This window comes from Nicotiana sylvestris, chromosome 1 (assembly GCF_000393655.2).
Source record: "Nicotiana sylvestris chromosome 1, ASM39365v2, whole genome shotgun sequence".
NCBI lineage: Eukaryota > Viridiplantae > Streptophyta > Magnoliopsida > Solanales > Solanaceae > Nicotiana > Nicotiana sylvestris.
In genome coordinates, this window is record NC_091057.1 from 157,745,125 (window position 1) to 157,817,213 (window position 72,089).

The 72,089-nt window shown below is 38.2% G+C and overlaps 4 protein-coding genes across 4 annotated transcripts; 2 read left to right on the forward strand and 2 right to left on the reverse strand.

Annotated features, from left to right (window-relative positions):
- The first annotated feature begins 16,245 nt into the window (after positions 1 to 16,245).
- LOC104243689 (origin of replication complex subunit 5) lies at positions 16,246 to 20,193 on the forward strand. Its single transcript, XM_009798929.2, has 5 exons — positions 16,246 to 16,439; positions 16,617 to 17,477; positions 17,570 to 17,986; positions 18,648 to 18,963; positions 19,748 to 20,193. Exons 2-5 carry the CDS (start codon positions 16,639 to 16,641, stop codon positions 19,796 to 19,798), a joined length of 1,623 nt encoding a protein of 540 aa, XP_009797231.1. The 5' UTR covers positions 16,246 to 16,439; positions 16,617 to 16,638; the 3' UTR covers positions 19,799 to 20,193.
- A 3,040-nt stretch (positions 20,194 to 23,233) lies between these two features.
- Positions 23,234 to 25,932, forward strand: LOC104243690 (cytochrome P450 86A8-like). Its single transcript, XM_009798930.2, has one exon. The coding sequence runs from the start codon at positions 23,809 to 23,811 to the stop codon at positions 25,423 to 25,425; it is 1,617 nt and encodes a 538-aa protein (XP_009797232.1). The 5' UTR covers positions 23,234 to 23,808; the 3' UTR covers positions 25,426 to 25,932.
- Positions 25,933 to 26,700: 768 nt separating this feature from the next.
- Positions 26,701 to 33,971, reverse strand: LOC104243692 (ascorbate transporter, chloroplastic). The gene is made up of 11 exons (XM_009798931.2): positions 33,782 to 33,971; positions 31,877 to 32,457; positions 31,290 to 31,397; positions 30,843 to 30,998; positions 30,308 to 30,523; positions 29,614 to 29,823; positions 28,142 to 28,279; positions 27,923 to 28,024; positions 27,778 to 27,843; positions 27,326 to 27,410; positions 26,701 to 27,228 (listed from the first exon to the last, which is right to left on the reverse strand). The coding sequence occupies exons 1-11, from the start codon at positions 33,834 to 33,836 to the stop codon at positions 27,131 to 27,133; spliced, it is 1,815 nt and encodes a 604-aa protein (XP_009797233.1). The 5' UTR covers positions 33,837 to 33,971; the 3' UTR covers positions 26,701 to 27,130.
- A 1,918-nt stretch (positions 33,972 to 35,889) lies between these two features.
- LOC104243693 (glycerol-3-phosphate 2-O-acyltransferase 4) lies at positions 35,890 to 39,083 on the reverse strand. The gene is made up of 2 exons (XM_009798932.2): positions 38,399 to 39,083; positions 35,890 to 36,950 (listed from the first exon to the last, which is right to left on the reverse strand). The coding sequence occupies exons 1-2, from the start codon at positions 39,026 to 39,028 to the stop codon at positions 36,075 to 36,077; spliced, it is 1,506 nt and encodes a 501-aa protein (XP_009797234.1). The 5' UTR covers positions 39,029 to 39,083; the 3' UTR covers positions 35,890 to 36,074.
- Between the last annotated feature and the right edge of the window lie 33,006 nt (positions 39,084 to 72,089).

Below are 72,089 nucleotides of genomic sequence, written 5' to 3' on the forward strand. Positions count from 1 at the left end.
TCTGATTTCAAGACTTTTTATAACTCATCCCATAAATCTTTTAATCAATTAAAATCAACCCATTTTCTCTACCAAACCCATTATCTTTCCACTCATCCCCATTACATTAAATAAACATATCACACCACCCCATTTCATTTTGTCCCCCATGCTTCATTTAAAATAATGCAAGATTCCCCTTTAAATTAAATCTTGTCCCCCCTTTATATTAAATAATCATATCACAACCCACCCCATTTCATTTTGTCCCCCATGCTTCAAATAAACAATTACAAAATGTACAATTCCTAAACTACCCCTTCCGACCTTACTGAAATTACCAAACTACCCCTGAACGTATTACAAATTTACCAAACTACCCATCAGCTATAACACATCAATTAATCAAACTTAACCAAAATATAGACAATATGATCAATTTCTAACAATGTTCAAACAACAATATGAACACGGATGAACATCATAACAACAATATCACATGAACATGATTTTAACAACATTTCAACAACAAATCACATGAACACAAATTGAAACCAAGAACAACTAAAATTTGATTGAACAATATTTTTAGCAACAAACAAACCTATTTTCGGATTCAACAACAACAATCAAACAAGTATATTTAGATTCTTAAATTCAATAATATTGAACTTAAAATCAACTCTAACAACATTACAACAAACAATTCTTATATTAAACTTTAAACAAGATTATGAGACCAATTCAAGAAATAATCACAAATGATAAACAAGAAATCAAACTATACAAAATTCGGATTCAAGATCATCCAAACAAAGTATGAACATGAATGAATCTATTTAACACAACAAACATGACGGATTAAACGATTAAATCAATATATTCCTTTAACACAACTAAATTCTTTAAACAAATAACAAGATCGACGAAGAAACAATTATGAACTTAAACTTGAACTTAACAATACTAACAATTTCTAACAATACATAAACACATGAAACAAATTGAAGAAATAGTTAATTAAATTTCAATTTGAATCTAACAAACAACAAACTAACAAATATTCACTTAAACAATAATACAAACATGAAATGAATATGAAAACAACTAATTAAACTTCTATTTTGAAATCTGAAAATTAATTTTAACAAAGCACATGAACATGAACAAACTAGAAAAATAATTTCAACGATGAACAACGAACAAAACAAGAATTGAATTCTTTAACGATTTTGGATCCGGAAAATATCAAACAAAAATATGGACAAAAATAAAACTCAAAAACAACTAACCGGAGATGAATCAATGACGAACTTTGATTGTAAACAAATCTGTCCGAGCCTCGACCAAAGCTCGAACGAAGGACGACGAAGACGAAGAAGAAGTAGAAGCAGCGGCCGGAGGAAGGAGGAGCAGCGGCAACATCCATTCGGAGCAGCCATGGCTGCTCGTCGCAGCTGGACACGGGCAGCACAGGAGCAGCTGGTCGACCATGGCAGCAGCTCGACGTGCTCTGAAGGAGGAAGAAGCAGCGTCGCGGCAGCTGGGAGGAGGAAGGGAAGCCGCAACGATGGGGTTCCTCCTTCGTTGGTCGAGGGTTTTTCCGGCGTGACTTGGGTTGTCGACTGAGTTTGGGTGGTGTCCGCGTGGGGCTGCTGGAGGTCGATGGACAGTAGCAGCTGGAGCGAGGTGGAGGAGTCGATAGATGCTGGACGAAGAAGAAGAAATAACGAAGGTGTTCGGCGAAGGGGTCATCGCTTGGTTTGAAGGAGACGGAGGCAACGGGGTCGTAGCAGCCATGAATGGCTGCTGCGTGCACTGTGTGTGTGCAGTGAGGGTGAGGAGGATGGAGGGGCAGCCATTGATGTGTGCTTGAGGAGGCTTGAGGAAGAAGAAGAAGAAGATAGGAGGGGGGGCGGATGGTTTAGGTCTTTTAGGGATTTTGTCTTTTTTTTTTTGTTTTGTTTTTGTAAAATGTAAGACAAAGGGGTTTGGGTCTTTTGGGTTATGGACTGGGTCGACCCAGTTCGAAATGGACTGGGTCGTAGGGAAGATTGGGCCATTTTTTGGGCCTGTGGCTTGAAATCGAAGAAGAGGCCCAATTCCGACTTTCTTTATATTTTCGCTCTCTTTTCTTCTTTTATTTCTCTAAAACTAAATTATAAAAATACTTAAACTATTATTAAGAACTAAATTAAGTTATAAAAGCGCAAATTAACTCCCAATAATAATTAACGCACAATTAAGTAATAATTAAGCATAAAATTGTATATTTGGACATTAAATGCTAAAAATGCAAACGATGCCTATTTTTGTAATTTTTATTTTTTGTAAAACAAATTTAATTACTAACAATTGTAGAATTAAATCCTACATGCGAAAGGCGATATATTTTTGTATTTTTTGATTAATTTAGCAAATAAACATGCACAAACAAATACAAATAATTATTCAAAATATCACAAAAATTGCACACCAAGAAAAATTATTTTATTTTTGAATTTTTTGGGAGTAATTCTCATATAGGGCAAAAATCACGTGCTTACAGCTGCCCCTCTTTGCCCGAAGACACGAAGGGTTTTCGTGCAAAGATAAAGCGAGCGATTTTTGCCCATCCGAGTACTCCGTGTGAAGCATTTTTTGAAAAAGATTTGACCGAACCTTTGCTTCAAAGGTTTCCTACATATCCTGGGCTAAACAGGAATCAGGTCAATGTAGTTCGGGAAGTTTTTGGTAGCTGGGACTACCGTGGGACTGCGATGTTACTGCTGTTGCATGCTGTTATCACTGCTTACCGATCTCCTTGTTACACCGTGCTTAAAAGAAAACAAGAAGCTAGGCTAGACTAAAATTTGTTCTTGTTGCCTTGCTTTCTTGTCGGCTTGTGTTTCCTCCGGTGCTTTTCTTCCGATGCTTTTCTTCCTTTTGACACATGCACTTGAGTTTGTGCTGGGACCTCTTGTTGCAACCTTCTGCTTCCCGGTGCTGGGGATTTTATTGTTTACTGCTGGGGATTCCTGTTGTAACCTTCCGCCTTCTAGTGGGGTTACTGATTCCAAAATCTGTAATACAAGACTAAAAAGTTGCTTCAATGCAAAATTATGAAATGTATGCCCGCATTATACTGGTGGGCGACCTAGAACTGAAATGTATTCCCGCATTTTACTGGTGGGCGACCTAGAACTGAAATGTATTCCCGCATTTTACTGGTGGGCGACCTAGAACAGAAAGTATTCCCGCATTTTACTGGTGGGCGACCTAGAACATAAAGTATTCCCGCATTTTACTGGTGGGCGACCTAGAACTGAAATGTATTCCCGCATTCTACTGGTGGGCGACCTAGAACTGAAATGTATTCCCGCATTTTACTGGTGGGCGACCTAGAACTGAAATGTATTCCCGCATTCTACTGGTGGGCGACCTAGAACTGAAATGTATTCCCGCATTTTACTGGTGGGCGACCTAGAACTGAAATGTATTCCCGCATTTTACTTGTGGGCGACCTAGAACTAAAATGTATTCCCGCATTTTACTGGTGGGCGACCTAGAACTGAAATGTATTCCCGCATTTTACTGGTGGGCGACCTAGAACAGAAAGTATTCCCGCATTTTACTGGTGGGCGACCTAGAACATAAAGTATTCCCGCATTTTACTGGTGGGCGACCTAGAACTGAAATGTATTCCCGCATTCTACTGGTGGGCGACCTAGAACTGAAATGTATTCCCGCATTTTACTGGTGGGCGACCTAGAACTGAAATGTATTCCCGCATTCTACTGGTGGGCGACCTAGAACTGAAATGTATTCCCGCATTTTACTGGTGGGCGACCTAGAACTGAAATGTATTCCCGCATTTTACTGGTGGGCGACCTAGAACATAAATGTATTCCCGCATTTTACTGGTGGGCGACCTAGAACTGAAATGTATTCCCGCATTATACTGGTGGGCGACCTAGAACTTAAAAGTATTCCCGCATTCTACTGGTGGGCGACCTAGAACAGAAAGTAAAAGGACAGAAATGTATGCCTCTGTTATATGGGCGGGCTCCCAACTTCAATGCTAACTTAGGAGGAAATGCGTCTCCTATGGGTAAACTAAACTTAGGAGGAAATGCGTCTCCTATGGGTAAAAGTAAATTTAGGAGGAAATACGTCTCCTATGGGTAAACTAAACTTAGGAGGAAATGCGTCTCCTATGGGTAAAAGTAAATTTAGGAGGAAATGCGTCTCCTATGGGTAAACTAAACTTAGGAGGAAATGCGTCTCCTATGGGTAAAACTAAACTTAGGAGGAAATGCGTCTCCTATGGGTGAAACTAACTTAGGAAGTGCGTCTCCTATTGGCAGAACTAGACTTAGGAAGTGCGTCTCCTATTGGCAAAGGCGTGGAATGTATTCCCTTGTTATACAGGTGGGCGCCTAAAATATGCAATGGACAGACAAGAAAAGTATTCCTTTCGTTATTCAGGTGGGCGCCTGGCTTCAACAACAACTTTGAAAATAAAATCCTATTCGAGGGCGGATGAACCCAAAATATCCTATTCGAGGGCGGATGAACCCAAAATATCCTGTTCGAGGGCGGATGAACCCAAAATATCCTGTTCGAGGGTGGATGAACCCAAAATATCCTGTTCGAGGGCGGATGAACCCAAAATATCCTGTTCGAGGGCGGATGAACCCAAAATATCCTGTTCGAGGGCGGATGAACCCAAAATATCCTGTTCGAGGGCGGATGAACCCAAAATATCCTATTCGAGGGCGGATGAACCCAAAATATCCTATTCGAGGGCGGATGAACCCAAAATATCCTATTCGAGGGCGGATGAACCCAAAATATCCTATTCGAGGGCGGATGAACCCAAAATATCCTTAAGACTTGAAAATGTCTTACCTCGAATACTTGCTGGGGATAACACTGTTGGGGAATTATTTACTTACCTGTTGGGGGGTAAAATGTTATCAGCTGGGGATAACGCTGTCGAGGCTAACACTGTTGGGGGATTCTGATTCTTTCAGAACTAGTGCTTCACTGAGCTCAAGTTTCATCCCTTTGCTGGGGAACAACTTCCTCCATAGAACTTATTATGTTGGGGGCAACACTGGTTCTAAGACCACTTCCCTTGAGACTGGCGTTATCTTTATTCTTTCCCGCATGGGTACCTGACTTCCAGAAAATTTTCTAAGCGGAAGGAAAATTTTCTGCCCCAGTTTGATAATATCCCTTGCGGCATGCATTTCTGGCATCAATGCCATTTCCTTTACCTGTTTCAAATCAAACAAAATTTGTTAGTTTAAAACATGGTGGTTGGTTGTGATACCCCTACTGGGATGGCTTTTCCCTTTCTCCTTCCTTGCTCTGCGTTCCACAGCTTGTTGGGGATGATATTATGTGCTGGGGATAATCCCTTCCTGCTGGGGATATCCGTCTTCTTTTGTGACATAACTCGGAAGCTGGCATTTCCCCGACCTTTTAGTCCTAGTATGAATTTCCCAAATCATGCTCATTGCTCTCCTTGATTTGCCCACTGGCTTTGGCCTTGAGGTTTATAACTTTGGTTTTGGCAAGGATATCCCTTTTGACACTCGTCAATCCTTTTGTCAATTCCCTTTTGCTGGGGATATTTTCTTGACACTGGCCTCGCGCTTGTTCCTCGCTGACTACACCATTTGGATGCACTAGTCAGATCTCATTTTGTATAATTGGGAAGCTGATGACATATTTTGAAGTCATTTCATACTTGTTCTGACCGGACAGACTCTATTGGGGAAAATTTTTTATGAAAGGAGAAAGATAAAAGATACAAAACAAAAGACAAAGGAAATGATGACTCTTTTACAAAAGAAACTATAAATAAAAACCTATCAAACGCAGATACCGACTCTAATGGCCATGACATGCGTATGTGGCCTATCCTCTACCGTCAATCATCTTTCAAGATCTTCAATTGGCGATTCCCCATTGGATTCTTAATCTTATTCGACTTGTAGTGCCCAAAGGGTTTTCACTATCAAGTCTCTCTCATTTTTTGTTCTTCTCTCAGCTTTCATCGCCTTATGGTGCCTGTGAAGGTTTTCACCGATATGACTCTCTCATTTGTATCACTTTCCAGCTGGGGATTTGGAGTGTTGCCGGTATGACTCTCTCTGCTGGAGATTAGAGTCCTTTCTGCTGTGGAACAGAATGTTATGTTCGCCAGTAAGACTCTCATTTGTCTGACTTGGCATCTTTTGAAGACTGGTCAGAAGGTCTTTCTTTGGACCGTAATGTGGGTTTTGGATAGGGCTAGAAAAAAAAGGGTATTAAAGGCTCAAAAATGCATTAATTCTGGGTTATTAGTTACAACTTTCGGAACTAGATTTATTTACCACAAACGCAACTTTTGCCCCAGTTTCTTGCTTGGGGATATTTTACTTGATTGATTTATATTTTTTCAAAACTATGACCGAGCCGTGAAGCGCCTACGTATCCTCTTTGAGGAATCAGGTCAAACGTAGTTCCCAATTCCTCTGTTTTCATTTGACTTTCTTTTGTTTTTTTTTGTTATCACTTTTCTTTTCTTTTCTTTTTCGTTTTGTTGTTTTTTTTTTTTCTTCATGTTTTCATGCCATGCTCGCGTTTTCTAGTCGTTTTTACTGATTCCGAACGAGGGGTATGAAAGAAAAATAAGTAAGGCTCAAAAGGGGTAACGAAGGATAAAGTGTTTAGGTAGCAGAACAAAATGCCTTCGTCATTCCAGTCTTCAAAACATGCCAAATGCAAACAACACAACAAACAATAGATTTATAGTCTCTTCCGACGGTGCTGGGCTTGACAATTATGTTAAACATATGTTTGTTCATTTGTCACTTCTAAAGCACCGTTGGGCGACACTCTCATTCTCTTTTATTATGAACGACCCTCATGCCAATTTAGGCGAATCTTTATTTAACGGTTTTCTTTGTGTTTGCCCCAGTTCCACATGACTCGGGCTCCAAATAATCTCAAACCGTTCTTATTTCCTTTAAATGCTTTGATCACCTTCTCAGGGTTTTATGATTAACTTTTAAGACTAGGCCCAAACTGGGTGCGCATGTCATGTCCCTAGAATCGGCATTGAACAAAAATGATAAAAGGACTAAACAAAAAGATGACTGGAAATAATAAAAGACCGGATTTTGTATTAGACTACCGGTGAAATGGTTTAAATAACAAAACAAACAAAACAATCCAGAACAAAATCCTAAAACAAACTGGACAAGACAACATCCGACTTATAACCCTAATAATCCGAACAACAGAAATGACAACAAAATGAGCCACCACAAGCTTCTCTCTTGCTGACCAAGGAACGAAACGTCCTCCCACTTTATCAAAATTGGCATTTTAGCCACTGAGCTTTGCATCAATACTGCCGAGACCATTACCAGCTTCAATCTCATCAACCTCCGTCGGCAAGTTCTCGAGGGGGTTCGAGTGCTCCATGTCACTGTTATTAATCACAACCCGCCCTTCTCGGATCATTTTCTCTACTTCCCTTCTCCAACTATGACAGCTCTCAATGTTGTGCCCTATGACATTGGAGTGGTAGGCGCATCGCGCTGCCGGATCAAAGCTCCTTGCAAGTGGATTTGGAGTACATGCGGGGAGTGGTTCAATCGAGCCAGCATGCCTTAGCCTTTCAAACAGACTGGCATAAGATACCCCGATAGGGGTGAGAGCCTTTTCTCGTTTCAGCAACCTCTTCATTCTTGCATGTTGACAGGGCCGGAAACCTGATCCAGATGGCTTTTGGTAGGCTTGTATGGGTGGGTAAGCATTTCGTGGAGTCGGGTACCTGGGAAGTGAGGTATGGCTTTTGAGGTCACGGGGAAAGAAGTGGTGTTGGGGAGCGGAGAAACATTGAAGAGTGATGGAGCTACTCGGATAGCTGGGAAAGCTGCCATAAATGGGTTGGGATGGAGAGTATGGAGAATCTTCCATTATGGTGTTGGGTGCTTGGGAAATGACCGAGTTCAAGAGGCTTGGCGGTGGAGGGGGTGGTGCTTTTCCCGTTATCCATGCCTGATACATGTCTGCCACATGCTGTCTCAGCATTTTCACTTCTTCTACCAACCTGTTGTTCTGTTCGACCAATTGTTGTCGGTCATCAGTACCGATCCACTCGGTTCTGCGGTTCTGAGCCATTGTCCTTTGATTTTGCTTTGCAGGGAGGAGTTACCACAACCAACCACTTTCTATATATGGACACATCAAAGGGAAGCCATCACGTTAGTGTTAGGGCATTGGACAGACAATCATGTATCAGAGATACAATGTACCTAAGTAGTTAGACAATTGTGCCCCCTGAAAATCTTCCACATTCTCTTTTATTTATTTATTATTATATTTTTTTATATTTTTTTTTATTTTGGTGGTGGTCGAATCTTATGGAGATTGCCTACGTATCATGACCCCGCATGAATCAGACCGAGCGTAGTTCGGACCCAATAAAAGATAAACAATGCTAAACATTTTTTTTTCAATTTTCATGTTAAAACAAACTGAGTTTCAAAGGTTTGAAGATGACCTACAAGTGGAAAATCAAACAACCCACATATTCTAATTAAAAGATTTACAAATGGCCAATTTCTTTCCCCGTTTGACAAATGCAACCAAACGGTTATTTTTGCAAATGTGGCCCCTTCCAACTTTCACATGAATTTGAGGCCGGGGAGGATTATTTTATGACACTTTACACACTTGTCCATTCTTTTACGAAAATAACCTTTCGACAACTGACAGATACTCTAAGGTTATTTCGGCAAGAACGGTTCAAGACGCGGCCGAAGTTGGCTCGGGTTATTTTGACTAAAAAAAATCCAAACGGTATTCACCTGACCGCTGACTCTTTTTTTTTCTTTTCAAATTATACTAAAAACCTGATGTTGCAAACACGGCCCTTCAGCGCCTCGGGGACGAAGATTTATAGGGCTGTGTGGGTCAACTTAGACCAAAATCCTAAACAGGACCCAAAAAAAGTGGCTGTTTATGCAAAGTCAGCCTTCCGGCGTCCCTCTCGGGAACATTCGGCTATTTTTGACAAAACAGCATCACCCGACTTATTTATGACTCTTTTTATCATTTTTCGAATTAGAAAAGTCAATATTGCAAACACGGCCTTTCAACGCCTCGGGGACGAAGATTTTTAAGGCTGTGTGGGTCAACTGGTCAAAATCTTAAAAATGACCCAAAGGTGGCTGTTTATGCAAAGTCAGCCTCCCGGCGTCCCTTTCGGGAACATTCGGCTATGTCTTCATAAAACAGCGTCACCCGACTTCTCTATGACAAAATTAAAATTTTGACATGTTTTTTTTTTTGGCTATTTTAGCAAAAGGGAAGGTTGGACACCACTAGACTTATTTATGACAAAATAAAAAATTTTGACACGTTTTTTATTTATTTTTTTGGTTTTTGACTATTTTAGCAAAAAAGGGGGTTGGACCCGATGAGGGTTGCCTACGTATCTCACATCCGGTGAGAATCAAACCCGCGTAGTTCGGGCCTCGTGAATAAGTAAATGAACTAATATTTTTTTTATTGGAACTGTGAAAGAACTGCTCAAAGGAAGTATATATATTTTTTTTGATTGATTTCTTTTTGAAAGAAAAACTTGTAAAAATTCCTTTTCTTTTGATTTGAACTTTGAGAATTTCAAAAGTAAAAGGAAGTTTTTTTTTTCGAATTTCCATTTGTTTTTTTTATTCTAAAGAAAAAAAATATTTTTGGAATTTTACTTTTGATAAAAGAAATGCTTCTAAAAAATATTTTTTGAATTTTGAATTTTCTTTTCAATTTTGAAAGAAGAATCCAAAATATTTTTGGAATTTTTATTTTTATTTTTTATTTTATCAACAATGGAAAATAAAGAAATTTATATTATTTTTTGCAAGACATATCTTTTGGAATTTTATTTTGAATTTTCTTGGCAAGACAAATATTCTTTGCAACAAATAAAGATATATATATCTTTTGGAAATAAAAAAAAACTTTTCGGATTTATATATATATATATATATATATATATATATATATATTTGCGACAAATAATGAAAGACTTTTTTTTTATTATTTTTTTTTGCATTTTCATAAGCAAATAAATAATAAAAAAAAAACCATTTTAAAAATAAGACTCTTTTTTTATTTTCATTTTCATGGCAAGACAAACTATATATTTTTTCTATATATTTTTTATATATTTTTGAAAAACAAAAACAGAACAACGATTTTTTTTTCTTAGCTTTTAATAAAACAAACTAAAAAGACATTTTTTTTCATTTTCTTAAAATTTCGGCAGAGTTTTGACAGTATTTGGGCATTTGTTTTCTTTTCAAAAATAAACAATCAATTCCCTAACCGCTATTTCGTTTTTTTTCAATTTCAAAATATTATTCCTGATATTCACAAGTCAGTCAGCACACAAGTCCGAATCAAATAAATGCGCAAGTAGTAGCAAGTAAGATGCATCAGGATGGTCATTTTCATTTTTGGTACACCTGTCCTAGACAGACCCAACCCCTGTGTTGGGCCTCCAAAGTCAAATGCACGTGATGCAAACAAACGCTCCTACTAGGGGTCCGGCATGTGGCTTTGTTATACTAGGTTCAGAACCTGGGTGTTTGTTCTAGACCTGGCTTACCCGAGCGGACAACTCGAGCCGAGGAGGAGGCGGCAATCCGGGAATACAGAAGCTTCACCGGCTTTGCGACTTATCCAAACCTCGTTCTAAATTGGGACTTGACACTATACAGAAAAGAAGTCGTACGAAGTACACCCTTCTTCATGATTCAGAAGACTCAGAGAGAAGATGGGTTTCGGCACAATTTATATACAGTTCACATAATATCAAAGCGGTAAAAGCATCATTTAGCACATTAGGCTCAAACACATGTAAAAATCAGATAAAGCCAAATATAACAATTTATCTAAGCTCGAATTTCTAACCCTGAACCAGTGGTTCTGGGTCATATGTTCCCCAGCGGAGTCGCCAGAGCTGTCACACCTCCTTTTTCCGCCCCCGCGAGGGTACAAAGGGAGTTTTTTCCAATTAAAGGACAGTCGAAACGGGATTTGTTTATTTATTTCAGAGTCGCCACTTGGGAGATTTAGGGTGTCCCAAGTCACCAATTTTAATCCCGAATCGAGGAAAAGAATGACTCTGTATTACAGTCCGCGAACCAGAAATCCGGATAAGGAATTCTGTTAACCCGGGAGAAGGTGTTAGGCATTCCCGAGTTCCGTGGTTCTAGCACGGTCGCTCAACTGTTATATTTGGCTTGATTATCTGATTTTATACAAATATGGACTCATGTGCAAGTTTTATCTTTTTACCGCTTTCATTATTATATTTTTTAAAGAATGTGAACATCGTTTAAAAACATGTCTTTGGATTGGGACACATAAAATGCATCCACGATCCGGAACGTATTTTTATTCAATGTTTTGGGATTTGGATTTGGGTCGCATAAATGCATACCCGTGTTTAAGAATGTATTATTATTATATCGCGCCTAAAGCAATTAGCGATTTATTACTTTGGGGTAGAGCCGTGAAATTTGCTAAAACGACTCCTCCTTAATTCTAAGCAATTAAATGTACATTTATTGAGGGCCCCGCAATCTATACATTTTATTAAGCGAGGCTCATCTCATTTATTTTCCTAAATGAATAAATCTTAAAGCGACTACATTTTGCTATTTAAAATTAGTCTCTAAAATGAATAAAGAAAATCCTAATTAATTAGGTTTTTTTTATTATTATTATTTAAGAAAACATGACACGCTAATTGCTTGATTCATACAAATATTGATGAAAAAGGGATTTTATTCTTAATTTCGAAAATTATAAATTAAATAAAAATTCAACAACTAATATTCAAAATAAACAAATATAGCTAGATTAAAACTTAGCATTGTTATTTTTTTAAAAAATATTATTGAGATTAATTATTCACAATCATTTGAAACTAAATTTAACCATAATTACTAAAGCTTATTAGAAAGTTTATTAGACTTAAACGTTCTTCTAATCTTGATTAAGCTCAAGTCATGCCTTAATGCCTAATTTACGATGTTTAATTTAAATTCGTGTCTTAGCTAAATTTAGCTACTTGTTCATGATCAACCTATAATCTTGAAGCCTTCATAACTAGTGAATTAACCTATTTTGCCGAACCGATTTATTACAGACTAACTTATGATATTATTTTCTTATTCCAATTATTATTTAGTAATTCATGAAATAGCTTAAATACAATCAACAAAAGGAACAAAGAAAAAAAACGAAATTAAAACTTCAAATTTTCATTCTTCATATGTATTCACGCTTCATATTTCGGATTACAATAACCAGCTTTTCAGTTGTGTACCTGATATTGGAAGCAAAAGAAAATGAATATGAGAATCAGCAGCAGCAGTAAAATCAGTACAACACAGCAACAATAGCCCAGCAACAGTAACAACCCAGTAACGGACCGGTGGAGTAGTAATCCAAAAAAACAAAAGCTTCCAGCTTTGATGAAACAACAATTAATTCTGATTTCAAACAACAAAAGAAAGCAGAATATTTTTTTAGTTTTTTTATTTATTTATTTGAAAGCTTAAATATTTTTTCGGAATTTTCTATCTCTTAAATGTTCAGCCCTTTTCTCTCTCTTATTTTCAGATTTGTTTCTCTCTCTCGTATCTGTGTATTTTTCTCTATCTCTCTCTATATCTATTCTGATTTCAAGACTTTTTATAACCCATCCCATAAATCTTTTAATCAATTAAAATCCATACTTTTCTCTACCCAACCCATTATCTTTCCACTCATCCCCATTACATTAAATAAACATATCACACCACCCCATTTCATTTTGTCCCCCATGCTTCATTTAAAATAATGCAAGATTCCCCTTTAAATTAAATCTTGTCCCCCCTTTATATTAAATAATCATATCACAACCCACCCCATTTCATTTTGTCCCCCATGCTTCAAATAAACAATTACAAAATGTACAATTCCTAAACTACCCCTTCCGACCTTACTGAAATTACCAAACTACCCCTGAACGTATTACAAATTTACCAAACTACCCATCAGCTATAACACATCAATTAATCAAACTTAACCAAAATATAGACAATATGATCAATTTCTAACAATGTTCAAACAACAATATGAACACGGATGAACATCATAACAACAATATCACATGAACATGATTTTAACAACATTTCAACAACAAATCACATGAACACAAATTGAAACCAAGAACAACTAAAATTTGATTGAACAATATTTTTAGCAACAAACAAACCTATTTTCGGATTCAACAACAACAATCAAACAAGTATATTTAGATTCTTAAATTCAATAATATTGAACTTAAAATCAACTCTAACAACATTACAACAAACAATTCTTATATTAAACTTTAAACAAGATTATGAGACCAATTCAAGAAATAATCACAAATGATAAACAAGAAATCAAACTATACAAAATTCGGATTCAAGATCATCCAAACAAAGTATGAACATGAATGAATCTATTTAACACAACAAACATGACGGATTAAACGATTAAATCAATATATTCCTTTAACACAACTAAATTCTTTAAACAAATAACAAGATCGACGAAGAAACAATTATGAACTTAAACTTGAACTTAACAATACTAACAATTTCTAACAATACATAAACACATGAAACAAATTGAAGAAATAGTTAATTAAATTTCAATTTGAATCTAACAAACAACAAACTAACAAATATTCACTTAAACAATAATACAAACATGAAATGAATATGAAAACAACTAATTAAACTTCTATTTTGAAATCTGAAAATTAATTTTAACAAAGCACATGAACATGAACAAACTAGAAAAATAATTTCAACGATGAACAACGAACAAAACAAGAATTGAATTCTTTAACGATTTTGGATCCGGAAAATATCAAACAAAAATATGGACAAAAATAAAACTCAAAAACAACTAACCGGAGATGAATCAATGACGAACTTTGATTGTAAACAAATCTGTCCGAGCCTCGACCAAAGCTCGAACGAAGGACGACGAAGACGAAGAAGAAGTAGAAGCAGCGGCGGAGGAAGGAGGAGCAGCGGCAACATCCATTCGGAGCAGCCATGGCTGCTCGTCGCAGCCATGGCTGCTCGTCGCAGCTGGACACGGGCAGCACAGGAGCAGCTGGTCGACCATGGCAGCAGCTCGACGTGCTCTGAAGGAGGAAGAAGCAGCGTCGCGGCAGCTGGGGGGAGGAAGGGAAGCCGCAACGATGGGGTTCCTCCTTCGTTGGTCGAGGGTTTTTCCGGCGTGACTTGGGTTGTCGACTGAGTTTGGGTGGTGTCCGCGTGGGGCTGCTGGAGGTCGACGGACAGTAGCAGCTGGAGCGAAGTGGTGGAGTCGATGGATGCTGGACGAAGAAGAAGAAATAACGAAGGTGTTCGGCGAAGGGGTCATCGCTTGGTTTGAAGGAGACGGAGGCAACGGGGTCGTAGCAGCCATGAATGGCTGCTGCGTGCACTGTGTGTGTGCAGTGAGGGTGAGGAGGATGGAGGGGCAGCCATTGATGTGTGCTTGAGGAGGCTTGAGGAAGAAGAAGAAGAAGATAGGAGGGGGGCGGATGGTTTAGGTCTTTTAGGGATTTTGTCTTCTTTTTAATTTTTGTTTTGTTTTGTAAAATGTAAGACAAAGGGGTTTGGGTCTTTTGGGTTATGGACTGGGTCGACCCAGTTCGAAATGGACTGGGTCGTAGGGAAGATTGGGCCATTTTTTGGGCCTGTGGCTTGAAATCGAAGAAGAGGCCCAATTCCGACTTTCTTTATATTTTCGTTTTCTTTTTTCTTCTTTTATTTTTCTAAAACTAAATTATAAAAATACTTAAACTATTATTAAGAACTAAATTAAGTTATAAAAGCGCAAATTAACTCCCAATAATAATTAACGCACAATTAAGTAATAATTAAGCATAAAATTGTATATTTGGACATTAAATGCTAAAAATGCAAACGATGCCTATTTTTGTAATTTTTAATTTTTGTAAAACAAATTTAATTACTAACAATTGTAGAATTAAATCCTACATGCAAAATGCGACATATTTTTGTATTTTTTATTAATTTAGCAAATAAACACGCACAGACAAATACAAATAATTATTCAAAATATCACAAAATTGCACACCAAAGAAAAATCATTTTATTTTTGAATTTTTTGGGAGTAATTCTCATATAGGGCAAAAATCACGTGCTTACAGCTGCCCCTCTTTGCCCGAAGACACGAAGGGTTTTCGTGCAAAGATAAAGCGAGCGATTTTTGCCCATCCGAGTACTCCGTGTGAAGCATTTTTTGAAAAAGATTTGACCGAACCTTTGCTTCAAAGGTTTCCTACATATCCTGGGCTAAACAGGAATCAGGTCAATGTAGTTCGGGAAGTTTTTGGTAGCTGGGACTAACTTCGTATTTGATTGACCAGTCTGAAAACTGGCTATACCGTGCTATTTTGACAGTAAAAATAGCACGTTATAGCTAGTTTTTGGACTGGTCATTCAAAAATAGCCAGTGTTTACCAAGTCAATGAAAAATAACCACTATTTTGTTGCAACAGAGACCGGTCCCGTATAATATACGGGAGTTCGGTGCATCTGTGTACGAACTCCAGCATATTATGCTGGACCGGTATACTTTGCTGACTCCTGTATAATATACGGGAGACTGGAGCACCGGTGCTCCAAACTCCAGTATATTATACTGGACATTTATACTTGCTGGAACTCTCGTATATTATGCTGGAGTTCTAGTGTACTTATGTTGGAACTCCAACATATTATGCTAGAGTTCTAGCATAGTTATCTTGGAGTTCCAGCATAGTTATACTGGAACTCCCGTATAATATGCTCGAGTTCAAACATACTTATGCTGGAATTCTAGTATAATATACATGCGTATTTTTTCGGGTTTTGAAGAGTGTTTTCGCTCAAATTTATCTTTACATGAAAAGTGGCTAAATTTTGATTACTTTTGAAAATGTGACTATTTTTGAATGACGAGTTATAAATATGGCTATTTTTAAATTTTTCCCATTTTTACTAAGGCAACGGCTTCACCGCCAAAGCCGTTAGAGCCGCCCCTGGCGAGTACAGAACATTAAACAATAAAAATTAAAAAAAAAACTATATTCTGTGGTAACATTAATCTGACGTAAAATCAAATTTTAATATTTGAAAGTTATCACAAAACCTTGACCCCAAACATTGTAAAGTTATGGGCTTCTTGGCGGGAAAAGTTAGGTGTCCTAACCTAGGGCTGATGTGAAAGACTCTTCAACTTCTCGTTCAACTCCGTTTCTCCCTTCACCGGCCACCTCAATATTCCGGCCGATTTCGTTTCTTCGACTACCCGCTAATTCCGGCCTGTTACTTTACTGCTGAACCAAGGTTCGTCCTCAAATGCATTTACTTTTTTACTTACTTCAGTTTTCATTACTCATTTTATGTGGGATTTATATGCAATTATGTTGTGTTCAGTTTCTAAAATATCTATATTTGATAATGTTAGGGTTTTGGTGGCGCTGTGATTGAATGATTTATACTGCTATTTTTTGAATTTTCCAGGATTTTGAGCACATTGTAAGAAATGGGTGAAGAGGGAAATCCACAAACTCCCAGAAGAGCTACTAGATCATCATTGTGTAGCACACCAAATCCTAAAATTTCGACAGACAAGTCAAAATCATGTAATCAACAACCTTTAACAATACATGACCTTGCTTATCGAGACGAATCGTCAATTAGTTTAGATGACTTGATTTCTAGTTTACCAGGCAGGCGCTCACAAATTATCGAATTGTTGCGCCTTTTGGGCCCCTTGGATTCTCCAGTGTTACCATTTTTTGTATATGGGGGTGCTTCAACTGGGAAAACAAGTACAATTCTTCAGATATTTAAGCACTTGAAACGTCCGTTTGTTTACTGTAGCTGTATAACATGTTATAGCCCAAGGATACTATTTGAATCTGTGTTGAACCAGTTATCGCTTCATAGACGGAATGAAAGCAATGGCTATTCGAGTGCTAGCCGCTGCGAAAAGCCCTCTGATTTTGTAAATCTTTTGCAGGGGGCTCTTCGTAGTGTGGTAGATAGTTTGAAGGGGAGCATGGCGAAATCAAGCTCAAAGAAGTCAGTGGGATGGGCTGGGGGGAAGATGGTTTACTTGGTGTTTGATAACTTGGAGCTTGCTCGCGGATGGGACAAGAGTTCCAATATATTACCGCTTCTTTTTAAGCTCTATGATATACTGAAAATGCCTGAAGTGGGTTTGATTTTTCTCAGTAATGCCTCACCTGACACTTATGACTCGGACACTGGTTATGTAGAACCTATTCCTGTTTATTTTCCTGATTACACCGAGGATGAACTTCGTCAAATCTTAATGAAAGACCAGGGAAGCCCAAAGCTATATTCTTCATTTCTTGAGTAAGTCTGAATTTTTCAATTTAATTTCCATCATTTTGGTGTCTTTATTACGAATTCTATTTGACACACATTCTTTTCTTATTTTAATACAGTGTGGTGTTGAGGCCATTTTGTCGAGTTACTAGACGAGTTGATGAATTATCGACTGCCTTCTCATCATTATATCAGATATATTGTGAACCTCTGGATGATTTAGGCACTGTTCCAAATGAAGATATGAAAAGAAAACTATTTTCTCATCTTCAACCACATATCGGGCCATCCCTGAATGACACGTTCAAAGTTGGAAGCAGGCTGTCTTCTGAAGCCTCAGCTAAGAAGAACAAATGGAAAGGCATTGCCAAGAAAAATGGAGTTTGTGAATCTTCTGATGAGATAGACTTTCATATGTCTGCTTGTGCCAAATACCTTCTTATTTGTGCTTTCCTTGCTTCAAGAAACCCAGCTACCCTTGATGCATCGTTGTTCGATTCAACTGGTGGTTCCAGTAACCGAAAACGAAAGAGAAAGTAAGTAATTCTGAAATCGGTTCTTCTGATATTGCTGTTTATTCTACTTCCCTTTATTTGGTAGACAAATTGCTTGAGTTGATGGCTTTCTTTGCATTTACATGAGTGCTCCGGGCGTACCTTCATATTTTCTTAAATAAAGCACAGAACAAATATCGTAGGTTTTTGTTGGGTGATAGTTGGAATACTGGAGCTAGTTATCACTGAAATAATTAGGTAAGATAAATTGGGCTACTTGACATGGGTATCCGAATAATCAGAAGTGAAAATGAGAATTTGCTTCTTTATCATCCTGTTTATCATTGAAGCCAATTAGTAGGAAATGTTTTCCTAATATTTTGAAGCTTTAAAGTCCTATTCCCACATTCATGAGAGTTCTTAAGGAATTATAAGTCTTGAAGAAGTGGTGATGTTGTCCGGTGATTGGTTTGTTAGCGAATATTTATTGGCATTTGAAGTGTTGCTACTTCTTATACATCATTAATAGCCCTTAAGAATTTGTATAAAACTGTTATTTTACCGGCCTGGTACATGTTGAGCTCAATCCCTTTTAAAGTTAAAAGTGATACTAGCTTATCTGTTGTGAATCATATTTTAGTTGCCTTTGATTATCTGACTTCATTTGCCCTTACAAGCCTAAAGATATGATCTCTATTTTCAGGAGCTCGGAGAAGTCGATGGAGAAAAAAGAAACTGCAGAACAAGAATTGCTCTTGAAGGGACCAGGAACGTTCCCCTTGGAAAGATTATTAGCCATATTTCAGTGTATTGTATCAGTTGAAGAATCCTTACCTGATGAAGAAGCACAAGAAGATGGTGGATTGGAAGGAGAGAGTTGGACTAACGGACTATTGTCTGATGTTCTTTTGGAATTATCAAGTCTGTGTAATGCTAATTTTATCAGCAAAGGAGGAAGTTGCCCCTTGGAAGGCGCTAATCGGTATCGATCTATGGTTTCCGAAGATATAGCTCTTAAGGTAACCTTTCAAAATCTGTTTCCATAATTGTTTAAGGGGTCGTTTGGTCGGATGCATTAGATAAAATAATGCTTGCATTAGCTTTGTGTCTTAATAATACCTTGTTTGGCAGACATTTTGAACCTATGCATTAGTTATGCAAGCATTAGTTATTCATCCTATTTGGTATTATCCTATGCATAACTAATGCATAGAAAACCATGGTATTAACAATGCAATGAGTTTTAATGCATGCATTAGCTTAGTTAAAGACAAAATTGTCCTTCAAAATTTATGCTTGATTAAAATATGCTAGTTATTATATTAATGCAAGTTTAAAATAATTCAAATAGTGAGAAATAAAATTATATCTCTAGTAAATAAATAAATGCTTAGCATATTTCCTTTTTTATAAATAAATATTTAGTTCTATATTACAATATAGGTAGACAAATCAAATAATTTTTAAAACTTTTTCATATAAAAATATTTCTCAACATATGTTTCTTTTAAAAAGTTTTAGAGTGATGGACAGGTTTTGAGGGTATTTTCGTAAACAAGCAATTCTTTTAGAAATTGTGCAATGTTATAATACATCAAACCAAACAATGGATAAGAAATATGTCAGCATAACTAATACCAGCATAACTAATGCAAGCATAACTAATACCAACATTACTAATACACCATATTCAGCATTATTATTATGCACCCTACCAAACGACCCCTAAGTAAAAATGGCCATGCTTTCAGAAGCTGTTCTCACTTTCCCATTGTGGTTTATTTTGTTTCTCAAATTCTGCAGGTTGCAAAGAGTCTAAAATTTCCCCTGTCAAAGTATTTATACAGAGGATGATATACAGGATGTTCCATTCGTGTAATGAAGCCACTCATGTTAATATGATTTTGCTTGTCAAGCAAGAGCAACATGATGCAGCCAACAAGGTGATGTCACCTAACAAACCCTTGTGGCAGGGTGAATGTACGACTAAGATTCTAGTTATGTGTATCACGCTTTTTTGTATACTGAGTGGCGAGAGGCTAAGTGGAAGTTGATTGGATGGACTCCATGAAGAACAACTAAATATTTTAATCCATCGAAATAATTGACTAACATTGAACATATGACAATAAGCAAGTGATTATTTGCTTTCTATGAGTTTTCCTGTATAAGAATCTAGCTAGTCCATTACTTTACCAGCATTAAATGATTCAAGTTCGATTCCTCTTGAAATCTTTTTATTTCCTAAACATGATCACTTACACCTGCTGTAATTGGTGCTATAGAATCATGAAGCATGTATATTTTGCCGGAAGGTACTTTTGTGGTCTTCCAAACTAACCCCCTTGATGGCAACCCGATATTTCCATTTTTGAATACTTCTATAGAAGAATAGTTGAGGTGCGCACAACCCTTGACTACACTGTTGACATCAAGAAGGTGCAAGGACATCTGGAAATTGCTAGGTACTACTCTCTCTGGTTTGTTCAATGTGAATCTTAAAAATACACTGTTGATTTTGGAATATAAGGTTTCTCTCATGCTGCTCTATGGACTAAAAAGAGTTCCTAAGAAAAGGGGATGTTTTCACTTTTTTCATTGTTGGGACGGTTCCATGGGACTCGGTATTTCTTGATACTTTCTTGTTACATACTATATGTTGTTCCCTCTGGCATTTCCTGGGTGATACCGAGGATAGTTAGTGGTGTCTTAAGAAGCTAGAAGTTTAAGAGAAACTCGCAGAATAGATCAAACAAGGGAGAGTGTGATCATGCTGCATAAGTAGAGTCCTAATTCGGAAGGAATGCAATAGGAGGTCCTAATTCCGTTGTGTAGATGATTGGATGGGTTTTCTTGATGCAAATTGCTTTCTCTATAGTGCTCCCTCTGTAGCTTGCATATTAGGGTTCTCCCTTTTTGTCTAAACTCTTTTATTTATTCGTAAACAAAAGATAGTTTGTGCATGTATTACTAAGTACCAGCATTAGAGACTTATGTACGAGGGAGAAGTATATAGAGATGGGTATTTCTAATTATCCCTGGCGATAAGTGATAAGAAGACTCAATTCTGTCAATTCACTCGGCTTGTCTTAAGATATGGCAGTTCCTCTTCTCATGGCAAATGAAATTTTAATAGTAGTGACAGTATGATTTTTGACGGAATAAACAAATCAATCAAAAAGTGCAAACCTTTGTATAATTGGATTTGTTTCTTATTGACGTTTTCTGATTGGTAAAGGAACTATAGCCTAAGTTACATTGATCAGTTCTTTTCTCAATGTACCAAAAAACTACATTAAGAATTTCTCAGGTTCTTTACATACATTAAAAATTAGGAAATTTTTTCACGTATTTGTACGATTACTCATATATACCTGTAACATAGACTGCTGCTAAGTGTAGGGCCGATGCCCTGTTGTGTTGCCGGGTTCATCTGAATCCCTACTAAATTTATGTGTAAAAATGTATCAAATTACAACAAAAAGTAGGTTTGAAACCCAAGATTTAAAAAATAAAATGAGTTGAATATTAAAAAGCTTAAAGGTTGAAACCATCGAGCTTTTAAATCTGGGTCCGTCTCTAACTAAGCTAAGTGCGTGCTTCTGTATGTATAAGAATATACTTAATATTTCTTTATAGTCTTTTAGCATTAGAAGGTTCTCAAGGATATTTAGTTTATCACCTAAATTATTAGTAGACAGTTGCACCAATCTTAGAAAATTTTGCTGAAAAACTAGTAAGGAATTTGGTGAAGTGATTTATCCAAATTAAAATATGCCACTCAATTGTTTGTCATTAAAAAAAAAGGTTCAAAATAAGAAATTGGGGGTTGACCTGAAATAGCATTTGATGCCTGTAGATCTATCTTGGCTTATTGCATTTGTAAGAGAAAGGCTCGATTTCCCAATCAATCGGCTAAGGTTTCGTAATTTTGTTCTGTTCGAAAAACCTGTTTACTTAGACTTTTGTTTTCTTTCCAGAAAACCATGGCTGTCTATATATGGTAGTTGACTTTTGATCCTACATTCATTCAAGAGAGTCAAAGTCAACTCCTGCCATTGTAATAAATTTTATTTTCATTTATTATAGTTACTGACAGTGTCAAATTTTTTACACTATCCGTGTATGTTAACCGGTCGCAAGTATTTTTAATTTACCAAATTAGGATAAGTATAAGCAGGGGAAATTGATACTGTATAGCGGCTTTCAAAATAATAACTGAAAGAATGTATATTTTTTTTTGTATATATATACATTTTATGAATGTTATATACAAGAGATATATAATTTTATATACTTTTGCGGCTAATGAATATAAATAATTTTGGCCGTGCGCTAAAAGTAATCTTTCCCCGTATAAATAGCCACATATTGTTGTAGCTCATCTTAATCTGACAGTGTAAAACTTTTTAGTTAAGTACAAAACTTAAACTTACTATATTTTGTATATTAATTACCTACGGTTTAATTTATATACATTGATAATTTGCGAGTAGCCCCTCCGGGGTAGGGGTAAGGTTTGCGTACACTTTACTTTCCCCAGACCCCAATGGTGGGATTTTACTTGGTTGTTGTTGTTGTATCCCACTTTTTAGTAAAAATAGCACGGTCTAGCCATTTTTCGAACTGGTCATTCTAAAATAGCCAGCATTTACCAAGTCAATGAAAAATAACCACTATTTTGCTGCAATAGAGACCGGTCCAACATAATATACTGGAGTTCGGTGCACCTGTTTCCAACATATTATGCTGGACCGGTATTCAGTATAATATACTGGAGACTGGAGCACCGGTGCTCCAAACTCCAGTATATTATGCTGGACCGATATATTATACTGGAACTCCCGTATATTAGACTGGAGTTTCAGTATAATATATTGGAACTCCAGTATATTATGCTGGAGTATTTTTCCGGATTTTGAACAATGTCTTCATTTAGATTTATCTTTACATAAAAAGTGGCTAAATTTCGATTACTTTTAAAACTGAGCTATTTTTGAACGACCACTTGTAAATTTGGCTATTTTTGAATTTCTCCCCACTTTTTATGCACTTACAAATATCTTTGAGTAAATCTGATAATGCTAAGTATATAGAAGTTAAATTCATTGTGAAAAGATTATTTCTACCGATAAACATAAAAAAGGTTGATAGAGTCACGTAACGTGAAGTACTTGGCCATAAATTTGTTGGTGGCAGTTCGTTCACCGAACCCTTAACCAGCTACATGATCACAATCCCATGTTCCATTTATGAGTTGTTATACTAATTCAAAAACAAAAACAAAAGCACATAATACATCTCCATAAGTACAAACTTTCCAATCCTTTCTCACTTCCCTTTTATCTGTTTTTCTCTTTCTGCACTACTACTACTACTACTACTACTACTACTTTCTCAACTAATCTCATTTACTTCATTTCACCACCCTTTGGCTTCCTTCATTCAATGCTTGAATTTAAAGAGCAGCTCCTTTTCTCTGCAGAATTAGTTGGGGAGCTTTTCATCCCAACCCCCCACCCCCACCATCCTCTATTTGTATTTTTCCTTTTTATTGCCCACTGTTAAGTTTTGGCTATAGTGGTTTTTCTTGATGCCCTTTTGCTACAAATCTTGAATATACTAGTAGTTTTTTTTATATGCATTTATTGTGTTTGCCAGAGAGAAAAAAAAATTAGATGGTGAAATCCAAGATACAGTCTGGCTCTTAGTTATTGCTCCTCAATTCTACTTCAACTACTATTATTTTCCTCCCCTATAAATTCCCTTTTCTTTTGTTACATCTCATAGTACTGTCTACTCCACTTAGTGCTACTTAACTGGCCATCTCTTACTTTATATTATATGCTTCATTCTCTCAAAACATGGACATTGCCATAGCTTTGCTTTTGTTTACTGCCATAACTTGTTATCTTCTATGGTTCACTTTCATCTCAAGATCTCTCAAGGGTCCACGTGTCTGGCCCTTATTGGGCAGCTTACCGGGCTTGATCGAGAACTCCGAGCGTATGCATGACTGGATTGTGGACAACCTCCGCGCGTGTGGTGGCACGTACCAGACATGCATATGTGCTGTCCCATTCTTGGCCCGGAAGCAAGGTCTCGTGACTGTCACGTGCGACCCGAAGAACTTGGAGCATATTTTGAGGACCCGATTCGAGAACTACCCGAAGGGTCCGACTTGGCAAGCCGTTTTCCATGAGCTGCTTGGCCAAGGAATTTTTAACTCTGATGGTGACACGTGGCTGTTTCAAAGGAAGACGGCGGCGCTTGAGTTCACAACTCGGACGCTCCGCCAAGCCATGGCTCGATGGGTCAACCGAGCCATTCAGCTTAGGTTCTGTCCAATTCTTAAGACGGCTCAGCTTGAAAACAAGCCTGTTGATTTACAAGATCTTTTACTTAGGCTCACTTTTGACAACATTTGCGGCTTGGCTTTTGGCAAGGACCCACAAACATTGGCACCCGGCTTGCCGGAGAATACCTTCGCTTCGGCTTTTGACCGGGCCACGGAGGCGTCGCTGCAGCGATTCATATTGCCAGAAGTTATATGGAAGCTGAAGAAATGGCTTGGGCTAGGAATGGAAGTCAGCTTGAACCGAAGCCTTGTACAGCTGGACAAATATATGTCTGACATCATAAATACACGTAAGCTTGAGCTGATGAGTCAGCAAAAAGATGGAAACCCTCATGATGACTTGTTATCAAGGTTCATGAAAAAGAAAGAATCCTACACGGACAAGTTCTTGCAACACGTGGCACTCAACTTCATCCTAGCTGGACGTGACACGTCATCGGTCGCATTGAGTTGGTTTTTCTGGTTGGTCATACAAAATCCAGTAGTTGAACAAAAGATCTTACACGAAATATGCACGGTCTTGATAGAGACACGTGGCAGTGACACGTCATCATGGCTCGATGAGCCGTTAGCTTTCGAGGAAGTTGATCGGCTAACCTACTTGAAAGCTGCACTATCTGAAACTCTCCGGCTTTATCCGTCGGTGCCGGAGGACTCGAAGCACGTGGTGGTCGACGACGTGTTGCCGGACGGAACATTTGTTCCGGCAGGTTCATCAATAACATATTCGATATATTCAGCTGGAAGAATGAAAACTACATGGGGCGAGGATTGCTTAGAATTCAAGCCAGAGAGGTGGCTAACCCCAGATGGTAAGAAGTTTGTAATGCATGAACAGTACAAGTTTGTAGCTTTTAATGCTGGTCCAAGGATATGCCTAGGGAAGGACTTGGCATACTTGCAAATGAAGTCGGTGGCGGCAGCAGTGTTGCTCCGCCACCGGCTAACGGTGGCTCCCGGCCATAAGGTGGAGCAGAAAATGTCGTTGACTTTGTTCATGAAAGACGGCCTTAAAGTTAATCTTCGTCCAAGAAACCTCACACCATTAGTGACTAGTGTAAAGAAGGAAAGAGAGGTCCAATTAGTCCAAAAATTGCACGGGGACAAAGATGAATGTTCATAATGGGTAGGAGGGTGGTTGAGGTGATTTAAAGAATGGTGTCGGCAAATATTGATTGCAAGGAAGCTATAGTTCAATTGAATTTGCTTATATATGGTGGTTATAATTCTCACATGAATGCTCAATTATGGCAGCTTTTGTCATAAAGGAGAAATGGTGGTATATTCATGATTTTAGGGTACATCTCATTCATTGTGGGACAAACTTTTTTTTGGTGGTAGATGGAAATGATTTTGAGGTTTAAGAGGAGGGAGATTTCTCAATAATATACTAGTAATAAGTTGTACAAGTACTAGCTGCATTACTTTTCTTCTTTTAATTATTCTATAGTATCCTAAAGCTGACCCCTTTATTTGTTCCTTTTACGTTGTTTGGTTATTCTCCATATAATTCTTTTGTATTTTCTAGTTTTTTTTTCTTTCTTTTTCACAGTCTTACTTTGTTTGGTATGTTAATTCTTTTGTATCTTGTTATTATTTTTGAATAACTAAATGGTGTTTGTTTTGTTTCTGGCCTCTTGTCCCACAATCTACATTTTAAATGCTTAATGCTCAATAGCAAAAGTGGAAAGCTGGACCACTGATCAAGCATAAATGGAACCTAAAACTTTTCTGTAAAGCCCTTTCCTAGGTTGAGATTAGTTTTTGGAAGATCGGTTGCAATCAAATTAATAAGTAATCTAACTGAATTTCTTAATTCAATTTCCTTTTTCCAAAATTAGTGACATTTGCAACTAGGAGTCGAACTCTAGCTGTCGCAAATCTTCCCCTCATTTGAAGGTGAAATTCGTTGAAATGGGAAGTCTCAAATTACCTGGAATAGATCATCCAAGAAGATGCAAGATTTAAAGTCTAGGCAGTGTCTCAATGTCTATTATGGAAACGGGCCTTTAACTTCATTATATCCCAATCTCATGGTTCTACAATCTCATTTTCTGTTCTTTGTAAATTCAACTCTATTTCTTTTCCAGGACTTGGCAAAATCCTGTCTGCTGATGCATATCCTGGTGTTCAGACCAGAAACTAAACATCTCTCTTTAAATATCTCTATTGGAGTATTTGATTGATGAGGCATGGGGATATTCTCTTCACATGAAAGAATCCACATCACACGTAGCACTGAAGGGCGTTTCTTAAGCCAGCTCAGTTCTCTTATCACTGAGAAATTTAAGCTGAGTGTAAAGAACTTGGTCACAGCAAAACCAAATCTTTGTATTACATTTGGTACTATCATATCTAAGTGTTTTAGAGTCCATCGCTAAGTGTCAGATCAGCATCCTGCGGAGTATTAAACATGTATACTGGAACCATAATAACGCGTCCATACAACAAGACTAGCAAATAGTATCAAGGTTGAAGGAAAATACTAAGCTAAAAGAATGTCCAGACTTCATATCAGGTGTCCTATGGAAAATCCATGCCAGTAAATTTACCAACATTTACAGGTCAAATTACCCAGATAGCTTTTTGCTAAGCATGGTTCAAAGTTTCATGCAAGTAAAGAGCACCTTTAAGGAGAAACTTTCCGAAAATTGTTTTAGGACCTCATTGCAGGGGACTTTCTAGGTATAAACCTGGGGGCATTAGCACCTTGTTCTCATAACTGGAATTTATGCTTGTAGTAAAATTCGTTTCCAGGTATCCGATGGATTTTCACTTTTTCTGATTTCTCAAGTTACACTAGGCTTCCTTCGTGCAACCTTTATTATCTACTCGAGGATTCTCTCTCCAGTTGAGAAGAAATTCCAGACTAATGTGCCTATGATGTATAATATAACAGCCACCTTAAATACATCATCCCAAGATCCTGCAGAAGGAAAATACAGGAATGTCATGAATAAACTCAAAACCGACATTCTCATTCAGAACCACCAAGCTGATAAGAAAATATACAACATAAAAACCTTTTTGTAGTATGTATCCAGTTGCAGCTGTACCGAAGACACCAGCTAGCACCCCAGCAGTATTAGATAATCCCAACAACACTCCCTGCGGGAGATGTATACAAATTTTTCAGACATCTAAATTTCAAAAACAAGCTATGAAAAATGTCCAACTGTTCTGTGCAATAAATAATTGATTGAGACAAGCGTTGGCAGAGGTTTACAGCCATCAACCAACAAGCTAACACGATGTAAAATTTCTTTCATGATTACTACTAATTCATGTAATATAGTTAACAGTGTCCAGACAAGAACTTCCACTAATGGTGACAAGATAAAGTCCATGAGTTGCATCCTGGGACCACAGTTAGGTGCTAACCGGGAAAAAAGTAGGACAAACAATTCTAGACATGTCAAAGTAGGACAAACAATTCTAGACATATAAAGCTTTTATATGCAGTAGAGGTACTTACAGCGTAACGTGGTCCAATGTCTTGGTGATTAGAGTAGAGGCCAGACTGAGAGAATGCATCCGATCCCTTCCAAAATATCAAAATATTTAATCAACAGACTTAAAAAATCTCCCAAAAGTACATTCCATTATCCTATGGCACCAACCTGACTGAATGCCATGCATAGCACTGCTAATGCAGGAGTCCTCACATGGCTTAATTGTGAAAGAAAAAAAGCAGGGCCCAGAAAACCAATAGATTGCATAATCTGCAAATTTTTTTATTAGAAATGAAATAAATTCAAGTAATGCTCATCATTGGATGATTAAACTATAACGCTATACACAGTATAAAACTTTATACAAGAGTTCTATGAAGCCCTTGCCTTACGAACTGATGTTATGGAGAATCCTTTGCTCACAAGTGTATCGGCAATCCAACCACCTACATTTGCAAATACGGCCATGGTCAGCCATGGCAATACACACAGTAGTCCTGATTCGGTGAGGTTGAACTTTAAAACCTGAAGAGATAAAAAGATTGGAGAGAAAGACCTTAATTAGCTTGCACAGTAAAGATTCTTCTAAATACAGTACCATCTTCAAAAAATCCACGAGCATTGAGTCACTTCAGATAGTTTAACACGAAACCTCATAAATTCAACTCACAGAATACAGAGAAATGTCAAGATCCACTAGAGCTAGCAAGGCAAGCACTAAAGGTAAGACAAAACAAACCAATATCCAAATTCAAGCTGGAATATGAGAAACTGAAATTTTCACAAGATCATTACTTCAGGTTCAGCATTATGGTTACAAATTCTAGAGCGTTGAAGATTCTGAACATCTAAGAGAGTCATCAATGTTAGCAAGACAAATATTTCCTGATGCCATGAGAAATATTGATATTAGAAGGCAAGAAAATGGACTTGCATAACTAACCGAGCGGAATGGATTAGCCAGCCCAGCTAATTTGAGATTGAGGCATAGCGGATTAATTGACTGATAAGATGGCTCACACAGTGCTTAAAGTTATCTTGAGATTTATATTATCTTGACAAGGAATCTTGAAGGCACTCACATCACACTCCAGAGAAGAATGGAAAAAGAAAAGAAACAGATGCACAAAACAAATGGAATGTCAGAAGACTAGCCGAGACCAATCTGAAATGAACAAAAATTATTATGTCAAGCAACCATTCCAGATCTTCGGATGCCAGGCTCAGATCAACTCCCAGAACCATGTTATTCCTGGTGAAATTTCATTATTTTTATTAATTGTAAATTGCCAAGGAAATCAGAGGAAACAGCAGAGAGGAGAAGGTGAGATAAATTGAAGTATCAAGTGTACCTGGGATTTGTAATTACTTCAAGAAGTACAAGACAGCATAATTAATAAAGCTGTACATGCATAATCTCAAGAGCTACTTCTTGAATATGTTAAAGTTTATATTCGAGAACCATTTGGAGTTTGATTAAATGTTTCTTCTTTCTCTTCTAATGATTACAAACTTCAGTAGAGTTTTCAAGGAATTGGGCAGTTAATCGGCGAAATCAATTTAAAATATAAAAACAGACTGCATAATGGATCAGGTAATCGGGTGCAGTTTTCCTGTCCTGCTAGGACTGAAATCAGAGGCGTAAAACCATACGGCATCCTGTATCGCTAGTAGAATCCCTGAGCTCTACGGTTCAGCTAGTCTCCAGGAAACGGTGCATGAATCAAATAATATCCCACTTGACAAAGACAAAAAATAAAGTTTTATTTATTTTTTGTTCTCCATTTTCCAGGTTGACGAAATGCAAAGGAAGAAATAACTCCAAGAAGGATCGCGCCAGGCAGCAGTATCAGACATACCTGACTATAGTATGTAGGCATCCATGTCAGTAGAATAAATGTTCCCCAGTTATGACAGAAATGGGAGATAATGAGGGCCCAGACAGGTGCCTTTGATAAAATTAGTTTCCATGGGATGTTAGAGACAGGTTCCTTAGAGACGCTGCCACCCATGATCAGCCTCTTTTCCTGTGCACTAAGCCCTGGATCATCTTTTGGAGAGCTATATGCCTGGAAAATAAAATAGACAATGTATAACAAAGGAGTACTAGTCATGTAGGAGTTAGATATCATAACAAATGAGTACTAGTCATGTAGGACTCAGATATCATAGCACAAAAAAAATAAACCAGACAAAACTGGACTCCAAGAGCTCACCCTTTTCACCAGAACCCACAAATTAGTGTAGCTAAAACTATACCATGGAATGATGTTTCAACCATGAAAAATCATGGAAAGGAAATAACAAACCAGACATCTTTGATCCAATGACAAGAAACTGATGCACCAAAATTTTAGGTCTAAACGATGATAGCAGAAGCTGAAAACTAATAACTCTGTTGCTTTATTAGAACTTCACAACTAGAAGCACAAAGGTTATCTTATCTTAAGCAAAACTGTGAAAAGGGAGAAATAATGATAACAAGTCGTGAAAATTTTGGAAGACTATAAAAATAAAAGAAGTCAAAGATACAGAAAAAGCAGACAAACTCACCTTAGTCAACCACAGTGCAAACCAGATGCTTCCAAGAGAACCAAAGGAATAGAAGACTGATGGCCATCCGAACTTCTGGATCAAAATAGGAGAGAAACCTAATCCTGTAACAGAACCAAGATACATTCCACTATACACTAGGGCAAGAGATCTGCTTCTTTCTGAGACAGGAATCCACTTTGAGAGCATATTATTCATGGCAGGCATCGCGACACCCTGACGAGAACTTACATAGTCAGAACAAGGGACTATGCATGAGGCACTTGAATTAACTCCTTACCAACTACAGTTGTGGTACAAAAGAATCAGAGTGTATGGTGAGACCCCAAAATTGATCCACAAGTTTATGAGATGTATCTTCTTAAATCCACTATGTTTATTATAGCTAAGCATGAAACAACTGGTTTGTCTTACAGTGTCTGTAACCAGAACAATTTCAGGCTACTTACTGGTCTAACGACAACTTAAAACACTTGGAAAATCAGCTGCGTAGAAGATTTTGGAAGAAACTGGGAATACGCATATAGAGACTAACCTCCCCAATACCCATTAAGGCACGCACGACAAGTAAGAATGGAAGTCCCATTCTGGCGGCAATAGGAGTTAAAACAGTTGCAATCGACCACCAGACAACTCCGAAGCCAAGCACTACCTTCCCACCAAATTTATCCGCCCATATCCCTCCAACAATCTGCATATAGAACACGTAAACAAAAGTAAGATATTGGTTTATCTAGCACATGAGAATAGAATATCAGAAATTGAATTGATTGTCCTATGTGTTCGCGCGTCTTCACTGGCTACCTAGAATAGAGTTCTAAGACTAGCTTAGAAATTAATTATAGATGAAACCTTATGTGGAGACATGGTCAGAGTACATGAAAACCGCATCCGTAACACAACAGATTGATCAAATACTAATACTGGAATAGGAAAGAGTTCATGCACTAGAAGAGAGCAAGATAGTGTTAATGAAGAAAACCTGAGTGAGAAGATAGCCCCAGAAGAAGGAAGACTGGATGAGACCAACCGTAGCGCTGTTCCAGTTAAATTCCTTTGACATCGGAAGAATTGCAATGCTCATGTTCACCTAAAACCAAAGTGGAAGCTGAGTTGGGCCGGTAATAAATGATCACATATGGTCTCTTATCAAATAATATCAAACAGATGAATAGAAAAAGAATGGAAGGAAGAAACTCATTTTCATTCAGCTTAAGATCTCAAGAATTTAAACATAATTTCTCTTTGAAAAAAAAAATTAAACAACTTTTGTGACTTAATCTGCAATTTAAAGCTTGAAGGCAAGGTAGCTATTCTTACAACCATGTTTGTAAACAAATTTTGATGGTGATTATTGAAAAAATAGGATATACAATAGTTAATGCGGTAGCCATAAAGTTTGGCATGCATTGAATACACCTATGCTTAGGTGTTTTTCTAAAAAAAAGTTAAGCAATGAACACTACATTCAAACATCCCAAAAAGGCATGATAATGTCCATCTTAGGAGGGGTCATAAGATCAGAATGGAAAGCTAAGTAGCAAGATAAAAGCTGGATGAGTTGCTCACACGATCCATGTTGCATAACAAAAATGCAGCAAAACACAGCAGTACAACAATCCAACGTCTTGGAAATTGCTCCCACCAGGGTTTTGATTGCTCAACTTCTTCCACCAAAATGGCTTCACTTGCCCCTTCCGATGACACAAGAGACTCCAAAGCTCCAGTTATGTCATACTCATCAGATTTATAGTCAGCTTGGGTTCTATTTACCGCAGCATGCTTTTTCTGCTGCTTTTGTCCATCAATGAAACCAAGCTTATCCAGCTTCCTTGGTTGAACCCAACTGTTACCTGAGTCAGCAGAGGAAAGATAACATTCCCATCTTCTGGTTCTTCGCCTAGGATTGATGACATGAGAACTTTCACTAAACCGGTTAGGTTGAATGACTTCAACATAAAATGGTGTTTTTGATCCAAAAGATTTACCATCCAATGGTTCAGTAGATTGGGAATATGACCTATAAATGCAACCGGAGTACGACAAGCCACTTCTTGAGAGACACCGCTCATTGTATAACATATTCCTCTGAGCATACTGCAAAGCAGCACAACCCAATCGATCTCCACGGCTAATACGCTGCTCTCTGCCTGTTGACATAGTCAGTTCATTGATTTATTATCCAAGGCACCACGAAGGTGCAAGATACTAAGAACTGAGTAGATCAAGTAGATGAAGGAAATCAGGAAAAGGCTTCATGAAGGGTAAAATTTAGTTTTGGCAGCTACAAGTGCTGACTAACATTCTGATATTTACAGCACTTCATCATTCAGAGTGTTCCCCAAAAACAACAAGTGAAGCGAAAGAGAAAAAGAAAGAAGATTCGCTGCTGCTCTTTACTTTTCAAGAACTACTCGCTTTACCCGGAGACCAATTTAGTTTCTTACAGCATTTCCGTGACCAACAGGAATCACAAGATTCCCTGCATTTGTAATATTCACATGTATCTCTCCAATTAATTGAGTCAAATCATGAGTTAGTTTGCATATGTACCCAATTTTGAAGTCAAGATTCTCTTAGTTTTGTCGGGTTAACAACTAAAAGGGCAGTCTGTGCACTAAGCTCTCGCTATACGCGGGTCCGGGAAGGGCCAGACCACAAGGGTCTGTTGTAGGCAGTCTTATCCTGCATTTTTGCAAGAGCCTGTTCCCAAAGCTCGAACCCGTGACCTCCTGGTCACATGGCAGTAACTTTACCGGTTACGCCAAGTCTCCCCTTCTGTGGAAACAACTATTTATCAAAATTTCCATCACTTCACCATAGCTTGTGGTAAAAGATATTCCTTTAAGAATTGTGCAAGAGATTTTAACATCAAAGAGATCAGAGAGTTTATACTGCGAATGTTATCTTGATAAAATAGTTCTTCTTTTATGTTTATAGTCTAGGCACGAAATACCAAAATGATTCTCTAATAATTTTTAATGAGAAGAAACAAACAGTCACTATTACACATCTTCTAGCCGTAACTAATTTAAGCTTTGTCTTAGTTAAATCAGTTTTTAGAAATAGACATAGATATAGCCGCACAAATGACCAAAATTAAAATATTTTTCACACAAAATCTATGAGTATCCATTTGCATGCAAACGATTCCTTTAGATACCAGTATAACATCCAGATGTTAACTCAAGCATTGAGGCAAAACAGTAATTTCAGCACACACACCCCAAAAAAAAAAGTACTTTCAGCACTCAAACAAATAGAAAAAAATTAAATATTTCTAATCATAAAAAGAACTACATTCACAAATTCAATAGACATGAGATCAAATTTGCTACATGCATCCAATACTTCTTAACTATTTCTCGAAATCCGCAACTTCCCGTATACTGAAATTAAGCAGCTAAACAGCTAAGCAGAAACACTTGTGTAGCGAAAGTTCAAAGCAGGAGTTAACAATGGTGAATTGTTTACCTGAACCGACGAAACAACCGAAATTCCGGTTAGAAACGACGGCGCCGATTGCCATTGTCACCGGCGACTATGTTTTTTCGTCAGCTAACACTCTCTGCGTACACACGAACTAGTTCTCCGTTTTAAGGAAAAAAACTGAATTTCTCTCTCTAAAATCTGCGCAAAGAAAGAAGATAACAGTAGGAGTGATGTTCTTCATCCGAATTTCAGTGGAAAATTGGCATTTATATTTTCTGAAAAGCGGGAAAAATAAAAGTCTCAGTGGGCGTCGATATAACCCAAAGCAACAGAGGGATGAGAATATGACACGTGGCATTTCATCCGCTGCGATTTGAGAGGTTATCCGTGCGGAGAAGCTACAATCTCTTTAATACCCCTCTATGTTTAATTAAACTAAATGTGATTTAAGAGTGGAATAGATGAAAATAAGGTGTGACGTTAAGGGTAATTTCGGATATCAACATGAAAGCTGTGGGCTATCGCTTTTACCGAAAAGCCATTGATCGGTGAGTCACATAGAGGAATAGAATCTTGGGAGTACAGTACATTTTTTGTTGTGGCTATTTCTGATCCACTCCTCTTTGCATACGTATCAAAGTTAAATGTGCCAAATGCCAATGATTTTTACTACAATACGGTGATGACGCGATTTCACAATTGTTTTTTCAATTTCAAATAATTAGATGTGCCATGACGGGATGATTATAATGAATAAATACAAAGTTATTGACACTTACAGCTTATTTACATAAAATTATATTGTATCGTATTATTATTTTAAGTACGGTATTTTATTTTGAATGTTATTTTAATTTATTGTATCGTATTATTAAATCTGTTATTACGTAATAACGAAAATTGTCATATTATGTAACGACGAATTTGGTGTGGCGGCGTCATTATCTTACTTTTTTCTTTTTATCTTGCCATTCCTTATTATAAATAATTATATATTATCTTTTACCCCTTTTTTATATATAATAATTCTATATTGTATCGTATTTTTTCTTAGTGGGCGTTTGGAGATAAGAATTGTAAAATTCCAAGAAAAAGTGAAATATTTTTTCAAGTGAAAATGGTATTTGAAAATTAGAGTTGTGCTTGGGCATAAATATAATTTTGAGTTATTTTTGAATTTTTGTGAGTGATCTTAGTGAAAATTTTGAAAAATAACTTTTTAGAGTTTTTCAAATTTTCGAAAAATTCCCAAATTCATCTTCAAGTGAAAATTAAAAATTTTATGGCCAAACACTGATTTCGAAAAAAAATGAAATTTTTTCGAAAAAAAGTGAAAAAATTCTTATGTCCAAATGGGCTCTTAGTAGTGTTGCAAGTTTATTTTTCGTATTGTTGGTACATGGCATCATCAAACGACGGAAAATAATATTATTCAAACGATATATTCATCAAACAATATAATACAATACAGTGCATTATGGAACGATACATAATAACCATCCAAACAAGTTGTTAGCGTAAACATCGAACGCCTCTATTCTGAACCCTTAATTCAACATCAATCAATTCTTAGTATGGATGACTCAAACTAACGTCAATTAGTTAATCACCCATCCTTCCACTACTCAATTGACATGCATTAGCAGAAAATTTAACTATCAAATCACGAGTGATTTGCTTTTATTCCGATGGAAATGTTTGCTTAATCGATATTTTTTTCCTTTCCTAATCAAAAGGTAGACCAAAAATAAACAATGGAGTTCTCATTCTATTTTCCAACATTCTTTTGCTCTTTCACTCGGACCAAATATTCCAAAACTTTATATGTTGAAAATTATTGGATGCAATCTGAGCTTAGCTGGTATCAGCTGGAGGTGATTTTAATGCCCTGAAGCAAAATCCATGTGGTCAAGGATGATTAGGACTTTTAAGTTCTCAAAGATTAATAATGCTAAAAGTGGAGAAAATACAGAGAATCAACAGTTAATACTTGGACCCCCAAGAGAGAAACAAACAAAATTTCGAGATCTACCTTGCAAGTTATATCAAATATTTTGTTGTTGAACGACAAATAAAATGTATTTTAGTAGTCCTGAAATTGCAGTTGAGTCTAAAAACAAGAAGAGCGAAGGAGGAAAAACACAGAAAAGTTAGTCTAAGCACAGATTTGATTTCAATTAATATTGTCTGTTGAATACGAATACAGTAACTAATCATGTAAAAACAAATCCCTTCAACAGCAGAGTTCTATTAAATGTTGAACACAATTTTACTGGAAAAAACCCCCCCCAAATCCATTAGCTATATAATACCTTCTCCCAAATGAAATCTAATTTCAGGATTTCTTGGAGTACATGGACTCCACTTTGCCATCATTTCCACCAAGCAACATATACTTATCCTTCCTTGTCAACTGAGTGCACTCAAAACCAAGAACACCACCTAACACTTTCTGGACATGGTTGGCTACCTCAATCGATGATTTTCCACCCTTGCAAGTCATTTCCTTTGGCAATGGTTCAAGAAATTTCACTTCATATTTTGGCCTAGGGTTCATGAAAAAGAAGTATGGATCCCAAAACTTAACCCCGCGGACAGTTGTACCATAGAACATGTTTTGCTTAGAGTCCACTGCAACAGGCACAATCCTATCGCTTAATTCTGCGAACAAAGCACTAAACCTCAGCAAAAACGGCTCGCGACAAGTAGTTCCCTCTGGACATACAACTAGATCGCCCTTCTCGAGCAATTTCTTAATCATTGCAGCATCAGCGTCACGATCACGAGTCAAAGCAACGGCTGGAATTGGTGACAAGAATCTAGAGAGCTTGCTCACACTGTATGTGACAGTGGAGACTTTCCTCCCGAGTGCTATAGCAACAATAATAGGATCAAGAGCTGAACGATGATTACACACGTAGAGGTTTCCAGGGGTTCCTGGTGATGGTGGAGGTGGTCGAGGGCCTTTGATCTCGAGCTTGATCCCAACCAATGCATATGTATAACGAACAATGCTCTCTGGGAGAGGGAGATTGAAGTATACACGGAATATAGCGAGAGCAAATCCGAATGGCAGCCACATATAAGTGATTAAGGCATTGAGTGGATTTGGGCGCTGAACCAAGCGACCATCATGGAAGATCAATCTGCTTTTTAAGCGATCGAGTGGAACTGGTTCTGCTGATTTGCTAGGGAGCACCATATAACCTTCCTGTTTAACTTATATATGTTAGCATAGACATAATGTAGATCACCTATTAGTTGGTTCAAACTCAAAGAGACTGAGCTCATGGGTTCGGACTTGGTACATGATCTGAGGCGGACCTATACTATTCAAAAGAGGGATCACCGACATCCGTAAAGTTCGGCAAAAATTTCATGTATATATGTATATGTCTTTAAAAGATAATAGTAATATAATAGTAGTGGGCACCCTATATACAAAACAAATTTTAACTCAATCCAAAAGTGCACCTTAACTTTCAAATACTTGATCCGCCTCGGTAGAAAGGGCACATAACACAAAGTTCAAATGAAATCTTGGTGTAACATTGAGGTTTCGCGGTGCATTTATTATTTATTCAATAAAGAAAAACCAACTACTAACAATACATAAATGACCAAACAAAATAGAAATCAAGTCCTTCATTACTACTTTTATTCACATATGTATATCAAATCTAAAGTAATATTGACGCACAACTCAGAGTGAAGGACCACTGGAATTCTGCTAAGTGGCTGGTATGAGAGTAATTGCTTTAGGCCCCTCACAATTTACTTTCACATGTTTATCTCAACCACCACATTAAATGGCATGTAACCAATTACCCACATAGTTATTTTAATTTATTGAAGGATAAAGTTGTAAGTAAATCAGTATCGATTGGAGGTATTATTCTTCTAGTTGTTGATTCTTACAAGAAATCAAAGATAAGGTCCATTTTAAGAAATGTTATCAGATCGATAAGAATTCTTCACACCACCTACTTGAGAATATAATATAAACAACAATAGTATCACAAGTTTAACGTCCAACAGTGGCCACTAAATTAGATATGTTTGGTTAACAACGTCATGCACTAGTTGAACAAGCTCTCATTAGTCATTACATTTATTAGTACTAATACAATTTGCTAAAAGTATAAAAGGAAAATTTAAACGTCAAAGATAATTTAAATATTGTTAGATTTCCGTATATGAGACAAAAGCTTCATTAACATACTCTCTCAACGTTTGTAAGATTCACACTTACATAGAATTTCAGTATATCAATCTAAAAGTTAATGCAAATAAGTTCACATTAATCAAAGAATAGGGATTTTAGATTCTCTCAAGGAATCTGAAGAAAATAAAACAGCTTGGTGCACTAAGCTCCTGCTATGCGCGAGGTTCAGGAAGGGACGAATCACAAGAGTCTGTTGTATGCAATCTTACCCTACATTATTGTAAGAAGCTATTTTCACTTCGAGCCCGTGACATTTTTTCACTAAACAAAAAGCTGAAATTATACTAAACAAAAATTGCCAGAAATTACATTTTTTTCTAGTTATTAAATTGTGATACAAGAAAAAGCTGCTTTGACTCTCCAAATACTAATCATGTTACATAAATAAAACAGAGTACTGATCGAGTATCAATTAAATTTGTGTAATTATTTACCTTGCAAATGGACATGAAATCATGATCAGACTCACGATCACCCAGTCCAATATCAGGCATTTCTTCTCCAAACTCCTTCAAAATTGACAATTTCTTCCATTTCCCAACCAAAATCCCAGGACTTTTCACAAACCCAGTAGCTCTCTTAGTCTTTGGATTCACCTCAATCTCTGTTCCAAGAACTTTATCACCTCCCAAAAAATCCTTCACAAAGGGCTCAACCATAATTGTAGGATTAGCAGTAACCACAACTTTCCTCTTACACTTATCAAACACCTCAAAACTCTCTTTTCTCACGTCTGAGGCATAAAATCTCGGGAGAACAGCCCGTGAAGCGAGCTCGATATCTCGGATTTTAACGCCAGCGAAAGAAATGTAAATGAGCATTTGAATGGCTAATGCTTCGGATACGAATACGTATGCGATGGCGATGAGAGGGAAAGAAAGGAGAAGTATTAATCCCCGGAGAAAGCTGCCGGCTTCGATAGCGACTAACATGAAGTAAGGGAAAGATGAACGGGAAATTAAGAGGGTTCCGTCGAGATCCGCCGCGACGGAATGGTGGTTCACGGAGGTGGTATCGCATGTCGTTACCGACGGAAAGGATTTCTTGGGTTTTGGAAGTGACATTTTGTTAAAACTCCAGAGAGAAAGATGGGAGTTTTTTGGTTTGTAAGAATGGAGGGTGAGGAGAGGGAAGGTCTGGTTTTAAATGAAAGTGGTTGAGTGTGAAGTTACGTAAAAGTCCTTTAGGATGGTTTTTACAGTTGGGAATTTTTGGATGGAGGTTAGTGAAAAGACAAGAATGACCCTTGAGTTTAGCGTGTGGGAGGATGAGGAATTTAATGCTTCAATTCATAAAATTATGTTGGTTTGGTGTTTGGTATTTACTTTTTGCATTTTTCGTGAAGATAAGGATTAAATTTGCCTTTTGACTTTCTCACCGATATATGAGAATTATCGGATTCAAAATTATTTATTTATTTTTTGTTTGGATTCATTTTTAAATAGTATTAAAATAAAGTTTATATATTTACCCATTTAGAGATCATACTTATAACAAGAGTTTTTAAATTGTTATAGATACTCTTTTTGTTGAATGCTAGTAATTGATTAATGATGTAAACTATTTTAGTTTGTTGGAAACTTGAAATCAGACTTCAATGTGTTTACATATTTTGGGAAGTAATCATACTTGATTTGCCCTGATTTTAACTAAATTAGGAGGGACAGAAAAGAAAATGATCAATACGAAATGTGAAAGAAACTAACTTGTATTCTTATTTGGAAAAATATTATTGACACTCAATATTTGCATCAATTATATTAAAGTGCAAAAGAAAGTAAGTGATTAGGATTTTCTCTGAAAAAATTTACTGGCATTAGATAGCTACATCAAATAATCTTTAACCAGTGATTAAATGTAAAAGATATCTGTAATGAATTTATTAGATGGACGTAAATATTAATATATTTTTAGGACTATTCTTGACTCACTTCTCAACCAACTAGACTTTTTATGTCCTTCAATTTCATCATCAACATTACTTCTTTCTATTTATTCATGCTATTAATTGCAAAGCTGTCAGGTCGGTGGCCATTTATTATTTTTGGAAAACATTATGTATTTTTCTTGAATATATGTTTTAATTTATACATCAATTATCAAGATCTATCCTCTACTTTGGTAAAAAAGTAAAAACCAATAAACCTCCCATTCTTATAGAGAAATATCAGACACCTATCCCCTTCCATTTTTCAATATTTTATTTCATATAGTTTTAGGGAAATATATTAAACTAATACAAAATCTTAAATTTTCTAATGATATTATTGCCTTATGTGTCCTATATTAATAAAGAAAAGTCAGTGTAATAAAACACCACAATAAAGGAATGTTTTAACCAGTTCTTTTTTCAAACTAGAAGGCATTCATTTGGTAAAAATAATATAGCCGAGGAAAACATAAGGGGGACAGAACCAATTACTTAAAATATCCATTACCCATTGTAACAAGAAACGTAGGCATATCAATTTACCATTACAACAAGAAACCATATTCTTCAGATATAAAACTTATTCCTGATTCAGTTTATCCTTGTAAACTTTAAAGTAGTAGTTAGTTATATCAACATGCCAGCTACTGGATTGAAACTTTATTTTTTTTCCTGGTTTCCATTGGTGCCTTTATGAACTCATGGAAGTTCAATAAGTAGGTCAGGTTGGTGTTTGTATTTGTAGTTGGCTAGCTATTTATTACACATTGGCTTACTTGTTCCAATCTTCTTCTACAACCATATTATATATATATATATATATATATATATTAGACTTTTTACTCTTTCGGTGCCTATTTTAGTCATCTTATCCCAACCAGTGGCGAGCCAGAATTTCAAAATATAAAGATATAAACTCATCAACAAGTCAATGGTTGTCATTATATAGTATATATACATATTTTAAAACGTAATTACCGAGTTAAACAATATAATTTTCCGACGAAGGGGGTCGGTTGACATCCCTTGGGTGCATGTGGCTCCGCCACTGATCCCAACGGAGCATAGGAGTTTATCAACTGAAGAGCCCTACTGCAGTGCAGTCGGGTTATTTATTCTATTAAAGTCTAGCTTAACCCGTTATAACAAATTACTTAATTGACTATTTTACAGATTACCTATGTATTTAGCTTAGATAGTTGATTATATTAGTTGGTTTTCAAATTAAATGATAATGTATAAAAAATGGATGAAGCAAAGAACCAAAAGCGATTTGAATCTTAGACTTAGTGAAGGGAAAAAAATATTATTTCATTTGAGCTTCATTATATACGACGTAAAATAATGTCTTTTGTTTTGTAAAAATTGTTTAATTTTTTTTTAACTTGTATCCACTTTTTAAACAACGTCAGCTCTCTTTCTCCTCCTTCATTTTCTTTTTTCTTCTTCTACAACGATAACTTCAACATTGCTCTCTTTGATTAATGAAGCTAAAACAAATATACTGAAGACTTCCATTTGGATTATTATAACATTAAAAACCTGTTTCCTCATTGTCTGGAAACACAACTCCGTCATCCATTGCTGGAAATTTACTTGATACCGTGAATGTTTCTGCTCCAGCCTTTAACAGTAAGTTTCAAATTCATTCTTTCTCATGCACATGGAGTTTGTTCTTCTTATTCTTTTTTCTTTTCTTTAGGATGTCATATATTCAGAGAAAAAAAATATCTTCTGCAAAAAACTTAAAAAATAAATAATTTTACTGGCTTGTTCAGGCGCCCCAGATTTAACGTTGAATGCCTTGGCATCATGGTTTTGCGAATTGATCAATCGAAAAGCATCAATTACCACCTTCCTTTTAACACTCTGAATTGGATCCGATTACATAAAATTTGGGTGAGTTATCAAAAACTAGAACATCTTGATAGTGGGATTCCCTAGTTACAACACAAAAACTTCAGCTTTAGAGCTGAAGTTTCACAGTTACAACACAAAAACTTCAGCTCTAGAGCTGAAGTTTCCCAGTTACAACTAGAGCTGAAGTTTCCCAGTTACAACACAAAAAACTTCAGCTCTAGACCTGAACTTCAGGTCCGGCTACTAGAATGCTGAAGTTTTGCGTGATTGCCTTTGCTACTTCAGCCCCGTGTGCTGAAGTTATGCGAAAAAGCGGGTACACTTGCAATTTTTTTTTGCAAAACGGGCACAAGTTAAAATGTGACACAAAAAGCGGGTATAGATACAAATGCCCCTTTTTTTTAATGAGAAATGATGAATTGTTCTCAAATAATAAATTTAGATCAAATTTAAAACAATTTAATTTTGGAAGTCCCACCATGTTGACATCCAGATGAGGTCCAAATTAGCAAGATCACAAGATGAAGTAGCTAGTGGAGAAATCAATAAAATTTGTGGTGAGAGACATAAACATGAAGTCTAATTCAATGGAGAAAAGGAAAATTTTGAAGTAGTTGGGCAGCAATAGATTATCAAACCAGGAAGTTGGGACCCCAACCATGTTTTCTTGTTGCTCTCATTAATTGACTATTGTACGAGTAATTTATTAGACGCACCACCAATAAGGATTATGATAGAGTGATAAATATTGTGTCATACTATTAGAGGTTCCAAATTTGAGCTTTAAGTATAGAGTTGTCTTTTTAGGAGCAATTTTATATGCTAATATGGAACTTTCCCGTACAAATCCATATTTAATTGAATTTCAATGCAAATACTGAATAATTGGTGAAAAATAAATAAATAAATTATTAGATCAAACATACATTTGGGTTTTTGACTTTGGATATTCTCTATATTATATGGATGCAGCAGCTTCCCACCTCCACCAACTTCCACCTATATGCCATTTGCCTCCTCCACTAATCCACATCAGTTTTCATCCTCCTCTATTCTTATTCATAATTTTATTTATTCTCGTCTTTCTTTCAACTTTTGTACAGATAAAGATATAATAAAAAAGACTTCAAAATTATTAATCAGTGGGTGCGAAGTTTTGCTACATTATATTAATAATTCATGTGTCAGAATCGGATATGAATTTAGTATATATGTGTGTGTGTCTTCAAAGACGACGAGTACACTAAATGTTGCTGAAAATATATATTGTCCACGGTTACAGGGGTTGGATCTTAGCCCTTTCAGCGATGGATTTATGCGGACTCAATATATTTTTCACACGAAATAAAATATATATCTGAAACTTATTAAAATTTCAATAATAAATTAAATTTTAAATTTTAAAAATGCAATAAATTTAGTGCTAAAAACATTAAACTTCGAATGCATCAAATTAAAATCTTGAAGTGCCTCATGTTTCGGCATATGAGCTATCACCTCAATGCTTGGACCTCAATGTTAATTGAGGTTTGACACTTAAAACTATTTAGGTGCCGATGTCCGAAATTATTAATTAGTTGGTCTAGTGGAAAAGGCAGTTAAGGGGAAGAAATGGACTTCTGTCAAATACAATGAGGCACAAAGCATTTAATGTTTGACTCAAAAAGATTTTAAATTTTTTTAGACAAATCAATCAAAGAAGAAAGGCTAAATCGTAGCCGATTATAATAATCTCTAGAATAATAACAAGTAAAGAGAAGAGAGTTGCAGAGTTTCTTTTCATTCAAGATTGATAAATTTCCCAGAATCTTCACCCCCCCTCCCTTACAAGATCCTTCTTTCCCCCTTATATTCTAGAGAGAAAACATTTAGAATCATAAGAGATAAAAATACAAGGAATATTCGACAGAATATTCTCAATGTCTCCTAATGGGCTTACATTTCTACAAGGGTCGTACAATTTCTACCTTTGCCTTAAGGTCGTCTTCCTCGGGATGCCGACTCGAAGATACTCGGTCATTGGTCGTACTCATCATAGGTCGAGGTCGGTCAAATTTGGACCCATACAGTAGTCCCTCCGCTTATCGGGGTCAGGGCCGGATGAGTCCTCGATGAGCGGATCTCGTGCATTTTTGTTTGGAGAAATTTGACTCGTGGGAACGACATGACGTTGCCAATGGGAGTTGGTCATCGTATTCAGCAAGATATCGTGCAATACACTTCTCCGGGAAATGATGTCAGCTTTTCATGCATCATCATTGCGCAGATTTTCGAGGCGGGGACTGACGGCTTGGTGCTTCGATTCTTGTGCTGCTTTGAATCTTGCCTCCTCGATTCTGGCGCCTCCCACTCCTATAAATAGGTGAAGGATTTGATTTTTTTAAAAAACTTTGGCCATTCCTTTCTTGAAGTTTGCTTTCATATCTTTCTGCTCTTCTTTCGATCTTCACCTGAAGCTTCTTCTTCTTTTCTCCTTTCGTGTTGATACTCCTCCATACGATATTATGCTGAGGCGCCATTCTCGCGAGGAGGTTCCTGAAGACACCTCATCATCAAGGATGCCTCCTTCTGACAGTGGAAACGTGGTGGTAGAAGAGAATGACAGCCCTCCTATGGTGGTGGAGCTGCTACCGAGGCACCCCGTATCCCGGAGTGACTTCCTCAAAGATCCACCTCCCACTCCGAACCCCGTATTTTATGAGACGGAGCAGGTCTATATTGATGCCCTTCGTATAAAGTATGGCATTCCTGCTCATATAGAAATGGTTCCAGCGGGGAGAGATTACGTGGACGTCCACAGACATGGGTATTGTGCTTTCTACGAGTACCCTTTTATGATCGGCTACACCCTTCCTCTCTTCCCTTTAGCGGAAGAATTCTGTAGATTTTACCAAGTTTGCCCAGCACAGCTTTCGCCATACACGTTCAAGGTGCTTTTACTATTGACTAAGTATGCAGAGTTGGCGGAATGTAGCGTTTTGTCCATCACCTTTTGCACATGTTCACGCCTAGCTTCCTCAGGGGTACAATGGTGCATTGAGGCTTCGTGGTACGAAAGGGCTGGTGGTCGGGACGGATGACCGGGCGAGCCACAATTTTTGGCACAAGTACTTCTTTGTCAAGATCGAACACGTCGTTTCTAACTCCGCCAGATTTCCGGAGCAATGGAACGGAACTCGTAAGTGCCGTCGTTCGTTGTGTTCCCCTCTCTTCTGTAATTACTGTAACTTTTACTTACTCGCTGTGAGCACGTGATTTTTGCCTTAACAAAAACTACTCCAAAATAAATCAAAAAATAAAATAAATTTCTTTTACTGTGTAGTTTTTGAATTTGCGTGGTGTTAAATATTTGTGTTATGTCCGTAAATGTTTACTTTGTCATAATAAAATGAAAATTAAAATAAAATACATGTTGCATGCATATAGGATTTAACTATGCATTTGAAAGATAATTTAAATAAAATCACAAAAATATGCATTCGTTCTATTTTTAAATATGTTACTGTGTGATTAATGTTTTGACTATGTGTTAAATAGTTGTTATAAAGTAATTAATATTTTTGTGTAAGATTAAAATTGTTTTATAATTTTTATTAGGATTTTTTAATGATAAATAATAAAATAAAATAAAATAAAATAAAATAGAATCGGACCTGGATTAAAATCCAGGCCCAAAACTAAATTACCCCCCCCCCCCACAGCCCAATCCAACATCCCCCTGTCCGGTCCAATTCGAACAAGCCTAAACGACGCCGCATGAGATACCTCAAATCTGAGCCGTTGATTCATTGCAATCAAACGGTCCAGTTCAGCTTCTGCATAAATGAAACGACGACGTTTAAGGGCAACTAGATCTGAACCGTTCATCCATCTTGATCCCACGGTCTTAAAAATTCACCCAAACCCGATCCATTTCAACCCCGGGTTGACCCCTTTCCCCAACTTAAATCAAACGATGTCGTTTGGATAAGTGGATTGATCTCAACCGTGCATCTTAATTGATCCAACGGATGAGATCAATCCACCCCACCCCTATATAAGGCTCAAGCCCCTACCCCGGCCCCTAACTGAACACCCCCTCTTCTCACTGTTCATCATCGTCCCCAAACCCCACCCTTAACCCTAGCCGCCCTAGAATCCCACCGCCTGAAACCCGGCGGCATCAACGCCGTCGGTCACCAAAATAACACCCTAGAACCCCCTGAACATCCTCTACACAAATCTGACCTTAGTTTCCTTCGAATCAGACCCCAACTCTTCGAATACTAAATCGAAGGTGGGTCTGAAAACTCAAACCTTTCCAATGGCTTCCAAAATAACACCATAGTACCCCCTAGCATGCCTTGTTATGGATCTGATGTTTGTTTGGCTCGAATCAGTTCCGAGCTTCTCGAATCTTCTTTTGAAGATTCGGACCAAACAAGAACAAACTCAGATCTGTTCTAAACTGACACCAAATGACCCCTAGGCTACCCCCACCCGTGTGTCATTGTTGGTTCCCCTCGAACCTACCCAGAAGTGTTCGGATTTAAAATCCAAGATCTGAAACCCTAAATTTCCAATCCTGGCAAAGATTGAGGTTTAATCGACCTTAGTCAAAGTATTTTCAGTAGAAAATACTTCGACTAAGGTCTGTTTGATTTCAAACAAAGTTCAAATCCAAGTTGAGTTGAGTCCGGTTGAATTTGAAGGCTCAGAGGTAATTTTCTGTTGCTTATGTATGTTCTACGTGTATTCTATATTCGTTTCATTAGTTTGTTTAATTTTTCATAATTTTCTAGTCAATTTTGTTATACTGTCCCCTACCCGTCTACTTGATTCCAAATGTGAATTGTTTCTGTTAATTGTGATTATGTACAATGTGTGTAATCGACTCGATTAAGTTCGTCGATTAGTTGTATTGTGAATCTTGCTTCTGAAATGATGTTTGTAATACCCTGTTTATCTGTTTAGAGTTGATTATCATCATTGAAATCAGTTAATTAGTTCTTCCCAATTTATTGATTCTTGTTTAATAAATCAGAAAGTTTGTCAATGGTGTGTATATGTTGATTTCTGAATCAGTGAGTTTCAGGGCATTGTCAGTATATTGACAATGCTCCTGTGTTTGTTTGATTTTTGTTCAAAGTTAAAGCTCAGTTTACTGAACTCAGTGTAATATGTTGTTATGATGATTGGTTCTGAATTCAGTATGATTCTACAAATGTTGATTGGATGTAATTGTGTTAGGAGGTTACATTCTTAGTCAGGATTCAGTCCAAACTTTAGGATTGGTTGTAGCTGTCTTAAATCAGATTAATAATCAGGCTTATACAGATTTTAAAATCTGTATTGTTAAGATGCTGAATTTAAGGCAGTAATACCAGTAGAAAACAGTAAATCTGGACATTTCTGGGATAAAACAGTAAGGGTAATATGATATAATAGAGGGCTGAAAGTGGTTTGTTAATGGATTTTAATTTAATGAGATAATGGGAAACAAAGGGTAAGATCACTTAAAGTATTCAAAAGTAATTTTAATGGAAAACTTTCTGATTTTAAAAGGAGAAAAGGGTCCATTCAACACTAGAAGAGTATAGGACATCCCTGTATAAATAGAGGGGATTGGGACTGATTTAGGGGAGCTCTTTGAAGAAAGAAAAACAAGGAAAAAAGAGAGCTTTCAGGCAGATTTTAAAAGAGAAAAAGATCAGTCTTTGAGAGAGAAAGAAAGGAGAGAAAGACAGAAAGAAAGAAAGGAGAAGAAAAATCAGATTTTAAGAGGAGAGTTTTAAAAATAGGAAGAAGAAAAACAGAAACAGAAAAAAGAAAATATAGTCAGAAACAGGAATCCGAAACAGGAAGAAATTGAAATCTGAAAAAATGTTATCCTCCTAGAATCAGTCCGTTGTTTGTGCAATTATTTTTGTGTGAATATTATTCAGTTTGAATCTGAAATCTTTCCCTCAAGTTTCTGTCACTGTTCATCTGGGTTAACGGGTCTTGTTCAGACTTGCTGTGTTATCGGTACATTCTACTGATTTTGTTATTGCTGCTACTGCTGAAATTTACTCCTTCTACCTTCATTTTCAGGTACATGTCTTTTAAATTTTATGTTGGAAAGAGATTCAACATGACTAATCAATGAAGCTTGAATTGCAATTCTGTTTTCCATTTGTCCAAGTTCATCAGTTTAAATTTCATTTTTGTTTCATGTTAGTTAATTAGTAGTGAATTCAATTTGATAGCTATGAGTTAATTGTCTTACTTTGAAATTCGTATAAAGCTTTGTAATAATGTTAGCCCTTCATCTCATTAGTTTAGTCATGTTTGAACTGTCAAGGTAGGAAACATGACATAAAGATTGGCCATTAACTAGGCCTTGTGACGTTGTTAGTTGAATAAAGAATAGCGTGAAAATGTCAAAACCATATTGCTAGTTTATTCTGATAATCTGATTTAGTTGTGGAAGGAATGATATAAGTTGTACGTTCTTATGTGGCATTATAACAGGTATCTATAGAACCATTAGTGGATGGTAAGTTGAGTTGTTATGGCTCATTATGATGTTAAAGTGCTACGAATGTTTCAAGACATACAAATATGTGGCATGTAAGGCAATGTTGTTAATCAATTTGTATAATAATTCCCTCTCTTATCAATTTGATGCCTATTTACCATCCTAAATAAATAATTAGGCCTATTAGATTAAAAGCAAGTATATGAGAATAAGATGAGATATACAAATTGCAACACTTTATATCAACGACAATTAGAAATAGGACTTGCACTAAATAGAAATAATAAAAGTTCTTGAAAAATATTCTTCCCTTTATAAATCATTTTTAGTTTCATATACAATTCATTATTGGGCATATAGATATATATGTTGTATTTGCCGAAAATAGTGTTAATCATATTTTTACGCTTTTCTTTGAATTTGAATAGTCTGGCTGAATATAATTTATATCCGGAAATTATAATCGACGGGTAACATTTAATAAATTGCAAGTTCTTTTCAAGAATTCAAGGGTATCTTAAATGGAGATTTCTCATGATATAATAAACAATTTGGGGAAAAAGGCCATAATACTATTAACAAAGATTTTGCGCAATCAGGGATGCGTTCGCGCACCCTGATTATATAAAAAAAAAGAGCAAATTCGGATTATGCGTACGCGCAATTTCGAGCGAATATTTTAATAAAAATGATTTCTCCGCGGATGTCAAAATAATTTCATATAACCCGAGGTGTGCAGTTCATTATCTAAATAAAAAGGGTGATGATGTTCCTGATTTTATTTTTAATTTTCGAATATATATTTTATAAAAAACTATAACATGGACAATTTTATTGTGTACACGTACGCGTGGCACGATCCCCGGTAATTATAAAAAGTATATAATACGAATATACGTACGCGTAATTCGTCCATATAATTGTAAACAATAAGTAAAAAGCGGTAGTAAAATCATGCAATAAAAACGTATTTAGTAAAATCAAGATAATTAAGCCAATAATAAAAACAGTTAAGCGACCGTGCTAGAACCACGGAATTCGGAAATGCCTAACACCTTCTTCCGGATTAACAAAATTCCTTACTCAGGATTTCTGGTTCGCAGAATAATAAACAGAGTCATATTCTCCTCGATTCAGGGATTAAAATTGGTGACTTGGGACGCCTTAAAATTCCCAAGTGGCGACTCTGAAATAATTAAATAAATCCCGTTTCGACTGTCCTTCAATTGGAGAAAACTCCCCACGCGCCCCGCGGGCGCGGTAAAAAGGAGGTGCGACAGCTCTGGCGACTCTGCTGGGGACAAAAGTGTAAACTGTAACCCAGAACCATTGGTTCAGGGTTTAAAGAATTCGAGCTTAAAATATCTGTGTTAATTGGCTTTATTTACTATATGATTTTCAACTGTTTATATGCTAATATGCTAAATGTTGCTTTTTACCGCTTTAATATTATTTGAATTGTGAATATATACAACTGCTACGAAACCCCCTTCTTTCTGAGTCTTCTGAATTTATGGTGTACACGTGCGCGTGACCCACCTTTCTGTTAAAGTCATACCAAATAAGACGGAGTTGGGACAAGTAACTAGGCCGGGCAGACTTTCGTGCTCCCGGTACGTTGCCCCCGCTTCGGCTCAAACTGTCCGTTTGGGTAAGCCAGGTTTAGAACAATCAACCTCAGGTTTTACACTTAGAATAACTCAGCCATGTACCGGATCCCTAGTAGGAACGTCTATTTGCATCATACACATTTGGCCTTGGAGACTCAACACAGGGGTTGGGTCTGTCTAGGACAGGTGAACCCGAAACAAAAAGACCATCCTGATGCATCCTACTTGCTACTTGTGCATTCATTTGCCTCGAACATGCTTGTTGACCAGCTTAAATGAAATCATGGTGAGAAGAGAGGAATAAAATGGGTTGTTTTAAAAATTTCAAAAAAAGAAAAATAGTTTTAAATCTTGAAATAAAGGTATTTAATAAATAAAAAAATTTCGAAAATGATTTTTTAGTATAAATTTTCAAAATGAATTTTGACTTTATTAAAATTAAATTTCAGATACAAAATGAGCACCACACAAAGCCCCTCATCCACGAGTACAGAAGAATTTCTATTTCAGCTTCAAATGTGGTGGTATGATTTAGGCGAAGATGGTCAAAAATGGGTCGTCAAGCATTTGGGAAATCTCACGGACATTATGAAAGTTAAACCCCGTGATGATCTGATTGCGGCGTTAGTAACTTTTTGGGACCCTGTTCACAATGTCTTTCGTTTCTCTGACTTCGAGCTTACTCCTACATTAGAGGAGATAGCTGGATATGCTGGTTTTGACGGAAGTCTAAGAAATCAAAGCTTGATATTCACAAAGGCTCCTTCGGTACATCGATTCTTCGGTCTTCTGAACATCAGCAGTCAAATCAGGAAAAACAATGTCATCAATGGATGTTGTTCCTTCAACTTTTTGTATTCAAGGTTCGGAAAGTCAGATGGGTTCGAAATTCATGAGAAAGGCCTTACCAACAAGCAAAACAAAGACACTTGGCAGATTCACCGTCGCTTTGCCTTCATGGTGGCTTTTCTAGGAGTCATGGTCTTCCCAAACAAAGAGCGAACAATTGATATTCGCACCGCGAAAGTTGTGCAAATCCTCACCACCAAAGAAAATCACACCCTTATCCCCATCATTCTATCAGATATTTATCGGGCTTTGACTTTATGTAAATCAGGAGCAAAAGTCTTCGAAGGATGCAAAATTTTGTTGCAAATGTGGGTGATGGAACATCTCCAACAACAGCCCAAGATCATACAGTATGGGTCAAACAATGATAATTGCATCGAGAGCTATGAGGAAAGAACAAAAAATTATCAGGCTCCAGAAGGGATAGAAGCATGGGTATCTCATCTAAAGGCTTTAACGGCAAATCAGATTGAATGGACTTTGGGATGGCTCCCGATGAGGGAAGTAATACACATGTCAACCTCAAATAGTTATCTACTACTATTGGGATTGAGAAGCATTCAGCCGTATGCGCCACTAAGAGTCTTAAGGCAACTAGGGAGATATCAAGTAGTTCCTGATGATGAAGATTTGAGTATGCAAGTAATCGAATTACACCCAGAAGCCACTATTCCCGAGGCTCTACTTCAGCAGATGTGGAATGGATGTCGATACTTAAAAAGTGATACTCAAGTCCCAGACACTACAAAGGGTGAGATAAATCCTGGATATGCAAGGTGGTTTGAAAAACGGTCTCGCGTGGATGATGTACCAGAGCCTGAGCTAAGAAGGCCAACAAAAAGACCCCATGTTCAAAACTTCAATGATAAAATCCAAGAGCGGTTGATCTGGGGAGAAAAGGAAAAAGGGTACAAAGCAACTATCCATGCCCTAAAAGAAAATCTGAGAAGCCTCAGTTTGGAGAAAGATTTGCAAGCACAAGAAGCCGAAGGCGAGAAGAAGAGTCTAGCTTGTGAGAATGAAAATCTTCATGCTCGATTCCAAAGAATGAAAAGAGTTTCTGAGACACCAAAGAGGAGCTGGAAGGATCAAAAAACCATCGCCAATCTTTTTGAAAGAATGCAAGATTATGATTCCATTCTTGCGGAAAACGAAAGGGCGTTGAGCAAAGCAAAAGAAAGGATCCAACAATTAAACGAAGAAGCCAGATCTAATAAGGAACGCCAAGATAGGCAATCCGAAAAAGACAGGGCACAATTCAAGAAGGAAAAAGACCATTGGATGCGATCAGAAGACCAGCTTCGTGCGCAACTAGAAGAGGCAAGAAGATGCAATAGAGAACATCAACAAGCAGACCTTGACAGGGAAAGAGCGCAAGCAAGATTAGAGCAGGCCAGACTCCGCGCTCTATTAGAATCAGCTCTAGATCGTGAAAACCGTGTCAGAGATATAGCCACCACTCGTCAGCAGCAATTGCAAGACCAAGACCAACGTCTCCAAGGTTTCAGGGCACAAATCCACGACCTGGCAGTCTTCACATCTCAAAGTTATGTAAACTGCCAAGGAATGGATTATGAAAGGTTTACAGAGCATGCACCCACTTTTGCTCGTCATCTAGCAATGGAGTTGGAAAGGATGTATCGTACGCTGGGAGGCCATCCAGGTCAAGCCCCACATTGAGCAGATAATCCAATAATTGACAACACAAGTGGAAAGTGGGGCACGTTGTGAGATGTTAAGAATTGTATCTTTTATTTTGATTTAAGTGTGTGTGTTTCAAGACATTTTCTTAAAGTTTTCAAATGTAATTCCATCTTTGTATAATGAATAAAAGTGATTGCCTTTAAACCGAACTACGCAAGGTCTGATTCATGTAAGGGCATGATACGTAGGCAATCTCTATAAGATTCGACCACCACGATAAAAGATATATATAATAAATAGAAGTGAATAACAATAAAAATTTCAAGAAAGCTGGGACGACACAAGCAGCCGAGCAAATGCATAATAGAAAGGGATTATTTGTCTAGGAGCATTGCATCTCAACGTGTGATTATATATGTGTTAAACTCTCAAAACTAACAAGTTTGTTCATTTCCAGAATTCAAGCAGTTAGTTTCTCTAAAGAGTATACTGGCATATTATCACTATCACACAAGATCAAAAGGACCAATACCCGAAAGTATGTCTATCCCAGATGTTGACACAGGTATGGAGCTAGAGGAGATGGATGTCGGGAAAATGAAAGAAGAGATGTTTAAACTCAAGCAGCAAATGGCTGAGATGTACCAAGCCTGGTCTACAGGACAGTTACCCCCATCTTACCCAAATAACCCTGCTCCATCAATGACCCAAACTCAGGATAATATTACCACTGAATTATCCCCAAATTTCCCCATTTACCAGCACTACCGAGGCACCACCTCTCAGACACCGCAGTCTCTACCTCCGAAACCAGTTCCATATTTTCCTCCACCTATGACTCCTGTTTTCGTAGCACCTCCCCTGCTACATTCCACAAATCTCCTAGTGAGCCTACATTCCAGGCCCAGGACAACCAATATTACCCCCGGAGCCTACCTTCAAAGCCTCCGAAATCCATTCAACTGCTCCTCGTTTTGATCTCCCAACCGAAATTGACAAGCCAGCCAAAAATGCTGAACAAGAAGAGATGTTCAGGAAGGTCAAGAGTCTAGAACAATCGTTCAGAGACATGCGAGGATTAGGTGGGCAAGTCAGTGTAGCATACAAAGATTTGTGCTTATTCCCCAATGTACAATTACCAGTTGGCTTCAAGATGCCCAAATTTGACCTATACAACGGGCACGGCGACCCAGTAGCCCACTTAAGGGGTTTCTGTAGCAAGATGCGAGGAGCTGGGGGAAAGGATGAATTATTGATGGCTTACTTCAGTCAAAGTTTAAGCGGATCAGCTTTGGAGTGGTATACACGCCAGGACCATGGGAGATGGTACACCTGGGATGACCTGGCACAGGCATTCGCATACCATTTCCAATACAATCTGGAAATCATCCCAGATCGATTATCTTTGACAAAATTTGAGAAGAAACACAATGAAAGTTTCAGAGAGTATGGTTTTCGGTGGAGAGAACAGGCAGCAAGAGTGGATCCTCCTATGAAGGAGAGCGAAATGGTAGACTACTTCCTCCAAGCCTTGGAGCCAACTTACTATGCCCATCTGGTTTCAGCGGTTGGAAAATCATTCAATGAAGTGGTGAAGATGGGAGGTATGGTGGAAGAAGGTCTCAAAACAAATAAAATTATGAGCTATTCAGCAATTAAGGCAACTACTCAAGATATTCAAGGCGGGGTAGGAGGAATCGGAAGAAAGAAGAGGGAGGAAGCAGCGGTAGTTGATTCAGGAATTTGGTCGGGACCCAGAGGTTCACCGCTTTACTATAATCAACAACGACCTCGCCAATCAGCTTACCACCATGATTCATCCCAACACTACTATCACCCTTCGGAGCCTCATTTCTCCATTAACCATGCTCAAGCATACAATCAGCCACCTGTTCACACCAATTGGCGTGCTCCTGCCACACCAAGTACTTACCCACGAGCCTATCCCGGACCAGGTTTCAGGCCGAGGCCAGCGTTCAGGGGGGAAAGAGAACAGAAAAAGAAAACTTACACTCCATTGGGAGAGTCTTACACTAGTCTGTTCCACAGGCTGAGACAGCTAGACATGCTGAGACCAATACAATCCAAGCTACCCAATCCTCCTCCAAAGAATCTGGATTACACCATTAGCTGTGAATATTGCTCCGGTGCACCAGGCCATGATACGGAGAAATGCTGGCATTTGAAAAATGCAATACAAGAGCTGATTGATACTAATAAAATCGAGGTTCAAACCCCCGAAGCCCCAAATATCAATAGAAATCCAATGCCAGCCCATCAAGAGGCTAATATGATAGAAATCATACAAGCTGATGGGGAGACAAAGAAGCCGTCACAAACTGTCATGATGATCAAGTCTCATGAAGCCAAATCAGATAAGCAGTTAATAGAGGAGAAGCCGGTACCCAAGCAGAACAGAAATGGTGATGGACCATCTATGATAATCGAGGAGGGATCATCGAGCAAAGTTGCCACAAAACAAGAAAGGCCGAAAGTGATAGTACCAGGGGTTGCTAACAAACCCATTGTATTCGTGGAAGGAGCCCATACAGATCGGGTCATCATCACACCTGTGACCCAGCTGCCAGTCATCAACAACAAAGCCATCCCATGGAACTATGAACGGGTGACTGTAATGTACAAGGGAAAAGAAGTCAAGGAAGAAGTGTGTGAGGTGCAAGGCTTGACTCGTTCGGGAAGATGTTTTACGCCCGAAGAGTTAAGAAAAACTAAAAATAATCCAACACCAATAAAGAGAGCTGTGACGGAAGAAGAGGCGGAAGAGTTTTTAAGAAAAATGAAACTCCATGATTATTCTGTTGTGGATCAATTAAAGAAGACGCCCGCTCAAATTTCATTGTTGTCATTACTGATTCATTCAGAGGAGCACCGTCTGGCTTTGATGAAAATCCTGAATGAGGCTCATGTTCCTGAAAAGATCTCCGTAAATCATTTAGGAAGAATAGCCAACAGAATCTTTGAGACAAACAGAATTACATTTGCTGATGATGAATTACCTGTGGAAGGTACTGAGCACAACAGAGCTCTTTACCTCACCGTGAAATGTGAAAACTCCGTAGTAACCCAGGTATTGGTTGACAATGGGTCAAGTGCAAATATCTGCCCTCTCTCCACTTTAAGCAAATTAAAAATTAAAGAGGAGAGGATCCAGAAGAATAGTATCTGCGTACGGGGATTTGACGGTGGAAGCAGAGATTCATTTGGCAACATAGTGTTGGAACTAACAATAGGGCCAGTTGAATTCACAATGGAACTTCAAGTGTTGGACATAACTGTCTCTTACAACTTGTTGTTGGGCCGACCATGGATCCATGCTGCTAAAGCAGTCCCCTCAACACTACATCAGGTTGTCAAGTTTGAATGGGATCATCAAGAAATAGTTGTGCATGGGGAAGAAAGTTTAAATGCTCGCAGCAATACCATTGTACCGGTCGAGGGAACAGAAAATGACCAGGGACCATGGGTATACCAAGTATCCGACACAGTATCTGTAGAGAAAATTCCAGAGGGGAAATACCTTCCGAATCCAAAGATATCCTCTGCATCAGTCATGGTAGCTTATGAAATGTTAAAGAATGGTTTTATACCCGGCAAAGGTCTGGGCTTATCTTTGCAAGGAATTATACAACCAGTATCTCTCCCCGAGAACTGGGGAACATTCGGTTTGGGGTTCATACCCACCGTAAATGACGTGATAAAAGCCAGGAAGTTGAAACACCAAGCATGGGTTCTTCCAAAACCAGTCCCACGTCTGTCAAAATCTTTTGTCAAGATCGGCGTTAAAAACCGCCCGATAACAACAATTCCTAAATCCCGGGTCAATCCTGAGGAAGAATTAATTGAAAGATTCGAGAAATTGTTTGATGATGTGAATATGTTGGAAAATGGAGAAGGGTGTAGCGACGCAGAAGTTCAATTCATTGGGCCAGAAACAAAGCTTAATAATTGGAAAGCCACTCCTCTCCCCATTCGAAAAGAGTCTTGGTAGTTTATTTTGATTTTCTTTCAAGTTTGTTTGGGTTACTTCAGGGTTGTAATCCCAAAGCATATCTTACAGTTTGTTTAAAGTGTGCAAACCTTGTTATCTTTCATCATCCAATAAAAAGCAGTTTCCTTTTTATTATCATTCCTGATAGTTTTCTTTTCTTTTTCTTTTTCTGTACAGTTCTTTTTACGCTGGCTCTAGTGATATGGCATGCATGAGGAATCCTCAGCCCAGTCTTAAAAATCAATCTGGTTCTGAAGTAATAATTCAAGAAATATATTGTGATTATGAATCAGAATATGATGAAGATGAGGTTTTTGAAGAGATTAGTAAAGAGTTAATTCACTTTGAGGAAAAAATCAAACCTAACTTGAGTGATACCGAAGACATCAATATAGGGGACACGAGTAATGTCCGGGAAACCAAAATAAGTGTCCATCTCGAACCAAAGATCCGAGAAGAGTTAATTAAAGCACTCATAGAATTCAAAGATGTTTTTGCATGGTCATATGACGACATGCCGGGCCTGAGCACTGATTTAGTGGTTCACAAATTGCCCACCGATCCAACGGTGCCTCCTGTCAAGCAGAGGTTGAGAAAATTCAAGCCTGATATGAGTGTGAGAATTAAGGAAGAAATCACCAAACAATTGGAAGCAAAGGTCATTCGAGTCACTCGATATCCTGTTTGGTTGGCTAATATCGTTCCTGTACCAAAGAAAGACGGCAAAATTAGAGTATGCGTCGACTACCGCAATCTCAACAAAGCAAGTCCAAAGGATAATTTCCCATTACCCAATATCCATATTTTGATCGACAATTGTGCCAAGCATGATATAGGATCTTTCGTGGATTGTTATGCCGGGTATCATCAAATTCTAATGGATGAAGAAGACGCAGAAAAGACGGCATTCATCACACCATGGGGAACTTATTGCTACCGGGTAATGCCATTCGGTTTAAAGAACGCCGGAGCAACCTATATGAGAGCAATGACCACAGTGTTTCATGATATGATACACAAGGAGATTGAGGTATATGTGGACGATGTGATCATAAAATCAAAGCATCAGGCCGACCACGTTGGGGATTTGAGGAAGTTCTTCTTAAGACTTCGAAGGTACAACCTCAAGCTTAACCTTGCCAAATGCGCATTTGGAGTTCCATCTGGAAAATTGCTGGGATTCATAGTCAGTCGACGAGGTATCGAGCTAGACCCATCAAAAATCAAAGCCATCCAAGAATTGCCACCTCCCAGGAACAAAACTGAAGTAATGAGTTTGTTGGGAAGGTTAAATTACATCAGCAGGTTTATTGCTCAGCTCACAACAACCTGTGAGCCAATTTTCAAATTGTTGAAAAAGGATGCTGCAGTCAAATGGACCAATGAGTGTCAAGAAGTGTTCGATAAGATAAAAGGGTACTTGTCAAACCCACCCGTGTTGGTCCCGCCAGAGCCGGGAAGGCCTTTGATTCTTTACTTAACAGTCTTGGAAAATTCATTTGGTTGTGTATTGGGGCAACATGACCTCACTGGCAGAAAAGAACAGGCCATCTATTACCTTAGCAAGAAATTCACAGCCTATGAGGTTAAGTATACTCATCTGGAAAAGACATGTTGCGCCCTGACTTGGGTAGCTCAAAAGTTGAAACACTATTTGTCGTCCTATACTACTTACCTCATTTCTCGTCTGGATCCATTGAAATATATTTTTCAAAAGCCTATGCCAACGGGAAGACTTGCAAAGTGGCAGATATTGCTCACAGAATTTGACATCATCTATGTGACTCGGACTGCAATGAAAGCCCAAGCACTGGCTGATCATTTAGCCGAAAACCCGGTCGATGAGGAATACGAGCCGTTGAAAACCTATTTTCCTGATGAAGAAACAATGCATATCGACGAGGTGGAGCGAATTGAAAAACCTGGCTGGAAACTTTTCTTTGATGGAGCCGCTAACATGAAAGGAGTCGGGATAGGAGCCGTAATCATTTCTGAAACAGGGCATCACTATCCTGTTACGGCTCAATTGCGATTTTATTGCACCAATAATATGGCTGAATATGAAGCTTGCATTTTGGGGTTAAGGCTAGCCGCAGATATGGGTATCCAAGAAATCTTAGTCATGGGAGATTCGGATCTTTTGGTACATCAAATTCAAGGAGAATGGGAAACTCGAGACTTGAAGCTCATACCATACCGACAATGTCTACATGATCTTTGTCAGCGGTTTCAATCAGTGGTGTTCCAACATATTCCAAGAATCCATAATGAGGTCGCCGATGCATTGGCTACCTTGGCATCAATGTTGCATCATCCGGATAAAGTTTATGTAGATCCGATACATATTCAAGTCCACGATCAGCACGCTTATTGCAATATGGTCGAAGAAGAATTTGATGGTGAACCATGGTTCCACGACATCAAGGAGTATATCAGGATGGGGATATATCCCGCACAAGCCACAGGAGATCAAAAGAGGACCATTAGACGATTGGCAAATGGATTCTTCTTAAGCGGAGGAGTTTTGTATAAAAGAACACCAGATCTTGGATTATTAAGATGCATAGATGCCAGACAAGCTACAGCTGTCATGTCTGAAATACATTCGGGAGTTTGCGGACCCCACATGAGTGGATATGTGTTGGTAAAGAAAATCCTCCGAGCTAGTTACTATTGGCTTACCATGGAGCGAGATTGTATCAGTTTTGTGCGCAAGTGTCATCAATACCAAATACACGGAGATTTGATTCATTCTCCACCATCCGAATTGCACACAATGTCGGCACCATGGCCCTTCGTTGCTTGGGGCATGGATGTGATTGGACCGATTGAGCCAGCAACATCCAATGGGCACAGGTTCATTATGGTAGCCATTGATTATTTTACCAAATGGGTTGAGGCCAAAACATTTAAATCAGTGACCAAGAAAGCTGTGGTCGATTTTGTCCACTCAAATATCATATGTCGATTCGGAATCCCGAAGGTGATCATCACAGATAACGGTGCTAATCTTAACAGCAACTTAATGAAGGAAGTATGTCAACAGTTTAAGATTACACATCGCAACTCTACCCCATATCGGCCCAAGGCGAATGGAGCAGTAGAGGCAGCCAACAAAAACATAAAGAAGATACTTCGGAAAATGGTAGAAGGTTCAAAACAATGGCATGAAAAATTACCATTTGCATTATTGGGATACCGCACTACTGTTCGCACTTCAGTAGGAGCAACTCCTTATTTGTTGGTATATGGCACTGAAGCAGTAATTCCTGCAGAAGTTGAGATTCCTTCCCTTCGGATCATCGCCGAAGCAAAGATTGATGATGATGAATGGGTCAAAACCCGTCTGGAACAGTTAAACTTGATTGATGAAAAACGATTGGCCGCAGTATGTCATGGTCAATTATATCAAAGAAGAATAGAAAGAGCATACAACAAAAAGGTGCGTCCACGGAAGTTTGAAGTGGGTCAGCATGTGCTGAAACGTATTCTTCCACATCAGGTTGAGGCAAAAGGCAAATTTGCCCCGAATTGGCAAAGACCATTCATTGTGACCAGAGTATTATCAAATGGTGCACTATGTTTAACAGATATTGAAGGCAAATGCATAGACATGGTGATCAATTCTGACGCGGTAAAGAGATATTACGCATAACTTTTTGAATGTTTGTATTTAGCATTATTTCGAAGATTGGAATGACAAAGGCAATTTATTCTGCTATCCAAACACTATACCATTTGTTTCCCCTTCGAGCCATATTTGTTTCTTTCTTACCCTCTCTTGGAATCAATGAAAAAAAAAAGAAAAAAAAAATCACTATTATTTAGTGAACTACGTTTGACCTGATTCCTCAAAGAAGGATATGTAGGCGCCTCACGGCTCGGTCATAGGGTGCACAATATACATAATGTGCACAAAAAGAAACATCAAGCGACCTCAATCACGAAAACTGGGGCAAGAATTGTATTGGAAATAAGAAAAGATTCCAAGAGTTGTAATTTTAAACCCATACCAAAACTGTTTAGCTTTTGATACCTTTCCATTTCCAACCACATACCAAAAAGACCTTTCGATCAATCTTAGAAAAATGCTGAGTCGAACAAATGAAGATGGTTCATAACACTCTGGTACAAACAAGAAAAGAAAGTAAAAATGAGAGAGTCTTATAAGTGAAAACCCACACGGGCACCATAAGGCGATGGAAGTTGAGAGAAAGTAAAATGAGAGAGTCTTATTGGTGAAAACCTTCGCAGGCACCATAAGGCGAAAAAGAAGTAAGAAATGAACAAATAAGGAGGGTTTATCGGTGAAAACTCTTTGAGATACTGCAAGTCCAACAAGTCTGCAAAATGAAAAATAAAGGACTCAGAATTACGGAAATTTTGGGGAAAACCAAAAAATGAGGCAATTGAAAGGAGATTGATTAAAAGACTGGGTTGATTAATCCAAAATGCATACCCTGATCATTGGCGCCAGTGACTCCAATCAGATAAGTTTATTCCTTTTCCAAACAGTCATCCAAATTCGGATTTTTCTTTTCATTCTATAATTGTCGAAATCAGCGTGTTTCGTCACTAATAATCTTACTTTTATAAAGCTTTGAGATAAGTTTTATTCCAAACAAATAAGAAGGAATGTCAAAGTATACTACCAAGATTCAAGGTTACATGATACATAATACGGCCATGAAAGGCGGGAGATAAAATAATAGGATATGGGTGTAAGAAAAGTGAAATCAAAAGTGGATCAGCAATGTCAGGAGGGACATATGATTACAGCTAAAAGGGTTTGAAGGAAAACATACAGAGGGGAATCCTATAGTCAAGGATCAATCACAAAGACAAAACAGTCTTTTTCAACCATTCCAAGGCAATAAAACAAGACGAAGAAGAAGCCCCACCATCAGCAGGAATACCCCAGTTAACCACCCTGCTTTAAACTAACGAAGTTTTTTTTGATTTAAAACAGGGGCAAAAACAACAGAAGAAGTCAGGCGTCCACCTGGAGAATGAGGATGAAGAATTGAAGAAGTCAGGCGTCCACCTGGAGAATGAGGATGAAGAATTAAAGAAGTCAGGCGTCCACCTGGAGAATGAGGATAAGAATTAAAGAAGTCAGGCGTCCACCTGGAGAATGAGGATAAGAATTAAAGAAGTCAGGCGTCCACCTGGAGAATGAGGATGAAGAATTAAAGAAGTCAGGCGTCCACCTGGAGAACGAGGATAAGAATTAAAGAAGTCAGGCGTCCACCTGGAGAATGAGGATGAAGAATTGAAGAAATCAGGCGTCCACCTGGAGAATGAGGATAAGAAATTGAAGAAATCAGGCGTCCACCTGGAGAATGAGGATGGAGAATTGAAGAAGTCAGGCGTCCACCTGGAGAACGAGGATAAGAATTAAAGAAGTCAGGCGTCCACCTGGAGAATGAGGATGAAGAAGTTAAAAAGAAGTCAGGCGTCCACCTGGAGAATGAGGATGAAGAAAGAAAAGAAGCAGTCAAGGCACCCACCTGGAGAACGAGGGAATGCAATTGAAGTTTTGAAATCAAAAGCCCGCTCATATGATAAAGGAGCACATTTAGAATCAATAAAGCAGAGAAGTCCAACAAAATCCCCAGCAAGAAACAACAAGAGTCCCAAAAGAAAATACGGGACACAATGAAAAGGAATACGGAATAAGCCAAATGCCCAAGAGTCACCAAGATATCAAGACAACAAGAAACGCAAGGGCATGATCTAGATAAGATTTTTATAATTCATGTACCATAGTCTAGTTTAGCTTTTTTGTATTTCCTTTGAAGTAAGGTGTAATAAGGAGGTCAGCAAGTAGTAAAAACAGCACGAAGCAGCAGTAACATCACAGTCCCACGGTAGTCCCAGCTACCCAAAACTTCCCGAACTACATTGACCTGATTCCTTTATAGCCAAGGATATGTAGGAAACCTTTGAAGTAGAGGTTCGGTCAAATCTTTCAAAAAATGCTTCCACGGAGTATTTGAACGGGCAAAAATCTCTCGTGTCCGCTCACTTTATCTTTGCACGAAAACTCTTCGAGTTTCCGCACAAAGAGGGGCAGCTGTGAGCACGTGATTTTTGCCTTAACAAAAACTACTCCAAAATAAATCAAAAAATAAAATAAATTTCTTTTACTGTGTAGTTTTTGAATTTGCGTGGTGTTAAATATTTGTGTTATGTCCGTAAATGTTTACTTTGTCATAATAAAATGAAAATTAAAATAAAATACATGTTGCATGCATATAGGATTTAACTATGCATTTGAAAGATAATTTAAATAAAATCACAAAAATATGCATTCGTTCTATTTTTAAATATGTTACTGTGTGATTAATGTTTTGACTATGTGTTAAATAGTTGTTATAAAGTAATTAATATTTTTGTGTAAGATTAAAATTGTTTTATAATTTTTATTAGGATTTTTTTAATGATAAATAATAAAATAAAATAAAATAAAATAAATTATAGAAATAGAATCAGACCTGGATTAAAATCCAGGCCCAAAACTAAATTACCCCCCCCCCCCACAGCCCAATCCAACATCCCCCTGTCCGGTCCAATTCGAACAAGCCTAAACGACGCCGCATGAGATACCTCAAATCTGAGCCGTTGATTCATTGCAATCAAACGGTCCAGTTCAGCTTCTGCATAAATGAAACGACGACGTTTAAGGGCAACTAGATCTGAACCGTTCATCCATCTTGATCCCACGGTCTTAAAAATTCACCCAAACCCGATCCATTTCAACCCCGGGTTGACCCCTTTCCCCAACTTAAATCAAACGATGTCGTTTGGATAAGTGAATTGATCTCAACCGTGCATCTTAATTGATCCAACGGATGAGATCAATCCACCCCACCCCTATATAAGGCTCAAGCCCCTACCCCGGCCCCTAACTGAACACCCCCTCCTCTCACTGTTCATCATCGTCCCCAAACCCCACCCCTAACCCTAGCCGCCCTAGAATCCCACCGCCTGAAACCCGGCGGCATCAACGCCGCCGGTCACCAAAATAACACCCTAGAACCCCCTGAACATCCTCTACACAAATCTGACCTTAGTTTCCTTCGAATCAGACCCCAACTCTTCGAATACTAAATCGAAGGTGGGTCTGAAAACTCAAACCTTTCCAATGGCTTCCAAAATAACACCATAGTACCCCCTAGCATGCCTCGTTATGGATCTGAAGTTTGTTTGGCTCGAATCAGTTCCGAGCTTCTCGAATCTTCTTTTGAAGATTCGGACCAAACAAGAACAAACTCAGATCTGTTCTAAACTGACACCAAATGACCCCTAGGCTACCCCCACCCGTGTGTCATTGTTGGTTCCCCTCGAACCTACCCAGAAGTGTTCGGATTTAAAATCCAAGATCTGAAACCCTAAATTTCCAATCCTGGCAAAGATTGGGGTTTAATCGACCTTAGTCAAAGTATTTTCAGTAGAAAATACTTCGACTAAGGTCTGTTTGATTTCAAACAAAGTTCAAATCTAAGTTGAGTTGAGTCCGGTTGAATTTGAAGGCTCAGAGGTAATTTTCTGTTGCTTATATATGTTCTACGTGTATTCTATATTCGTTTCATTAGTTTGTTTAATTTTTCATAATTTTCTAGTCAATTTTGTTATATTGTCCCCTACCCGTCTACTTGATTCCAAATGTGAATTGTTTCTGTTAATTGTGATTATGTACAATGTGTGTAATCGACTCGATTAAGTTCGTCGATTAGTTGTATTGTGAATCTTGCTTCTGAAATGATGTTTGTAATACCCTGTTTATCTGTTTAGAGTTGATTATCATCATTGAAATCAGTTAATTAGTTCTTCCCAATTTATTGATTCTTGTTTAATAAATCAGAAAGTTTGTCAATGGTGTGTATATGTTGATTTCTGAATCAGTGAGTTTCAGGGCATTGTCAGTATATTGACAATGCTCCTGTGTTTGTTTGATTTTTGTTCAAAGTTAAAGCTCAGTTTACTGAACTCAGTGTAATATGTTGTTATGATGATTGGTTCTGAATTCAGTATGATTCTACAAATGTTGATTGGATGTAATTGTGTTAGGAGGTTACATTCTTAGTCAGGATTCAGTCCAAACTTTAGGATTGGTTGTAGCTGTCTTAAATCAGATTAATAATCAGGCTTATACAGATTTTAAAATCTGTATTGTTAAGATGCTGAATTTAAGGCAGTAATACCAGTAGAAAACAGTAAATCTGGACATTTCTGGGATAAAACAGTAAGGGTAATATGATATAATAGAGGGCTGAAAGTGGTTTGTTAATGGATTTTAATTTAATGAGATAATGGGAAACAAAGGGTAATGGGCTGCTTAAAATCAGGATAAGATCACTTAAAGTATTCAAATTTTAATGGAAAACTTTCTGATTTTAAAAGGAGAAAATGGTCCATTCAGCACTAGAAGAGTATAAGACAGCCCTGTATAAATAGAGGGGATTGGGACTGATTTAGGGGAGCTCTTTGAAGAAATAAAAACAAGGAAAAAAGAGAGCTTTCAGGCAGATTTTAAATGAGAAAAAGATCAGTCTTTGAGAGAGAAAGAAAGGAGAGAAAGACAGAAAGAAAGAAAGGAGAAGAAAAATCAGATTTTAAGAGGAGAGTTTTAAAAATAGGAAGAAGAAAAACAGAAACAGAAAAAAGAAAATATAGTCAGAAACATGAATCCGAAACAGGAAGAAATTGAAATCTGAAAAAATGTTATCCTCCTAGAATCAGTCCGTTGTTTGTGCAATTATTTTTGTGTGAATATTATTCAGTTTGAATCTGAAATCTTTCCCTCAAGTTTCTGTCACTGTTCATCTGGGTTAACGGGTCTTGTTCAGACTTGCTGTGTTATCGGTACATTCTACTGATTTTGTTATTGCTGCTACTGCTGAAATTTACTCCTTCTACCTTCATTTTCAGGTACATGTCTTTTAAATTTTATGTTGGAAAGAGATTCAACATGACTAATCAATGAAGCTTGAATTGCAATTCTGTTTTCCATTTGTCCAAGTTCATCAGTTTAAATTTCATTTTTGTTTCATGTTAGTTAATTAGTAGTGAATTCAATTTGATAGCTATGAGTTAATTGTCTTACTTTGAAATTCGTATAAAGCTTTGTAATAATGTTAGCCCTTCATCTCATTAGTTTAGTCATGTTTGAACTGTCAAGGTAGGAAACATGACATAAAGATTGGCCATTAACTAGGCCTTGTGACGTTGTTAGTTGAATAAAGAATAGCGTGAAAATGTCAAAACCATATTGCTAGTTTATTCTGATAATCTGATTTAGTTGTGGAAGGAATGATATAAGTTGTACGTTCTTATGTGGCATTATAACAGGTATCTATAGAACCATTAGTGGATGGTAAGTTGAGTTGTTATGGCTCATTATGATGTTAAAGTGCTACGAATGTTTCAAGACATACAAATATGTGGCATGTAAGGCAATGTTGTTAATCAATTTGTATAATAATTCCCTCTCTTATCAATTTGATGCCTATTTACCATCCTAAATAAATAATTAGGCCTATTAGATTAAAAGCAAGTATATGAGAATAAGATGAGATATACAAATTGCAACACTTTATATCAACGACAATTAGAAATAGGACTTGCACTAAATAGAAATAATAAAAGTTCTTGAAAAATATTCTTCCCTTTATAAATCATTTTTAGTTTCATATACAATTCATTATTGGGCATATAGATATATATGTTGTATTTGCCGAAAATAGTGTTAATCATATTTTTACGCTTTTCTTTGAATTTGAATAGTCTGGCTGAATATAATTTATATCCGGAAATTATAATCGACGGGTAACATTTAATAAATTGCAAGTTCTTTTCAAGAATTCAAGGGTATCTTAAATGGAGATTTCTCATGATATAATAAACAATTTGGGGAAAAAGGCCATAATACTATTAACAAAGATTTTGCGCAATCAGGGATGCGTTCGCGCACCCTGATTATAAAAAAAAAAGTAAATTCGGATTATGCGTACGCGCAATTTCGAGCGAATATTTTAATAAAAATGATTTCTCCGCGGATGTCAAAATAATTTCATATAACCCGAGGTGTGCAGTTCATTATCTAAATAAAAAGGGTGATGATGTTCCTGATTTTATTTTTAATTTTCGAATATATATTTTATAAAAAACTATAACATGGACAATTTTATTGTGTACACGTACGCGTGGCACGATCCCCGGTAATTATAAAAAGTATATAATACGAATATACGTACGCGTAATTCGTCCATATAATTGTAAACAATAAGTAAAAAGCGGTAGTAAAATCATGCAATAAAAACGTATTTAGTAAAATCAAGATAATTAAGCCAATAATAAAAACAGTTAAGCGACCGTGCTAGAACCACGGAATTCGAAAATGCCTAACACCTTCTTCCGGATTAACAGAATTCCTTACTCAGGATTTCTGGTTCGCAGAATAATAAACAGAGTCATATTCTCCTCGATTCAGGGATTAAAACTGGTGACTTGGGACGCCTTAAAATTCCCAGGTGGCGACTCTGAAATAATTAAATAAATCCCGTTTCGACTGTCCTTCAATTGGAGAAAACTCCCCACGCGCCCAGCGGGCGCGGTAAAAAGGAGGTGCGACACTCACTGTTTTGCAGCTATGGTCCCTCCCCCTCGCCCTATTGTAGGTATCAAGGATTGGGTAGCCCGCCTATTGCCTCATGCAGCAGAAACTCGGACTTGGCCCGCCTTAGTGTAGCGTTATGGCCCTAAAGTTTCCTCAAGTAAATGTCTTACTTACTACTTCATTGGCCATGCGACTTTGCTTAATCGTACGACCCTTTGTGATGATAGGTCAGGGAGCTTCTAGGAGGAGGGCGCCAGTTCCCGCCTTTAGACAAGCCATTGCTACTGCAGACACGCGATTTATCTTGAGCGAGTCTATTCGAGAGGGTCGTCCTCAACCCATTCAGTTGGGAGATTCGTCTCGAGTTGTGACCACGAGGGAAGAGGCTTCTTCGGTACCGGCCTTGCATCCTTTGGATGAATCTTCTAACGGGGACGAGCCGTTGGAGAGAAAAAAGAGGAGGCTGGAACTGGGGAAGGGCATGGCTACGAACGCCAACGACAGCAGGGCATCCCGGACAGCCCCGATGCCCATAGTCATGGCCGATGCCATTTTGTCGGGGAGATCTCTCCAAGTGGAAGGAGTTAGCCTGGGAACCGGTTCAGTGCGCTCTGTTGAGTGTGGTGCGTTTTCCAATATTGGAGGGCCTCGTGTCGAGGGTGGTGGCTCGGATTCGGATATCGACCCAGATGATGTTAATGAATTTGTGGGTCGCCATACCCATGTGAAGGTTAGGATGGACGGATCCGACTATCATGTGGTAGTCCGGGGGAACTATAACTTGCTGCTGAACAGCGAGCAAGTGGCGTTGGCCCTCGCTCCTCTATGTGCCGCTCCTGAAAGCGAGATGCTTGGAGCAATGAGCGACGTGGAGTTATCTCGGAAGGTCGCTGGTATGGCCCTGCAGGTAGGTGTTTTTCCTTCTCTTTTTGTTGTTGGATTGGTGCGATAATCGTCGTCCTGTATTTTGTTTATAACTTATGCCCTTCTTTTTTGTCAGACCCTTGTCCTGGAGGTAGAAAGAGAGCGTCGTGAAATAAAAAGGACAGGCCTTTATGAGAAGATGTCGTCCAAGTATCAGCGGTATCGTGCTAAGCATCGGGCGATATCCGACATTTATCATCAGGATCCTCAGTTCTTGGTATTTTATGAGGGGCTCAAGCAGCGGGAGAACCAATTGGAGTGCAAGACAGAGGAGTTGAGGTAGAGGGACGAGGAGCTTGTGAAGTTTGTCGCCCGTAATAGTGAACTAGAGGCCTCCCTTACGGCGAAGAAGGACAAGCTCGAATTGAGCAACGGGGTGATGGCTGAGAATGATGATTTACAGCTGAAGGTGGCCGACTTGACCATCGAGTTGAGTGTTAAGGTAATGGAGATTCAGGGGCTCAAGGGAGAGCTGAACGTCAGCGCCGATAAGCTGGCGGCAGCTATTTCTGAATCGGTATCTTTAGAGGATGCCCTCCGTATTTCCAGGTGGGAACAGACTGGGGAGAGGGAAACCTCTGGTCGTCAAGTTGCAAGGCTCGAAGGGTGTGTCAAGGAGCTGGAGGCGGAGTTGGCCGTATTGAAGGGACAAATGGCCTCGCTGAGGGCGGAAGAAGCAAGTTGACGTTCTCAGCCTTCTACGTCTCGTGCCTCAACTGATCCGGGCGTGCCCCGCCATTTGTACAAGTTGTGGGTTCATGCGGAGGCTCGGCTCAATGTGTATAAGGTTTTTCACGTCGGGGGCAAGGCTACTAAGGCAGAGGTTCAGGCTGTGCATGCCGAAGCTCGTGAGTCATGCGGGTACGACCCCCTCACACCTGACGGGAAAGACATCAATTCTGATGACGCGAATCATGTTGCTTCAGATTCACGGTATGAAGACGCTTACCCCACTGGGGATGATGTGTAGTCTTGGTTTGTATTTACTTTTGTTTAGAAATTTTTGCATGGGTCGTACTTGGGCCTGTTTGTAGGGGCAAATGTAAATGATATTTTGCTGTAATGTAAAATTTACTTTCGTCTGCTTGTTTTTTTCCTGCATTTATCGCACATGATATTGACACCCTTGGCTATTGGGATGTTGCTTCGACCTGTCGTCGAAGTAGAATCCGGTCGTAGTTCGAACGAGGTCGAACTTATATTGTCATTGACAACCTTGGCCGTGGGGATATTGCTTCGAACTGTCGTCAAAGTGGAATCCTGTCGTAGTTCGAACGAGGTCGAACTTATATGGTTGTAGATGGCCTTGGTTGTGGGGATGTTGCTTCGAACTGTCGTCGAAGTGGAATCCCGTCGTAGTTTGAACATGGTCAAACTTATATGGTCGTAGATGGCCTTGTCCATTGGGACATAGCTTCGAACTGTCATCTAAGTTGAATCCCGTCGTGGTTCGAATGAGGTCGAACTTATATTTTCGTCGATGGCCTTGGCCATTGGGATGTAGCTTTGAACTGTCGTCGAAGTAGAATCCCGTCGTGGTTCGAACGAGGTCGAACTTATATTTTCGTCGATGGCCTTGTCCATTGGGATGTTGCTTCGACCTGTCGTCGAAGTAGAATCCCGTCGTAGTTTGAACGAGGTCGAACTTATAATTTCATAAATGGCCTTGGCTATTGGGACGTTGCTTCGAACTGTCGTCAAAGTAGAATCCCGTCGTAGTTTGAACGAGGTCGAACTTATATTTTCGTCGATGACCTTGGCTTTTGGGAAATTGCTTCTAACTGTCGTCGAAGTTGAATCCCATCGTAGTTCGAACGAGGTCGAACTTGTATTTTTGGAGATTTGATCATAATCCCGTAGGAAGACGTCACATGTCGACTAGTAGAGATCTGGTTCTGCACGTACAATGGAGATTTGATTTCGTACGTACAATGGAGATTTGATTCCGTACATATAATGGAGATTTGATTTCATACATACAATGGAGATTTGATTCTGTTCATACAATGGAGATTTGAGATTTGATTATTTATATGTAGTCCCTTCATTGCTTTGATCCGGACATCATATCGACGAGTTGAGGTAAGGAACAACATGTCGACCCTTGACGCGTCCCCTGTTGCCTCGTTAAAAACCTCCCCGGGAAAACCCGATTGGGATAAAACCCGGGTGAGGGAAAAAGAGTACAACTTAGGTGACGCCTTATTTAAAAGTGGAAGTACTTGAGATGGGAGACATTCCAGTTGTTTTGGAGTAGTTTTCCCTCCATTGTTTCTATCTAGAATGCTCCATTGTTTGTTGCTGCTACGATTTTGTATGGCCCGTCCCATTTTGTTCCCAATTTTCCCTCATTAGGGTCCTTTGAAGCTTGTGTTTTAGCCTTGAGGATGTAATCTCCAACTTTGGTGGCAGGGTGGTATGGCGTGGAGAGTATCCGTTTGATGTGTCATTTTTCAAAAAACTCAGTCGTTCTTTTCCCGACGAACTAAGGTCCGTTGTCACAACTGATCTCTTTGGGGATGCCAAAATGGCATATAATGTTTTTTCCATATGAAGGCGATGACCTCCTGCTCGCGTATCTGAGTGTATGCACCTGCTTCCACCCATTTAGAGAAGTAGTCAGTTAAAACTAAAAGGAAGCGTACCTTACCTCGTCCTGCGGGGAGGGGGCCGACTATGTCCATTCCCCATTTTATAAATGTCCATGGCAAACTAACGGAGTGAAGGAGTTCCCCTGCTTGGTGTATCATAGGGGCGTACTTTTGACAATGTCCACATCTCCTGATATAGTCGGCGGCTTTTTTTTCATGGTGGGCCAGTAATATTCGGTGCGAATGAGGCATCTGACGAGGGCGCGGTTTCCCGTGTGGGCACCGCAGTGCCCCTCGTTTACCTCTCCTAGTACTTGCCTCATTTGATGTGGCCCAAGGCATTTAGCTAGGGGACCGACGAACGTTCTTTTGTAGAGCTAGCCATTTACTAGGTTGTACTGGGCTGCCTGTACCCGGAGTTTTTTAGCTTCTTTTTTATCTTGCGGGAGCATTCCATCCTACAAATAGGCTATGAAGTGGTTACGCCAGTCCCAAGTTAGGTTTATAGAATGTACCTCGACGTGGTCTATTATGGAATGAAGTAGGGTGGCCACGTTTTCTTTGTTGATATTTGGTGGCCACAACTAGTTTAGCGAGGCCATCTGCTTCGATATTTTACGCCCTAAGTATTTGGTCGAGGTGGCATTCATCGAATTCTGGCAGTAGTTTGTAGATTTCTGACTGGTATCTTTGTAGCCTCTACTATTTGATTTCCGGTGACCTGATTCACCACGAGTTGGGAGTCACAGTGAAGGATGAGTCATCGAGTGCCATATTTGGGGGCTAGCTTCAAACCTGCAATTACAGCTTCATACTCGTCCTCATTGTTAGTCATCTCGGGGCATCGTATGGACTAGTGAATTATTTCGCCTGTAAGGACCTCGAGGACGAGTCCTAATCCCGATCCCGAGGCATTAGAGGCACCATCGGTGTAGAGGATCCAGAGGTCGGTGTGTGTAGAAGTGCGGAGTGCTTCTTGTTCTACCTTGGGCAGTATTTCCGTGCTGAAATCAGTTATGAAGTCTGCGAGCACCTGCGACTTGATGGCAGTTCGCGGTTGGTACATTATGTCGTGCTCGCTTAGTTCTATGGCCCATTTGGCTAATCTACCCGACAGTTCGGGTTTGTGTAGGATACCCCTTATAGGGAAGGTTGTCACCACTTTTATGGAGTGACATTGGAAGTACGGTCTAAGCTTCCATGAAACTACAACTAGTGCTAGAGCTAGTTTTTCGAGGTGAGGGTACCTCGTCTCTACATCGATTAAAGTTTTGCTGATATAGTAAATCGGGGATTGCGTACCTTTATTTTCAGGGACCAAGACCGCGCTTACCGCGACATCAGAAACCGATAGGTACACCAGTAGGCATTCACCTGGTTCCACTTTGACGAGTAGTGGTGGAAAAGGATATATATGCTTTCAGCTTTCTCAGGACGTTGATACATTCGTCATTCCATTGCAACTCGTGATCTTTCCTTAGTACGTTGATGGATTTATGGTATCTATCTGAGGATCGTGAAATGAACCTTGATAGGGCGGCTATTCGACCTGTCAATTTCTGCACCTGCTTTTTGCTGGTCAGTATTT

What these genes read in the sequence shown, in the direction of transcription:
- LOC104243692 (XM_009798931.2), bottom strand. Translation starts at nt 33,836, where the DNA reads ATGGCAATCGGCGCCGTCGTTTCTAACCGGAATTTCGGTTGTTTCGTC. An exon ending in CGGTTGTTTCGTCGGTTCAG is followed by an intron (nt 32,458 to 33,781) that starts GTAAACAATTCA and finishes CTATGTCAACAG; the next exon opens with GCAGAGAGCAGCGTATTAGC. An exon ending in TGTTATGCAACATGGATCGT is followed by an intron (nt 31,398 to 31,876) that starts GTGAGCAACTCA and finishes CTTTGGTTTTAG; the next exon opens with GTGAACATGAGCATTGCAAT.
- LOC104243689 (XM_009798929.2), top strand. Translation starts at nt 16,639, where the DNA reads ATGGGTGAAGAGGGAAATCCACAAACTCCCAGAAGAGCTACTAGATCA. An exon ending in CTATATTCTTCATTTCTTGA is followed by an intron (nt 17,478 to 17,569) that starts GTAAGTCTGAAT and finishes ATTTTAATACAG; the next exon opens with TGTGGTGTTGAGGCCATTTT. An exon ending in CCGAAGATATAGCTCTTAAG is followed by an intron (nt 18,964 to 19,747) that starts GTAACCTTTCAA and finishes CAAATTCTGCAG; the next exon opens with GTTGCAAAGAGTCTAAAATT.
- LOC104243690 (XM_009798930.2), top strand. Translation starts at nt 23,809, where the DNA reads ATGGACATTGCCATAGCTTTGCTTTTGTTTACTGCCATAACTTGTTAT.
- LOC104243693 (XM_009798932.2), bottom strand. Translation starts at nt 39,028, where the DNA reads ATGTCACTTCCAAAACCCAAGAAATCCTTTCCGTCGGTAACGACATGC. An exon ending in ATTTCATGTCCATTTGCAAG is followed by an intron (nt 36,951 to 38,398) that starts GTAAATAATTAC and finishes TAAGTTAAACAG; the next exon opens with GAAGGTTATATGGTGCTCCC.